The 72,089-nt window shown below is 45.4% G+C and overlaps 3 protein-coding genes and 1 pseudogene across 4 annotated transcripts; 2 read left to right on the plus strand and 2 right to left on the minus strand.

The window, feature by feature from the left end:
• The first annotated feature begins 6,192 nt into the window (after positions 1–6,192).
• On the plus strand, positions 6,193–28,369 carry GABRQ (gamma-aminobutyric acid type A receptor subunit theta). Its single transcript, XM_080653597.1, has 9 exons — positions 6,193–6,553; positions 8,579–8,667; positions 15,194–15,261; positions 16,631–16,851; positions 18,790–18,872; positions 19,405–19,542; positions 20,121–20,273; positions 21,574–21,827; positions 22,705–28,369. The coding sequence occupies exons 1-9, from the start codon at positions 6,405–6,407 to the stop codon at positions 23,629–23,631; spliced, it is 2,082 nt and encodes a 693-aa protein (XP_080509723.1). The 5' UTR covers positions 6,193–6,404; the 3' UTR covers positions 23,632–28,369.
• A 9,285-nt stretch (positions 28,370–37,654) lies between these two features.
• On the minus strand, positions 37,655–38,395 carry LOC308240285 (melanoma-associated antigen 10-like; the record flags this gene model as incomplete). Its single annotated transcript, XM_080653177.1, has 1 exon — positions 37,655–38,395. The coding sequence occupies one exon, from the start codon at positions 38,393–38,395 to the stop codon at positions 37,655–37,657; it is 741 nt and encodes a 246-aa protein (XP_080509303.1).
• Positions 38,396–59,561: 21,166 nt separating this feature from the next.
• LOC308240286 (melanoma-associated antigen 10-like) lies at positions 59,562–60,176 on the plus strand (the record flags this gene model as incomplete). Its single annotated transcript, XM_080653178.1, has 1 exon — positions 59,562–60,176. One exon carries the CDS (start codon positions 59,562–59,564, stop codon positions 60,174–60,176), a length of 615 nt encoding a protein of 204 aa, XP_080509304.1.
• Positions 60,177–69,316: 9,140 nt separating this feature from the next.
• On the minus strand, positions 69,317–71,883 carry LOC308240287 (protein EOLA1-like; annotated as a pseudogene). Its single transcript has 3 exons — positions 71,878–71,883; positions 70,593–70,804; positions 69,317–69,526 (listed from the first exon to the last, which is right to left on the minus strand). The product of its transcript is annotated as a protein EOLA1-like (transcript).
• Positions 71,884–72,089: the final 206 nt, after the last annotated feature.

The raw sequence follows: 72,089 nt of genomic DNA on the forward strand, positions 1-72,089 counted from the left end.
TATTCTGCTTACTTTAAGAAAGCCTTAAATAACTAAACATGCAAGAAAAATATATTGCACATTTCTCTTAGAACTCAACTGCAACTAGTATTTCAGACCATGAAGAAGACTTACCTCTTTCATGGATCATAGATAAGGGAAATATACTTACAGGAAGATGGCCTTCCAAGCATGACAACTGAGAAAGGCTCCTACATGTCAGATTGCTTTAAATAATTCAATTTTTAACCAATATATTTTATTCTATTAATTGGGAATGAAACAGATGACATCTTTATTAAATTGTATTTGATGGGGAAATTGAATAAAATGCATTCTAAAGACCAAGGTCTAACTCCTACCCCCTTGTCTCAATTTCCTGCTGTGCTCTCAACTGGGACCCCATTAATTCTAACCTGGACCGTTATCAAAGTTTTCTTTGTCTGGTTTTTCACACTTTCACTATGATGTCTCTAGGAGTGTAATTACTGTTATTTGTCTTGTGTAAAATTCATTAGGCTTCTGAAAGTTGCATATTCAAATTTTGAGCCAGCATCTTCTTTCCATTTTCTCTCACCTCTCCTTCTGGAACTTCAATTAAATGTGTGTTAGATCTTCTCATTCTATTCCTTGTGTCTCTTTTCTCATTTTTGGTTTTTCCATATAATTTGCTTCTCCAGATGTGAACAATATCTTGTCCTCAGTTGTGCTTTGCCTTTTGTAAAACCCATCCATTTATTAAATTCTCAATTTTCATTGTTATATTTTTAGTTTTAGGTCTCTATTTGATTCCTTTTCAAATTGGCTATATCACATCTCTGTTCCCTGAATATGTTTTCAAGCTTTTTTATTTTCTGAAATATGGTAATTCATAGTTATTATAGTCTATGTCTCATAATTGTGATATCTGAAATCTTCGTGAATTTGTTTCTATCGTCTTTTGTCTGCTGGCTGCAACTTACAATATATTTTTCTTGTATGTTTAGTTATTTTTTACTATATGCTGATATATTGTTGAAAATTTATTTGTAAAAATTATTTCAGGCCTAAGATGACAGTACTTTCTTGTAGAGAGTACATTCATTTGTTTCTGATAAATGCCTGGTGACACTTTCCAAGGCCACTTTAATGCAAGTTCAGGGCTTCCGGTTCCTGGAACCACCCAGATGATGGGTATCTAGGCTGAAGTCCGTTGCAAGGGCTGGTTACTTCTGATTCACTATTATCCTAAAGGGGTAACTACTCAGGGTCTCAGCTTAAAGCACAGGAAAACTTATCAAATCTCCCACTTATTTGGGACTTAGGTTTCAACTTTTGTCCCTTTTGTTCATGAGGCCACCGAAAACAGAGTTCAGTTTCACAACTCTCTTTTGATTTATCAGGTGCCCTCAGGGCAAAAGTGGCTTCAAGTCCTGGACTTCTGTTTCTTAAGTTCTAGATTTTAGCCCCTGATTTTGGTGTGTTTTCTTTTTAGCTTTATTGAGATATTCTTTACTTATAAGATATGTAGGTTTAAGGTGTACAACATGATTATTTCATGCATATATATTTTGTGAGATGATTATTACAGTAAGTCTAGTTAACATTTCCAACCCCTCACATAATTACCGTGTGTGTGTGTGTGTGTGTGTGTGTGTAGATAACTTTTAAGAATATCTCTTAACAACTTCCAACTATATAATACATTATTTATTATAGTTATCATGCTGTACATTAGATACCCAGAACTTATTCATCTTATAAGTTGAAAGTTTGTACCCTTTGACTAACATCTCTCCATTTCCTCTATGCACCCCCCAGCCCCTGGCAACCATCATTCTATTCTCTATTTCTTTGAGTTCAGCTTTTTTAGATTCCACATGTAAGAACATGCAATATGTCTTTCTCTGTCTGACCTATTGCACTTAGCAGAATGCCCTCAAGATCCATAAGTATTGTTGCAAATAGCAGGGTTTTCTTCTTTTTTATAGCCAAATAATATTCATATATATATATATATATATATATATATATATATATATGTATATTCATATATATATATATATGCACAAAATATACAGGGTGGAGCATAATTAAGTTTAGAGTTGTTTATATGGAAAATAATACAATAATTAATAAATAGTAATACAAGAATAAATTTTGTTTTGCATACTCACAAACTGTAAACCTACTTTTGCCCCACCTTGTATATAATGTTATCTTTATGCATTCATCCATTAATGAAAATACTCAGGTTGTTTCTATGTCTTGACTTTGTAAATTATGCTGCTATTAACATGGAAGTACAGATATCTCTTTCAGGTCCTGATTTTATTTCCTTCACATATATACCCAAAAGTGGGATTTCTGGATCAGTAGTTCTATTTTTAACATTTTGAGGAACCTACATACTGTTCTCAATTGTGGCTGTACCAATGTACACTACCCTTTTCTCCACAGCCTCATCAGCATTTGTTGTCTCTTGTATTTTTTATCATAGCCGTTCTAACAGGTATGAGGTGATATCTCATGGTTCTAATTAGCATTTTCCTAATGATTAGTGATGTGGACTACCTTTTCATGTACCTGTTGTCCATTTGTATGTCTTCTTTGGTAAAATATCTATTCAGTGCCTCTGCCCATTTTAAAAATCAGATTGTTGGTATTTTCACTATTGAATTGTACGGGTTCCTTATGTATTTTAGATCTTAACCCCTTATGAGATGTGTGGTTTGCAAATATTTTCTCCCATTCTGTGGTTGCCTTTTCATTTTTCTGATTGTTTCTTTTGCTGTGCAGAAGCTTTTTAGTTTGATATAGTCCCATTTTTATTTTGTTGCTTATAATTTTGGTGTCATATAAAAAAAATAGTTGCCAAGACCAATGTCAAGAAGCTTTTTCCCTATGTATTCTATGATGGGGTCCAATTTCATTTTCTGCATGTGGTTATCCTGTTTTCCCAACACCATTTACTGTATTTTTGTTTTTAAATTTTCTTTCTTTCCCTTCCTTCCTTCCTTCCTTCCTTCCTTCCTTCCTTCCTTCCTTCCTTCCTTCCTTATTGACCTTGAGAGAGAGGAAGGGAGAAAGGGAGAGAGAGAGAGAGAGAGAGAGAGAGAGAGAGAGAGAGAGAGAGAGAGAGAGAGAGATGTGAGAGTGTAACATCAGTTTGGCTGCCTCCCGCATGTGACCCTATCAGGGATTGAACTTGCCACCTCTTGGTGTATGGGGCGATGTTCCAACCAACCAAGCCACACTGGCCAAGGTCCCAACACCATTTATTGAAGAAATGATCCTTTCCCCACTGAGTCTTCTTGGCTCCCTTCTCAAATACTAGTTGACTGTATATGCTTGGCCTTTATCCTAAGCTCTCAATTCTCTTTCATGTGCCTATGTGTCTCTTTTTATGTCAGTACCATACTATTTTGATTATTATAACTTTATTAAAAAGTTTAAAATCCGGAATTGTGATGCCTCCAGCTTTGTCCTTCCTTATCAGGATTGCTTTGGCTATTTGGGGGAACTTTTGTGGTTCTATATGAATTTTAGGATTATTTGTTCTAGTTTTTTATAAAAAAAAAAACGCCTTTGGAATTTTTATAGGGATTTCGTTGAATCTATAGATTAGACTCATTAGTTTTAGCTTTTTATGAAGGTAACTTCTTCCTATATTTCATCCAGTTTACTTACCTGAACTCACTGGGACAGTTAGTCCAAATCACCTAGGCTGCCATTACCAGAAGCAGAGGTATAAAATACCCTCCTAACTGCTCTCATTGTCCTCAATCTCACTTCCAGTTCCTCCTTTCCAAAGTAACCAGGGATTAAGTCATTCCCCTGCGCAAACACTTCAAAGCTTATGGTGACTCTAAAATAAGGATCAAATTCCTTAGTTTGGACAATTAACTACAAAACTATCTTTCTTGCTTTATTTATTTATTGAGCATTTTGTGTGTGGTGCTCACTAGGCCAGGTTCTACCTAATATCTTGCCTCTTGCCTCTTGTCTAACTCTAAATTTACCCTACACTCCAGTCAAACTGGAACATTCACTGTCATGTGGTAGACCTTGGTTCAGAACACAAATAGACTAACTTCAGGTCAATGTTCTTTCTCCTATAACATGATCCCATATTCAGGCTTGAGTCCATTCAATTTGTATATTTATGGATCTTCTAATAGATTAACCAGACAAAAGTTCAACAAGTACATTTTGGTAATTTTTTATTGCTTTTCAGACTCTTTTTCATGTGAGGGCCCTCTGGGTTGTAAGGTCTGGAAGTGAATTCATCATCATCATCAACTTTTTGACATTCTCCATAGTCACAAGGTCACCCAAAAATTATAACTTAAAGCTTCAGGCTTGTTTACCCTGACAAATGAGGGACCCACTGCCTGTGGAATTTAATTCCAGGTTGCTGGGAATATCCTACATCTAAATAAATCTACTCCCACCTGCTGGCGGTTGCCTGAACTTCCAGTCAAAGCTCAATCACTGGAAACAACCTTCTGGAAATAGACAAACCTGCAAACAGGATTCTAGTTTGGGCCTCTATGGTTATGTGACCATTTTGTATGTGCTTAATCCCTTTTAATCCCTTTTTCTTATCTGGGCCTCAGTTTCCTCATATTACAATCCAGATATTTGGACAAAATGACCTGGAATGGTGTAGGATTCTCTCTACAACAATGCCTGTGTGACCAGGGATAATGGGGACAGAATAACAGTAGGAGTAGGTTCGATTGATCCATTCCTGTATATGACAGTAAGTGACAGATAGGTCCCACCATCCTTTTTTATTTCTGCACCCTTGGGAAGGAGAACATTTGCTGCAATAGCAGGGGAAAGTGAGCGAAAGGAAGATATAAGGATGGTCTGTTCTTGAAAAGAAGGCAGAGAACTGCAAGACTTTTAAAGTTTTATTCTAAAATGGTTAAGAAAGCAGAAATAGAGTTAAACCCTTATCTCGGGGAACCTCAGCCAACCAGGCAACTGAAGCTCTGCTGGGCACAAGCAATCCCAATTCACTTCTTCAAATGCTGACAGAAAGGGGAAGCGGGCTGTATTTCTGTGTGAATGTTCTAATTAACCAAGAGTGGACTTGAAATTTATTTTCATTGCTATCCTTCCCAATGGCATGCCTTAGGAGGTTCAACCCTGCTGAGCATGACTGAGGTCTATTTCTTGATTGTCCTTCTGGCCCATGGGCTGTGAGGAACCTCTTTTTGAACTTGCTTTGTCCTGGATTTGAGATGGTAAGGACAGAGGGGATTGGGTGGAGAATTTTCCTCATTTTTTTGAGATCCTTTTGTTTCATAGGACAATATTTGAAGTAGTGGAAAAAATAAGAGCCCTCTAGTCAAAGTTCCAGGCTTTTCCACATAATAGGGCCAGAATTTAGGAGCGTTGGCATGGCCTGCTCTCCAGGGGCTAATTCCCTTGAACATCTGAAACACTCCCCTTCAATGGCGTCAGCCTTAGACCCTCACTTCAACTCTGCATGCCCTGGCTAGGGGACAGAGTCACAACTCAGGATGATCCCAGTTGGTAAACCCTTCCAATTCCCTGAGTTTTGTCCCAGGAACCCAAACTTGGAGTCAATGATACTCTGGAAAACTAAAGCCTTCAAGAAACTCTCAGTCTCTTGGAGCCCAATTTCCATACTTATGAAGAGGCACTCCTGCTATGGCCACAGCCATAAAACCCATTCGTGATCACTGCCAACTCCACCCAGAGGCAAGGCATGTGGGGTTACTGGAGAGCCAGGGGTTTGGTAATGAGCAACAGTCAGATACCTCCTGATCACCACACGCACGCACACACACACACACACACACATACACACACACACACACACACAATCTCTTGAGCACACGCTTTTCCAAGAGAAACATACATTTTACATTTTGCAAAGAGGAAAAGCAGGACCAAGCCAATCTCCCTAGCAACAGATCAGCGCCTAGCCCTCTAGCAGGTGGCTCCCCTCCCCCTTCCCCGCCTGGCCCCGCCCCTGTCTGTCTCAGGCTAGCTTGGGAACCTCTGCAGAGGCCTGAAAAGGGAGGGGGGGACACCCAGTAAAGCGCAGATTCTGGGTGGAGACAAGAGCTCCCGCCTTTTTGTGCGGCAACTGGTACGTGCAGGATTGGTTCAGCGGGTGCTGCCGTGGTAAGAGTGGGTGGAGCCAGTCAAGCTTCCAGCTGGGTGCCCAGTCGCAGCCTGAAGCGGCTGCGGGAGCGCACCATCACAGCTGCCTGGAGCATCCAAGGGGTGATGCGTGCCGCAGAGCTGCGGGGGCTGCTCCTCCCGCCCTCTCTGCTTCCCATACATTAGCTACTGTCTCCTAGAGACCCCGAGCACCCTCCCACTCTGCACTGTCCCTACCCCGTCCCTGTCCCAGTGGCAGTGGGCTCTCTCAAGCACTCTCTGGCCCCCAGAGCGCTGCGGCCATGGGCATCAGAGGGATGCTGCGAGCCGCTGTGCTCCTGCTACTCATCAGGACCTGGCTCTCAGAGGGCAACAACACCACTTCCCTCCCGGAATTCTACTTCGAGCTCTCTTCGACCATGCCTGAAGTCGTCCAGAACGTCTTCAATTGGTAAGCCAGTTGCCACCAGGGCGGGCAGGGCAGCCACAGAGTAGGGCGGGGAACATCATGCCACTTGGACAGAGTGAGCTGGGGGAGGCTTAGACCCGGGGTCACGGAGCCCTGGCACTCAGGCCCTGCCTGCGGGTTCCCTGAGGGAAGTTGGGTGGGAGTGGAGGCGACCTGTTGAAAAAAAGTCCTGTGCTGGAACCCACCTGTTACTGTGGCGCCTGACAGAGCCCTGTATGCCCAAATTGCAGCCCCGGGGTTGCGGAGAGGATGCCCTCACCCCAGGGTATGCCAGCCATCCCCAGGGACTAAGACCATGGGCAGTTTTCCCCAGTCACATCTTTTCGCATCTATGGGATTGGTGTGGAGGTGGTGGTAGAGGGTGATGGGCAATTCTCAAAGCATACGCAGTAGAGACACCTGTTTGAGTGCGCATTTTAGTCTGTTCCCTGAGGCGCATGCGTGTGTGTTCTTGCGTGTGCATGGTGAACGGTGAGGACCTTTTCTGATGCCGCAGGTAGAAATTAATGACTCAACTTCACAGGAGCCCAGATAGTGTGATCAGTGACTATATAACCCTATAACCAGGTGGTCTAAGAGGGGTGCACTTTTGTACGTACTCCTAAGAAAACATTTGAAGATTCAGGTTTTTTTCTGTGTTTGATTTTAAGTTTGTTTGGGTCTGCAAATTTCTGAAGAGATGTCAAATAGTCAACCTTTATGTGTGGATCACATAGAAATCTGTATTTGTGTTGGCCAGGGAACCTGAGTGCTGGCATATGGGTAATGTGCAGTCCTAAACAGGTGGGAATGCATTTAATTCAGGAGTAATTTATGTGCACACTTTGGAATGATGTGTAATGAAATTTTGTCATTAAAGATGATTGGAAATAATTTTAATGGCAAACTAGAAATGAACATGTCATCAAAAAGGGGGGGGGTAGTTGAACAAGGTTCCAGCAGACAGCTCTGCAATGGTCTAAACCTCAACCCAACACACACACACACACACACACACACACACACACACACACACACATTGAAATGTACAGGGGCTGACATTCCCTGGTCATTGAGTCAAAGATTCTAAGAGTCATAGTGATAGCCAGAGCCTGTCCTAATTCACAAGCTCCTTTTGGGGGAAAGAGACCCACTGAAGATCTAGATGAACTGGGTGAGCACATCACAGATTTCTGGAAAGATAGGCTTTGCAGGGCTGAGCTGGGTCTACTTATATATACTCACCCAAAACACATCTAAGGTGGAAGCACATACTTAGCCAGAGATGCCTGCTCCCAGAATACAAGTTATTGCTTTTGTAGGACAGCCTTGAGCTTCAAGGATCGGAAATGTTTTGGTTGGGTGAGGGTCATAAATCTCTGCTACATGAGCCAGGCTCTCTCTGTGTCATATGCCATATGCCAAGTGTTAAAAACAGGTGTACAAAAAAGAAGGTTTACATAGACGTGACAACAAAATGCCCAGCCCTAGCCCAGGTAGGGGCAATGTGACTGGGCTGGAAAATGTAAACTGGTTGGATCAGCTCAGGAGGGCACTGAGGGTAGAAGATGACTTTCCTGGGGCAATTAGGTGTTCCTGTAAAGATTCCCACCAACACAGAAGGCTGTATTCAGGCTGATGGTAAGGTGAGGTTCCTTAGGGGATTGAAGCAATGCATTTATCTGAGGCTCCCACCTGTCCGCTCCATCCCCTCTCCACATCCCCTATAGCCTCCCCCTTCCCACACCTAAACCTGCCTAGTAACCAGGATCCAATCTGTGTGCCCCACCCTCTGGATAAACGCTTTGGAGGGGGAGGAGGAAAGAGGAGTCTGCGTCACTGCTGCACTTCTGGCTGACTCACCATAGGGAGGGAGGGGAGCAGGGAGAGACGCATACATGTATGACTGTACATGTCTGCGTGTGTGCAGGAGAAGGGAAGGCCCTGGCAAGCTGACACCTGGCTTGCTCTTTGGTGTTTGTTCTCTGAGAAGAAATGTATCATTTACTAATGACTTCTCTGTTTTAGCAAAAATTGTGCAAATGAAGCTGTGGTTCACAAGATTTTGGACAGGGTGCTGTCAGGATATGATGCCCGTCTGAGACCACATTTTGGAGGTAAGATACGTCCAGACACAAACGTATGTTAAGTGGAACAGAGCTGAGATACAACAAGTCACCCCTAGTCAATAAGCAGACCAGTGGCACTCCCCTGGCTCAATACTTCTGCCTCTCCCCTTCAGAGACCTGCAGTGAACACCACCAGGCCTCCAACCTCCAGGCCTTTTGGCTCTACCCCTGGAATCTCCCCCACTTCTCTGCAAGAAGCCTTCTGCCCTACCTCCATACTCCTTTACAATTACACAGAGAAAGCCTGAAGAGCACTTCCTGGTGTGGCTGGAAAAGTGCTAACCCCAGAAATGGGTATGCCAAACAACATGTGTCATTCAGCTAGTTCAAAATTAAGGGCATGGTCTCCTCTGTGTTGTCTACTTCACCTACCCACTGGGTCCTCTGTATACTCCCTAAACCTTTAGTTCCCACCAAGTTCATTTTATTCAACACACTGCAGGCAGCGTGGTCTTTATAAATCCAGCCTGATCACCTCAGGAACTTTTGATGGCGTTATTTAACTGACAAATAAAATCCAAACTCTGTACTTCAGCACTCAGACCTCAAGCACAGAGATGAGAAATGACAAATAAACTTATGCTTGAACCTCCAGGAAGCCAATACATCAGTTTAGCTTTATATCTCTACATAACCGCCTCCCCTCCCCGCTTGTAATAGGCAAATGGCCTGGGTCACAAAATTTATAAGGGACAGGCAACCCACAGAATAGGAGTAGCATCCTCTAGCCCAGTGGTCGGCAAACTCATTAGTCAACAGAGCCAAATATCAACAGTACAACAATTGAAATTTCTTTTGAGAGCCAGATTTTTTAAATTTAAACTTCTTCTAATGCCACTTCTTCAAAATAGACTCTCCCAGGCCGTGGTATTTTGTGGAAGAGCCACACTCAAGGGGCCAAAGAGCCGCATGTGGCTCGCGAGCCGCGGTTTGCCGACCACTGCCCTAGCCCAAGGAACACCCAGGAAACCTAGACCAAGGACAAACTAAAGGAACTGTGCATTAAATAGATTAGTCACATTTCTGCTCAAAGAAACAGAAAAGAAGCAAAAAAAAAAAAGTGAATGACTAAGTCAGAGAAAGCACTCCACTTCCTGCAGGTGGTAGACCCCCCATTCTAAAGGGTTAATGAGCGCTAATTGTTAACATTTGTACATATGAATAGAGAAAGGTCCTCTGAATACGCAATGCCTCCACCCTAAAGGGCTTACAACTGTGGGGAATTTCCTTTGTAGTAGACCTTTTGGGGGAGAGGGGTGGAAGGCTGTGATTTACCTGGGGAGACACATTGAAACCAAGGTGGTCTCCCTGGGCTAAGCTTGGAGGTGGGACACTTCACTCATGTCCCCTTTGCTGTGTGCTCCTTCCATAAAGGCAGAATGTGCAGCCCCAGGATCCAAGGTGAGTGTGCACTGGGATTGGGAAGAAGGAGTGAAGAGGGCAGAAGGCAAGCTCTTTTCCATATAGGAATTCAGGTGTTAGGGCACAGCCAGCATCCCATTTCATGACACAGGTTTTTGATCAGTTGCACCAAGCACCAGTGGGTGGGTGTCAAGGGAATAGCTATTACGTTTTCTCTTTTCCTCATTCTCTTGTTTCTCAGCAAAGGCTGACCAACATCCATTTCAGTATAAGGAAATGTTTCAAGATGCCATCTCTGTAGGCACCCAGGGCTAGGGGTAAGGAGCAGGGCAAGGACCAACCTCTGGGGATTGTCAGATGTGGCTAGTTCACAATATATCCATATTTTGAGCTAATTTGCATTTGTTTACACCTGATGCCTAGCATCTTGACAAACTCCTCATAAGCTTTATGAACATGCAGACTGGGGCATATGAGAAAAGACGGGTTCCTTATTTGGCCAAACAGTATATGAATGTAGGAGGGCTAGAACAACACTGGACCTTCTAACATTTAGACAGGAGACACTATAGGCTTTAAGTCTGGGGCTGTTGTGTTGTGAGGGGAAGCAATCAAATTAGCTCTAGGGGATTCAAGGTTGAGGGAACCAGGACTCTCTGTAAAGCCTCCTACTAGACAGAGTCAGATTCCCCTTTGTGTCTGAAGTGAAGTAGAATTTCAAGCCCCACCCACCCCCAGGCACACACATACATAACTCGAATGCAGAGGTCACACCTAACTGGGTCAGGTTCAGATGGGAGCCTTATTATATCTTTGAGAAGAAGAGGAAGAGGATGAAGAGAAGGAGGAGGAGCCAGGGAAAATTAACAAAGCTGCTTCCTTCTGGGTAAGAGAAGTGGACTCCACAGTGTTTCCAAAGGCAAGCCCCTGAGAACTTTGTCTACCCCAGCACCTGGCTAGAAATGAATGAATAGGTGTGGAGTGAAGAAATGAATGGGACATCGTCATCATTCCTTTATTTATTTGTCTTCCTCTGGTATTCTGATGGATTCTAGAGAGGAAGAAGAGGTGAGGCAACACAGTTTCCCAGAGGGAATGAAGTGGTTACCCCTCCCACTTTTCCTGCCTTCCTGAACCCATCAGGAGTGACAGCAATGGGATATGGGGCTGAGGCCATCACCCCAGAGAGAACACTTAGACACTTATCTGGAAGCTTCTTATTCCCATTTTCTTATGCTTTTAGGGATGTGGGATACCTTAGCTCTCATCTTGACCACTGCTAGCACATAAGGTGTCCCCTCTAGGTGGATAAAATATAAATACGTCTCAGGTCCCCTTCCTCCAAGCTATATCCCTGAGCCAGAACACATGACTTGGTGACTATATTTCAGCTCTCACTTGCCCCTTTAACTGGGAGCCCTTGAACATGGTTATGCTCTATAGGAGATAGAGTTGCCTGAGTGGCACTGACTGGTCTAGGATAAGAAGTCTGACAGTGTAGTAAGGTGGTGAGGGCATGACTGCCTGGCCTCTCTGGGGCTTGATACTTGCCTAACACAGCATCCATCCTGTGAAGGAATGTGGGGAACCTGAAAACCTGTAATAAAGAACTTCATTTCTAGAAACCCCTGTCACTACAGAGCACTTTGCTGGGGATTATTCACAATAAACCTGAATGCTAGAGTCTGGGCTATGACCTCACACAGAGGCCCATTTACTTCTCAGCTGACACTCATATGCTGATTCCCAGTAGCACTTTGCTTTTTGAAGAACTGGGATAGGAATAACACATTTCCCACTTAGCAGCTGAGCTTCTGGGTAGTCAGCCTGCAATGAAACCAACAGGCTGAATTGCAGGTGTCATACATGTTTCCATAGCAGCAGTGTGATGTAATACACATAGAATAATGACTTAGCTGTGGGGCTTGGTGAAGGCAGCTTTGAGCCAACAAGGAAACAATAAAAATGCATTTTTTCACAATACCTTATAATTTAGTATATATTTTCACATTCCTGATCACATTTGAGTGGGCAGCACTCAGACCTAGGTCTGAAAAAGAAAGCCAGGAGGCAGAAACACACTCACACATTCAATCACACACACGCACACACACACACATATTAACATACACAAACACTCTTCAATACACTGATGAATTTACTCACACGTATATACATACTGACATACACTCACATGCACATGCTCAGACATTAACCTATGCACATGAACACAGCTAAACATGCACACACAAACATGCTCACATCCACACTCACAAATTCACTCACATACATACTTAAACATTCACACACATGAAATGATGCATTCACTCACATACACATACTCCCACATTAACAGACATACAAACAGACTCATGTATTCACTCACACATGAGCACACTCATTCACACACACAAACATGTCCACATATTTACCAACTCACACAAACATCCTCACACATAAACATGCTCACTCATTAATACATATAGACATCAGCATGCACAAATGCACATATTAACATGCTCACAATTCACTGATACCTGCACAGTGATATACTAACATATATGAATTTGCTCATGAACTCACTTGCACATCAACATGACCACACGTTTACTCACACACAACCACACTCACGTAGACTCACACTTAATTACACTCACAGACATGCTCACACATTCACTCAAGTACATAAATATGCTTACATACACTCACACTTATATACTCACATATACACTAAGTGGCCAGATTATTATGATCTCTGAAAGCATAATAATCTGGCCACTCAGTGTATATCCTATATAATAAAAGGCTAATATGTAAATTGTCCCCTCGACCAGGAGTTCGACCAGCCAGGCAGGCTGGCCAACTGCCCATGTCCCCTCCCCCCAGCCAGGCTGGCCGGACCCCACCCATGCACGAATTCATGCACCGGGCCTCTGATATATATATACACTGAGTGGCCAGATTATTATGCGTTCAGAGGTCATAATAATCTGGCCACTCAGTGTGTATGGTGAATGTGAGTATATAAGTATGATAACTTATTACAGCTATTTCTTGCATCTGAACAAGGTCACACACACAAACATTCACATATTCACTCACACAGACACAATCACACACTCATAAGTTCACTTACATCCCCAAATATTCACTCACATACCTAGAGTCACTCATGCAAAAATGCTCATAAAAGCACACATTTGTACATTCCCTCCTATATGCACTTAACATACTAACACAGACTCACACATGAACATACTCATGCGTGTGAACAGACACATTGACTCAACACACAAACATACCCACATACACTCATGTAAATACAACTTTACACACATAAACATGACCATGTATTCACTCACACATGGACATGCTGACAAATATACTAATATGTGAACAGTCTCACACAGACAACCCCATATTCACTCCCACACAGTACACTCAATTAAATGCAAATGGCCACACATTCATTCACTCAGAAATGTGCTCTTACATTTATTGGCTTGCATAGCTTCACTTACACATCCACATTAATACACTCACATGAATACATTCATACTTATGGAAATGCTCACACATTCACTCCCTCAAAAACATTTAAATAATATTGAAATATTCATACATGTAAACATGTTCACATTTACTCACATATGCACATGGTCACACAGTCACTCACATACAAAGATGCTCACATACATGAAAATACAAATTCATTCATGTGCAGACAAACTCACAAATGCAAAGATGTTCATGTATTCACTTGCACATGAACACATTCACACATTCACTTCCACACATCAACATGCCTACATGATTGCATGTATGCACATATTTACTCACATACAATGCAAAACACATTGTATGTGAGTAAATATGTGTGTAAACACATTGTATGTGAGTAAATATGTGCATACATGCAATCATGTAGGCATGTTGATGTGTGGAAGTGAATGTGTGAATGTGTTCATGTGCAAGTGAATACATGAACATCTTTGCATTTGTGAGTTTGTCTGCACATGAATGAATTTGTATTTTCATGTATGTGAGCATCTTTGTATGTGAGTGACTGTGTGACCATGTGCATATGTGAGTAAATGTGAACATGTTTACATGTATGAATATTTCAATATTATTTAAATGTTTTTGAGGGAGTGAATGTGTGAGCATTTCCATAAGTATGAATGTATTCATGTGAGTGTATTAATGTGGATGTGTAAGTGAAGCTATGCAAGCCAATAAATGTAAGAGCACATTTCTGAGTGAATGAATGTGTGGCCATTTGCATTTAATTGTTCATGCTTTCACGCATATGAATACACACAGATTCACTCATATACATGGATATACTCACATACACACATTCACACACACACACAGATAAGTTCCCAAATACACCCATGCTCACACATTTCTTTACATGTTAACAAACTCACATAACCCTCACACATAGTCACACATTCACTCATTCACACACAAATATTCATTTGCACATGAACCCACTCATAGATTCACTCCTATGCAACATGCCTACATACATGTATATGTGTTCACACCACACACTGAAGCACACAATCATGCTCATGCATTCTCTCACACACAGACATGCTCACATACACTTATGTACACACTGACACATTCACCTGCACATGAACACACTCACATATTTACTCATCCCTGTGAGTATGCTCACATAAACTCATGTGCACAGCTCACATATTCATTCACACAAAGACACACATTCCCTTACACATGGACACACCCACATGCATTCATACAAATATCATACACACCAAAAATCTTAGCTCTTGGTTTTGGGCTTATTGTTCTTTAGTTTTTATCAGGAAAACATTAAAAGAAGAGTGCTTCACCAACTTATTTTCTCTTTATTTTGCCCTAATTTCTTCCTTTTTAGTGTAACAGGGGCCAGGCCCTGCTCTAAGTTCTTGGCCTGCATTAACTATGAGATCAGTGCTTAAATGATCTTCATTTTACCCATGAGGAAACTAAAGCTCAGAGAGGTTAGGTAACTTATTCAAGGTCTCACAGCTAGTAAGTGTCAAAATGGGGTTCAAAACCAGGCAGTCTGGCTCCTGAGTTCAGACTCTTACCCTTTATCTTACCCTACATGTAATATTGTCTTCCTATATTGCAGGTGACCCTGTGCCTGTGGGAATATCTATGTATGTCTCCAATATTGAACACATCTCAGAAATAACTATGGTAAGTATGTCAGCTCCAGCCATAAGACTGGGGACAAAGTACATGGAACAATGGGCAAGATCATAAGCCAACTCCAGTTGTTCTGACCCGCGATATAGCTTATATGGAGAAACAGTAGATTTTAGAAAGTACAACCACTTGGTATAAAAAAAAAATAAATCCAGATGGATTCTAGACCTAAAAGGCTTATGAAGTTTCTAAAAGATAATATAGGATACTGTGTTTACACGTTTATGGTAGATAAGGACTTAAAAAAAACAACACATGAAACACAAACCATAAAAATACTGTTAACTTCAATTATATAAAAATTATGTTTAGCCAAAACTTTTGGAATTTCTGTTTTGCAAAAACAAACAAAAACAAAAAAACACAAACAAAACAAAACAAAACAAAACCCCAAAAAACACAAAACCACTTTAAAAAGTGTGAAATGATAAATTAGAGTGGACTAAGATATTTGCAACACAAAGGACTGATACAAAAATATACATAATTCCTGTGGACTAATAAAAAGAATACTAAGAACAAAAAAAAGATCAGAAAATTAGAACAGGAACTTCACTTTTGTGAAGAAAACTAAATAGCAAATAAACACATGAAAAGATGCTTAAATTTATTATTAATCAATGAAATGCAAAATAAGACCATAATGAGACCCTATTACATATCTACCAGATTTACAAAAATCAAAAGTCAGACAATACCAATGTTGGCAAGGCAGGAACATTAGAAACTCCCATCTGTTCTTAGAGGGGGTGTGACATAGAACTTTCACTTTATAATTCTTATTTCATTGTGATTTTGGCATGAATGGTGTGTTCACACAATAATATACATAGTATATTCATATAAAGAAATATCTAATATGTAAGCAATGCAAGTGAGCAAATTTTAATTACACACAGCAACCTGAATAAATATCACAAATATAATGTTGAGTGAAAGAAGAATATTATGAATTCATACAGTTTGATTCCATTTGGGAAAAAAATCTTCAAATAGGCCCAGCTAAGCAATATGTTTCCTAGAAATACATACATAGATAATAAAACTTTAACATAAAACAAGGGAATTCTTGTCATTTAAATCTAAGATTTAAATGGTTACTGCTGAGAGGTGTAGGAAATATGTTCTGGAAGGGATACATTGAAACTTGAAAGTTATTGATAATGTTCTATTTCTTAACCTGGATTTTAATTCCCCAGGGTTCATTTTATTATTCTTAACATTTAACATTCTTACATATGTTTCATTACTCATCAATAGTTATAATGTATTTCTTACACCTGCATACGTACACACACTCTCTGAGAATGAAAAGTTGGACACCCTCTCTCACAATTGAGATTTACCTTTCTTTCCCCAGGACTCTAAAGTCACGATGTTTTTTCATCAAACCTGGAAAGATCCACGTCTAGCATACTGTGAGACCAACTTAAACCTGACTCTGGACTATCGGATGGCTGACAAGTTGTGGGTTCCCGACTGCTACTTTCTAAATAGCAAGGATACCTTCGTCCATGACATGAGTGTGGAAAATCGTATGTTTCAGCTTCACCCAGATGGAACGGTGCATTATGGCATCCGGTGAGTTCCCCAGGGGTCAGGGGAGCCTCCTGGCAGGCTTCATAATTCCCACTGAGTATCCCATGAATGCACTCTAAGGGACACACAGAGGATCCCGTTGCTCTTCAAATCTGTCTTGCACTGCCCCCTCATTCATCCTATCCAATTTTCCACAGACATCCTTGGCTGTCCTGTCTCCACACCTTGGCTTCTGCTGTTGCTTCTGTCTGGAGTGGCCCTTTCCATGAATCCAAATCTTGGCCATCATTCAGTTGCTAACTCAAATGCCTTCTTTGTCAATAAATCCTCCTTGATTCTCACTGGAAGATCTATCCCTCTGCCTTAGCATTGTAGACATTCTGTTATTTATCTTTGTGTATTTTCTCTCCCATGCAGTGAGGGAGGGAGATCATATAAATTCTGAAGTCCATGCAGTAAGAGAGGGGCCTAAGCTGTGCCATTGGTCATATTTGTATCATATAGAGACCCAGAGGTATGCAGTATGGCTTTGTTGTCTGTGTCTTTGCATGTACAGAATATGTGCATGCTAGAACTCCTCACTGGTCCATATATAGCATTGCAGACAGCCACCAAGGCTCTCCTCACAGTGTCATCTCTTACAAACCATCACTTAAGCATAAGAGAGAAATTTAGCTCAGAAAATTTCCCCAAAAGGTAGCTGCCAGGGTTCAGCTCTATCTCTGGCTCTCTCTTTCTCTAGGGTACTCCTGCTCTGTCTCTTCTTTTTCTCTTATTTGCCCATCCACTGTCCCATAGAACAAGATGCTGGAGTCAGAGAATAACAAAGCTTGCATGGAACAAGACACTGATCACACTTGTTTCATTTAAATGGGACTTCAGCTGATTAGTACTGCATGGAAGATTCATAGAAGGGACACACACACACACACATACACACACACACACACACACACACACACACACACACAAAACCTACCCACTGTGCAAAATAGAAATCACTTCAAAAGTTGAAAGGAACTAGGCTGGGGTTAACAGCTGGGAATGGTAGGATAAGGGCTGGAGCAGAGCCCCCCAACTGAGATAGCACAGAGCTTTTAAAACTATCCTGTTCTCACTGGTCGCTTCTCTCATTTCCCCAGCTTCTCCAAGATTCCTCCTCAGATTCCTCTCACGGACCCAACACAGGGCTACTTGAAGCTTCTGCCCAATATTTCATGGCCCACCTCAGATATGTTAATCCCTCCTACCCATTTATATCCACTGACATGTTGCTAGTTTACAGTACCCTCAAAGTCACATACACAAAGATGAGAGCACTGTGGGGTGGGAACAGCTTCCATGGCCAAAGATGAGTCTGGGCCACTGTTCACATCTATACCTGAGGACTTCATGTGAGCACTGCACAGCAGATGTGGAGCTTTAGCTGCTTCAGTGCAGCAGTTTCCTCTTGGGAGTCTTGCTGTTTCTTCAGCAAGAAAGTCCTTTTTCTGTCTCTGCATTCAGTTTCCTCAAGGGCCCTTCTTCTTCTGACACTCTGAGGTGTCCTGACATGCCACACATGTATTATTTGTTCAAGTCCTGCCAGATCTCTTGGTTTCTTTGTCACATACAATGTCTCTCTCTCTTCCTTACATAACTGTACCTCATCTTACCTGAAGGAAGGAAGGAAGGAAGGAAGGAAGGAAGGAAGGAAGGGAGGAAGGAAAGAAGGAAGGAAGGAAGGAAGGAAGGAAGGAAGGAAGGAAGGAAGGAAGGAAGGAAGGGAGGAAAGAAGGGAGGGAGGGAGGAAGGAAGGAAAAAAGTAGAGAGGGAGGGAAAAAAGTAGAGAGGGAGGGAGGGCTCAGCTCTAGTGTAGGAAGTACAGGAAGGTGTTGGACAGGTCAGTCCTTGGGATACCTCTCCTTCCCCACCCCTGCAATGTTCTCAGCTTGCCTGGGCTAGACTCACTTTTCCTTTCCTTTTGCTTTTCCTTTGCAGACTCACTACCACAGCAGCTTGTTCTATGAATCTTCAGCAATACCCTTTGGACAAGCAGATCTGCAAGCTGGAGGTGGAGAGCTGTACGTCTATCTCCCATGGCCCCTTCTTCCCTGCCTGTGGTTTTGGCCATCAGGAAACTAAAGACAGACTTGATAGTGAGAGGAATGGCATATCTCCCCTACTCCCTCCCTCCCTGTCTCTTTTCTCATAGATAGATAGATGATAGATGATAGATAGATAGATAGATAGATAGATAGATAGATAGATGATAGATAGGCATGGCATCTGGGAGAAGTTGTATGTTAGGGTGTAAATAGTTCCATGGGAAAATTGTACCGTGCTATTGGGAAATAATTCACCAGCTAGTGGGTAGGAACACATTGCTGTGCTTTCCTTCCTGGCAAAAAAAAAAAAAAAAAAACAACCTCTAAACTGAGAGTTCCCTTTCCAAGTGCCCCCTCCCCAATACTCAGACTCAGCAAAACACAAAGGAACCCCCAAAGTGCGGGTTTCAACCATCCTTTGATTCCACAGACTGTGCTGGTGTGAAATCTGCCTTTCCCTGCTTTCTGAGATTGAATAACTCTGTTACTGTTACTCTCTGTTTCCCAGATGGTTACACAGTTGAAGACATCATGTTATACTGGGAAGGTGATGAGAATGCCATCCAGGGGACTGAAAAGCTACAGATCCCTCAGTTCACCCTCCTGGGAAAGATAATAACTAGAAAAGAGGAGATTTTCTACACAGGTGGGTCTGACTGCTTCTTTGTCTCCTAACTCTTGTCTCTTTGGTACCCTGGTAAACTCCTGGGGACCTCTGCCTTGGACCTCTACACTCTGCACGGCCTCCTTTACTATTTTTTTTCTGATTCTGGAACCTTCCAAAAACACGCTTCATAAAGTCCCTGTGGCTTACTCTCTGCAAATAAGGAAATGGGTGTGGAAGCACTTGGTCAAGTTTAACACTCACTCCACAGATATAAATGATTCATGCTTAAAAGCAGGCCTCCTCTCAGGGCCAGCCCCTCACCCTCCATCTGTTTGCAGCTTTAAAACATGTCATGTCTCTCCAATTTTTAAACTTCAGTTGACATGGAGGAAGGGAGAAAGGAAGAAAGAGAAAGCAGATTTGCTATGCCATATGGGCCTACGGACACATGCCATTGTCACTGTCCTTAAGGCAGCAAATGTGGTCTGTTTGGCAGACAACCTAGGCTATAGTATTAGAAATTGAACTGCCGATTGATTTCCCTTCCTCCATCCTGTACTTCACCCTGAAAATCCCCTTAGCCCTGCCACCCTGATACCAGTATGTCTCCTTGACAGGTTCCTATGTGCGACTTATACTGAGATTCCTGATCCAGAGGAAAATTATCAACTACCTTGTGCAGGTCTATTGGCCTACTATCATCACCACTATTGCCTCTTGGGTGACATTTTGGATGAACTATGAATCTTCTGTAGCCAGGGTGACAATCGGTAGGTCCTGTCCTCCTTCTCCCCGCAATCCCAGAGAGGAAAAAAGCTGAGAGTAAGGGAAGAGTACTAGGAACAGTGTGTGACTGCACAGGCAAGGAAACAAGATAGGTCCTACCCAGCAAGCATTTGTACAGGTACTTAGCTAATCCCCAGCAGAGACACCAACTTGTGTGAAAAAAAATCAGGGCTGGGATCTTCATGTGTTGGGCCCAAAGTACCAGAATTCATTATTTTCTGGATATATAGTAGATGAATGGACAAGTCATAAATGTAGATCAGAAATGCAATACAACAAATATTGATTAAGCAACATATCAAAATGCCCTGCTAAGCAGCAGAGGACTATTAAATGAGCTGCCCTCAATGAGTATCTAGTGGAAGACCAAGACAGATGCCACTGGAATCCAGAGGAGAAAATGACCCAGTTTTGTTGTTGTTGTTTGTTTGCTTTCTTGTTTTGTTTTTAGCTAAAACTGCCCCAAGAAACTGTTGCATGAACTGGGTTTTCAAGACTTGTAGGAGACAGAGGCACAAGACTTGCCATTCCCTAAAAGAGGAAATAAATTGATTAAAGGCCCAAGGGCCCTAAAAGGGGGCCAAATCATAAAGTGCAGCAGCTGGGGCAGCAGCTGGGGAAGAGTAACAGAAAGAAAGCTTGGTTTGACTTGGAAAGACCTTAAAATGTAGTTTAAGCAGTTGGAATTTCATGGCTAAGCAATGGGGAGCATCAAAGGTTTTTTAGCAGTAACAAGGAGGAGCCTAAGAAATCAACTTCTAAGTATATCTGGCCTTACCTCAAAGAAAGCAGTGTGTCTCAGATCCAGGTCTGGTTTCTCCTTCACCATCTTTGAGGCAGACTCATTAGCCTTCTTCTTTAGGAACACATGCTACACTAAAACTTTATATTGCTGTAATATTTTAGGGCTCACAAAACCTTCTAGGTATGTGATATCATTTAGTATTGTTGAACTAAAGAAAAGCATATAGACTAGAAGCAAAGGATAAGGGCCACTCTATAGGGTAAAATGGGGCTGAAGATGTAAATCACTGTGAAATCATAGCTAGAGAATTTTTACTTGATCCTAAGAGCAATGGGAAGTCACTGAACCATTGAAGCACAGGCTCAGTATAAAGATGGGGAGGAGGAAAAAAAGAGCAAAGGCCCTAGGCTTAGAGAGCTGAAGGCCTTTTTTTGCTGACAACCCTCCCCACCCCAGAAATTGTCTTTGCTCTCTTCTTATACTATGTGAGTCCAATGGCTTGCCAAGAACTTCAGCCACCTATGCCATGTTGTTTATAGGTCTGACTTCAATGTTCATCCTGAACACCATCAATTCACACCTGCGGGAAAAACTCCCCGAATTTTCTTGTATCAAGGCTATTGATATCTATATGGTTGTCTGCTTCTTCTTCGTGTTCCTGTCCTTGCTGGAATATGTCTACATCAACTATCTTTTCTACAGCCGAGTAGGAACTCGGCGCCGTTATAGGCAACGCAGCAGAGCCCGAAAAATCATGGAGCACTATCGCTACCAGGAGGAATCAGAGCTGCAGGTTTGACATTTTGACTGATAATAAGCTTTTCCTGAGTACCTCTTTAGCCTAAGCTTAGCACTTGACACTTTCACATTTCTTAGTAATTCCTTTAACATACATACACACACACACACACACACACACACACACACACACACACACACACACCAGATAACAAAGAAGTAGAAAAATTTATTATCACTCCTCTATAGGTTAAGTCATTGTCCAAAGTCACAAGGCTTGTAAGTGGCAGAGCTAGATTTCCCCAGACCTTTGGTCTTCAAATCCAGTCCACTTAGCATGCTTCCAAGGGCAAGCGATGGAGCCAGAGCAAAAGGGAGCATAGGGAGGTCGAAAGGGAAACAAACAGAGAGACTGTTCTCCTTCCTTCCTTCCTTTGCTTTTCTGACTCTCAAAGCCTGTGGTCTGCAAACCGTGGCTCACAAGCCACATGCGGCTCTTTGGCCCCTCGAGTGCGGCTCTTCCACAAAATACCACGGCCTGGGCGAGTCTATTTTGAAGAAGTGGCGTTAGAAGAAGTTTAAGTTTAAAAAATGTGTACTACTATTTGTAATACTTTAAACAATAAAAATTTTAAAAAAATTGGCTCTCAAAAGAAATTTCAATCGTTGTACTGTTGATATTTGGCTCTGTTGACTAATGAGTTTGCCGACCACTGCCCAAAGCCATGCTGAGGCTTTTGCTGCTGGTGGTACATTAATGTCTAGCACCACCCCTTCCTTCACAGGGAGCCAAATCTTAACTGCCTGAGGAGGCCTTGCCTCTGTTCACCACACAGCACTCCAGAGGTAGCAGCTGCCTCAGAGTTACACAGATTTGGCAGCCACCAGGGACTTCCCTTACATGCTAACAGCCTCTTGGTCCTGTTCCTCAGCCCCGTGTGTGCCAGAGAAGCCAGGAAGAGGAGATTCTGTCAATCGAACAGATCACAAGTGCTCCTCCCTCCCCGAAAGTGGTTATTCATGTAGGATGTGAATCTGCTGACTTTATGAGTCTATCGACTGTTTCCTCAAAAGATGACCAGTCTGACATCAAAGACGAAAGTGGCTCTCCTCTCTCTAGACCAGTGCAGGCCCACTCAGCAAGCCCAGAAAGCCTTGACTCTTTGACCTTCATCTCAGAGCGGGTCCCACTGGCCACCTCAGAAAGCCTCAGCTCACTGTCTTCGCTCTCACTCCAGTCTTGGCTGGCCACTGAAGAAAGCCTGAATGATCTCTCCTCCACCTCAGAGCAGACACTGCACAGCTGTGACTCTCACTTTAATGGTTTTGAGACTGATGGCAGTGTCATTCCTACAAAAATCTACAGTCCTGGTGAGGCCCATTGCCATGCTGAGACCTTCTATGACCCAGAAGACCCTGAAGAGAGCTACAGCTTGGATGACAACCATGGCTATGGCCCCAATAGAAAGCATCTGCTTGTCCATGGCCAGAGGTGTGTGCAAGAAGCAAGCTGTGAGCCTGATAACATGCATAGATGCCGTGAGGAGTTCCTTCACTTGCCTGGTGACATCAACATTCAACAAGACTACCTTGACGTCGAGAACCAACTGCAGTGTGATGCTGACACTACCTGGAGCCATGATGATGACAATTTCATGGGTTTTGATGAAGATGAGGACAGTAGTTCAGAATCTGATGATAGTTGCCCCCCAAGCCCTGGGTACTCCTGCAGGGAAAGGTTTTGTTCTGAGATCTTTGACCCTGACTACATTCCTAAGATTGATAAGTGGTGCCGGATCCTCTTCCCTCTTGCCTTTGTGGTGTTCAACATTATTTACTGGCCATACCATGGCTTTTAGGCCCATAGTGCCTCAGAGTAGCAGGGACACTGAGTTGTGCTCCTTTCACAGTTTCTTTTGGTTCCATTTTGCCTTCTTTCCTTTGTTCATTTAATTTTGGTTATTTGGACAGTCAAATCAGTTCTACCTTTCTCTTTATAAACATGAGGTGGTGAGTAGTTGGTAATAACATGTTCTGGCTGGAAGGAAAGGGATTGAGAAAGAGAGGTCAATCCTAATTGATTTTCCTTTTCTACTGGAAGACTGCCACCTTTTTGAATATTTCTAATATCTAATAAGTACAGAAAAGCCCATGAAAATGTTTAGAGGACAGAGAAGAGCCAGCTTGAGGGACAGAGGAAGGAGCTGAGCCCTGTGCACAAACATTTCTGGGCACTTTTCTGTCCCCCTAAGGTGTTGAATTTTCTTTTTCATTACTTTTTTTCTTATGCTTTTTTTTTTCTCCTCGTGATTATAGTCCTTGCTCACCTGTTGCTTAGGGTTAAGTGCAGTAGACTGGCTCTAGGAAAACTGAAGACTTTTGAAAGTGCCTTTTTCGCACTATTTTTTCTGTTTTATTTTGAGTATGTTGTTGTAGCACAGGATTGGGAGTGGAATGTGGGTGGGTAGTTAGGGGTGCTGAGTGAGATGTCAGGGTGAGAGAGCATGTTTCCAGCAGGAGTTTGTAAGGTGCTGAGTAATGTCAAGTTGGAGATTACCCAAATTGAACTGGCATCTTTGGAGGGGTTGGAACTTCTCTTGTCTATATCTCTGCTCCAGAATGATTGACAATAGGGACTTACTACATGTGTCTAGGTCAGATGCTGATTTGAACACTAGTCATAGAACAAGTAATTGGTGAATGAAGATTAGGGTTAGAAAAGTTCTGACCTGCTACTTCACCATCTGATCTAGAATGGCAGATGAACAACTGTTGTGAATCTCTATACTAATCCTTTCTATTTGTCCAGTGTAGTGTCAATGAGCTCACTGAACCATCATATTGTCAGACCCTCATAGGAGCCCTGTGAGCCAGAGAAGGCAAAGCACATTGTCCCAGTGTTCCGAGGGGGGGGAAAATGGAGCTTGAGAACATGCAGTCAGTAAGTGGTAAAGCCACACCACTTGCTCTTCCTTCTTGTCCTCTTAACTCTTTCAACTGAGGCACTTCCTTTTTCTCCCCTCCACTTTACAAAAGGGGGTGCTCCATTAAGTTCTGCTAGGCACCAGACCTCATTCTATAGCACCTGGAGCATTTCTGCAGGAAGAGGCTGGTGACCAGTGTGAACACATGGAATATTCCCACTCACTGGGGCTTCTAAGGGAAGTAGAAATTAGTTTATGCTCTAATGTGCCAAACAACTCCAACTCATTGACTGAGGCAATGGAGGAACAAGATTTGCAAAGCACTCAGCATATGGTCCTCCTTCCTTCCTAGGCAGCCTCCCCTGCAATCCTTCAGCCACCTCCCCTTTTAACTGTGTTTCTGTGTTTGTTTCTGTGTATACCAGGGTGTGTGTGTGTGCATCAAGGTAGTTCTATGTGCACATACAACTATTTGAAAAGCTGTATAGCTATATGTATATCAGTGTAAATCTCTATTGGTGTGTATAAGAATATATATATAACAATGTGTGGATACATATGTGCGTGTGTGTACCCCTATGAAAGAGTGTGTAAATTTGTTACTTATGTATGTGTGTGCTTGTGTGTACACACATGGGTATATTTTGCGTGTAGGTCTAAGTGCATGTGTGCATACTTATGCTTATTTATCTGATTTGAATGGGTGTGAAAGGAAATACACCTGAAAGCATATGTATTTCTTGTTGGTGGCTCTTCTAGAATCAACAGAATTCCCTTGGCCTGTTCCCACATGAAGGGAGAGGTGTCTATTTGGCCAAGCTGATTAACTGCTTCTTTCCAATTCCTATTTTATGGAGTGGCTCCTCACCTTCTCCCTCCACCCATTTGTGCTATCTCCTGGATAGAAGACACAGAAGTGAATGTAGTCCTAGTCTTAGGAAGTGATAATTTAGTGCCTTGAGGTAGGAATTGCTCAATCATGGGAGAAGTTGGGAATGCAGAGCATTTTGTTTTGTCCTGGAAGGACATGTTTGGAATGCCTTGAAGATGCATTGAGAACAGAAATATGGTATAAAGAACTGAAGAACTGTAGAGATGGTTGTATATAGCCTTGATAACTCATCCCTTTATTTCAACCACCTTGTAAGCCTGACCTTGGAGTCAGCACCAAGCAGTTTGGTGATGTGAGGAAATGAACCAGGGAATTGGCTACTAACAGCTGGATGCAGACAACCAAAGGTACCTGGGAGATGGCTGCAGGCATGGACTGTGGTGGTGGGTCCATTCAGGGGCAGGAGTGCTTTAGTAGCCACCCTGGGATGGATGGTTGTTGTTGAACTTCAGCCTTGGATTTTGAACTTCCTCTTTCCACCCCCTCCAGGGAAAGAGATAGTTAGAGGGGTGAGAAGGCTGACCAAGAAGAGAAGTACGAAAGGTCTCAGGGACCGCCTGCCAGGATCAACCCGTTTTGTCACCTCCCCTCTTCTTTTCTATAGATACAGCATATAAATATAGCCTTGTACACATACACACCCACAGAGATCTACACAGTCACACACACATGATGCACATGTTGGGCACTCACCCTCAGCAGTATATACATATACTAGTACGCACAGAGACATACACAAACACACAGCCACAAACACACAGTCACAATCACGTGTTTACACTTGTATGCACACACACACACACACACACACAAACCTTGTAAGACATTAAAAACAAGAAAGTTGCCCCTGGAAAGTGTAAGATTTCTTCTTTATTTTTGGACACCCCTCACAGAGAGATCCAGGCTGGAGGGGGAGCAATGACCCCACATGTGAAGCTCCCACCATGGCTACAGAAAGACTTAAACATTGGTTGGTTGGTTTGGATTTGGGTTTCCTGGAGGGCCTTTGAGCCCTATGGGAGCCAAGCAGTTCATTTAGGGTGAGGTCATACTAGTGAAAGAGATTAGATCAGTGGGGACAAAAATGGGGTTTAAAGTGTATCTGGAAGCAATGCACAGGAAAACTTCAAAGCACAGAAGAAGAGTAGAGAGGCCAGTTGTAAATATCTATAGATCCACGTAGCTAGATATAATAGTATATCTTAAAAAAGAATATATTGCCCTAATGTGCTGCAATGTGTTGAACTGTACTGCAACTCACACTGTGTGAGGCTAAGTGTCAAGGTAAGGTGGAGGTCTGGCAATGACACCTTTTCAGAAACTTGAACCTTGTGAGTTTGCCATGGACTTGGTCATTTTAGGGAGAAAACTGCCAGATCTCCCCTTGTCATGTTCAATGTGTGTTCTGTCTTCAGCATCATTGTTGAGCCCCATCCTTAGCTGTCCCCAGTGGTACAGGCACACCTTCCTCCAACTGGCTGCCTATATCCCCTCCTACTCCACACCTCACACTAAGTAACTCTGGAAATGCAGAGCATCTAGTAGGACACTCCTGGGGTTTGGCACATGGAGCCTTTCTCAGCCCCAGCCAGAGAGTGCTTGTGGTGATAGATAATTTTGATCTTTGGCAGAGGGAAAGGTGTTGCTAAGTCTGGGATGGTTGCTAAGTGGGTAGTTAATCCTTTTCCCTTTCTTTTCCTCACATGGGCTATCATATTAACTTTCCCCCTCAAATACCCTCTCCATCACTACCGTGAGAAAAACACCCTCTGTCTCTTAAAAGTGTCATTTTATTATGTTTATGTGGGACATGTTTCCTACCAAATTCTCGCCTGTTCTATCTGCCACTGTGGGGTGCTTTTGCAGAACTAACAGAGGAGCTGTTGAGTCTTACTAGAGCTTGTCAAATGTATTCTTACAATCCATGTCATCTTGTTAATAGCAATGCTGAAAAGTCTTTGTATATTTAGAGCTGTGTTTTGCTGAGACTGTGGCCATTCCTTATTCTGTACATAAAAGTGCTAACTAACCCTCTGAGCTATTAACTAATGAATGCATTTGCTAAGTTATCCACCAATATGGTACCCTATTATGGTGCTGAGCATCAAAGGCAATTGTGACTTGTCCTACAAAGTGCATTGTGTTCATGCTTGTTGTATCTTGTCCTGTGATCAATATGAAATCTTTATTATCAGTGTTGGGTTTTCAGGGTAGGGAGGGGGAGGGTGTTACAGTGTCACCCCCAAATACTTCAATTATGAAAAAGACCCAGTTGGTCAGGGTCACCTTTGCTGACTCAACATGTGTAAGACTTTGCACCCACCATCTTGTCAGATTGTGTCCCTGGGGTCAGTAGTCATCAGCAGAACTGAAGGTGCCCAGGTGTAGTTCAACTGACCACAGTGCCAGGGAATTATTCAGAAGCCAGCCAATGCAATGTCATTCTGGAGGCAGATGAAATAAAGTAAAACTACACATATACACATGTACTTCTTCAGGAGAGGTGCTGGGTCCAGGCAATGAAAACCAAGAAAGGAGGAGGACTAAGATCCATGTGCCCTGGATGGCCTGACCCACAAAAGGACGCAGAGCAGCAGAGACCCCACAAGATGACCTGATGCCCTTTGTCCTTATTAAATGTAAATTCTTGCATGAAAAAGACTTGACCAGTTCTGAATTTAAAAAAAATGAAACCATGAAGAAACATAAAATTATGCTTCTGACAGTTATGATGAAATAAAAGTTTGTAAATAGCCAAAAGAAGAAAATAAATATATATATAATGGCAAATATGTTTATGGGTCATTGTGTTTCCTCTCTGTTGAGTTGGGATGGAGCTTTATTTGAGCCCTGGAAACTTCTCATTTCCATTGCTCACCTTCACCTTCCCCTGGCTTTGCGCATTGCACTCCTCATACCCTGGGACATTTGAATCCAGGGTTTTTGAGCAGAAGGGAAATGGTAATGTCACAGTTACTAGTAAAATTAGTTTATACTTTTGCACAAACTATTCTAATCATTTTAAACAAAAGTATTTTAAAACACAGCAAGCCATTGTGGTGCCAAAATACAATACGGACATTTATTTCCATTGGGGGGGGGTGTCTTTATAAAATTTTTTAAATATCCTTTGCTGATGTAGACGTGCAGAATAGAGAGCAAGAAAGCCCTGTGAAGGTGAAAAGAGAACATCATATTCAGGTTTTTGAAAGTTTGCAGAGTCTCATTAAAATGCGGTGCTGGCCTGGCTGATGTGGCTCAGCAGTTGAGTGTCATGGAAGTGTCTTACTGAAGTCCCTGTACCATCAAAATGGGATTTGAATCTCCTGATTAGAAAGGCATCAGGCTGGCAGTCTCAGTCTCTAAATGAGACTTGGGTCACACATAAATAGGGCCACAATTTGGTTGGCTGAGAGGCCCTACAAGAGGAAAGAGCCCATGTTGGTCATCTCATCCACCCATTGGGAATTGCTGTCTTAATACTGGGCCCATCCATATATCTCTTCCACACACTTCCTTTCATCTGTCCACACTATTGACAGGACTCTCAGAAGAATTCAGAAACTCTGAGATGTCAAAATAAGGTTACTTGTAGTTTTGTCAGAGATTTCACTGAAGACTCGAGAATCTCCAGGTCCAGTTTGTCCAGGACCAACTCAGCTATGGCAGGATTTGCATTCTTTCTGATGAGACTGGTGGTAGTTCATGTGCTAGAGGAAGAGTCCTTCCCATTGCCATCTTTGGAAGCTCCCTGACCACTGTGGAATCATTCTGTGATTCCTATCCTCTCACCATTTAAAGCACCCCTGACCTCAAGAAGTAAAGAGACCCCTCTGTTGTTTCATTAAGTAACCCAAGCCCCAGTAGTGGGGGTATACATAAAGGATTTTCTACAAGACAGCAGGATCTACAGGACACCTTCATCAGAGCAAAACATCCCCTTGTTATGAGTCTCTGAAATCATGCTGTCAAGTCATACATCTATGGGTATGTCAAAACATACTCTCAAGAGCTCCAGAGGTCAGCAGAAAGATGGGTGCAGTGAGAGACAAAATGAACAGATCCTTGGCCCAGGTATCTTTCTCCCAAGCCATGGCTAAGTACAATGTCCTGCTCTTTGAAAACAAAGGCCCATGAGGTAATAAGGACATCAATATTGGAGATAAGGGGGCAGAAGGAGCTACCATTTCCTATACTCCTCAATTCATATAATCTTCACCCTTTTTGTTACTAATCTGACCAATGTCCCAAGCCTCTTTTACCATAGTCCTTTCCTTTTCAGCATTATCCATGCTCTACTTGACCCAGGCTGCTAGCTCTCTAGATTGGTGATTTTCAACCACAGAATTTTAGTAGTTACTTTAGGTGTGCCATGAGATGAAAATAGTTGAAAATCGCTGCTCTAGATGATAGAATATATGAAGGTTCGTTTTACTATTCTGTATACTTATATGTATGGCTGAACATTTTTATAACAATTTAAAAAGTAAGTATTTAACTCCTCTGCAGTTGATATTTGTATAATAACAGGAGGGTTCCAGTTGCATTTTGTTTTCTATATAGACACCAATTATTTCACTGTCATTCCTAAAATACTGTCCTTTCCAAGGGTCCATATATAAGCATGTCTATTTCAGGGCTCTATGCAGTTCCATTGGTCTATTTGTTAACCCCTGAATTCACACCACAAATTTAAGTACTATAGTATTTTAACAGTTCTTATCTAGTAACATAACTTGTCTTATTTTCTAATATCTCAAGAGAGCCTTGGCCCAATTTATGTCCATTTAAATTTTAGAATCATTGTGTCATGTTTCATATACAAATGTACATAAATACACATATTTACCCACAAAGCCTTTTGAGGTTTTTATTGCTATTGCAATCAATCTATAGATTAATTTTAGAAAGAACTAACATGTTTACAATATTGAATCTTCACATTCATGATTATATTATATTTTATATTTATGTCAAACATTATTAATTTATCTAAGTAGCATTTATCCATTTTTCCACGAAGTTCTTAAATGTTATTTGGCCAGAATTAGTCTTACTTGATATTTTGGTATGATTAGTTACAGATTACATTTTGTTTACTTTTGTTTTCATACTATTTATTGCCGTTGAAACAAAGTTGTATATCGGTGTTAAAGTCAGCAATCTTTATATACACTTTCATTGAGTCAATAGTTTAACTTTAGCTCTTTTGAATTTTCTTCATACACAATCTAACCATCTATTGTGGCATCTCAGTTTCTTGTTTTCTGATCTCTATATATTTTATTTTTTCTGTTTCCATTACTGCACTGGCTAGTATTTTTATAAAAAATATTGAATAGAATTGGTGGAAGCAGTTATCCTTGTCTAGTTCCCAATTTAAAGTTAAAAGCTTTCAACTTTTCTTCATATAAGTTTGATGTTTTGCTATAGGTTTTTTCATACGTATCATTTATCTAATTGGCTAAATTTTCCCTTTTTAAATTTTCAAATAAACTTTTTATTTTAGAATAGTTTTTGACTTACACAAATTTTTGCAAAGATTGTACAGAGTTCCCATATGCTCCACATTCAGCTTCCTCTATTATTAACATGCTATATTATGGTACACTTGTCACAACTAATATTGTTACAGGGTTATTAACAAAAGTCCACACATGACTCAGATTTCTTTAGTTTTTATCTCATGTCCTTTTCTGATTCAGGATCCCATGTAGAATTCCACATTTCATTTAGTCATCAAGCCTTCTTAGGATACTATTGGCTGTGACAATTTCACAGACATTCCTTATTTTTTTATGATTTTGACAGTTTTTAAGAGTACTGGTCAGCTATATTGTAGGATGCCACTTGGAATTTTTCGGATGACTATTAGCATATTCAGTGGAGCAGAGAATTAAATGAACAGTCTGTGTCTGAGAAATAAAAATATGATTTAACATTGTAAACTACTTTCAATTGTAATTCCCTACATTAACAAATTAGAGGAAATAAAAATCATTTGATCAGGTCAATGAATAAAGAAAAAGTCTTTTAATGAAATCCAAAATGACTTGATAGTTCAAAGTTTTAGCAAACTAAGATTAGAGGAACTTTCATTTCCTAAAATAGACATTAAGCATACTTAAATGTAAAATGTTAGCAGCAACCCTATTAAAATCAGGAACTACACATAAATGTTTATTCTCACCTCTTCCATTCATAACTGTATTGGAAGACAAAGCCAGAGCTGTGGATGTCACATAAATAAGATGTATGAATATTGAAAATAAAGAGATAGTGTTTGATCACAATCTGATCATCTATTTTGAAAATTCAAAGGTATAGTCGGCACATGGGATAGTCAAGTGAATGAGACTTCAGATAGTATATGAAAGATTACTATAGCAAAATAAAAAGTTCTGCCACTAATTCAGTAACTAATGAGAACATGTAATATAAAATAACCCATTCACAACAGCAACAATATCTGAAAATTACTGATGAAGAAGTCTGTCAAAACTGTATAAGATCTATGTAACTATGTAAAACTATATAACTACTTTATAGATAATAATGTACACTGAGTGGCCAGATTATTATGATCTCTGAATGCAGAGGGAAACCTCTAATAATATATATTAGAGGCCTGGTGTATGAATTTGTGCATGGGTGGGGGGTCCGGCCAGCGTGGCCAGGGGGAGGGGACATGGGCAGTTGGCCGGCCTGCCTGCTGGTTGAATTCCTGGTAGAGGGGACAATTTGCATATTAGCCTTTTATTATATAGGATATACACTGAGTGGCCAGATTATTATGCGTTCAGAGATCATAATAATCTGGCCACTCAGTGTATATTATACATATGTGACACACATAAGATATATTATTTTGGATATATCTTTAATATTGTATATATGTATACCATATTGCATGTATGGGTATATACCTTTATATATCTGTATAAATATATCTAAATATGCAAGCTTACTGATAGATTTAGGTAAAAGAAGACCTAAATAAATAGAACAGTATATCATATTCATTGATGGGGACCAGAGTATTGTAAACATGTTGATTCTGCTTAAATGATTTACAGATTTAGTGCCTTACCTGTAACTGTCAAGATCACAACCATGCTCAGACTGATGGCTTCTGCTCCCCAAATCAAACCTGGAAAACTATAGAAGGAAGCAGGTGGGGAAATCAACAACATAATCTAAATAATGAACCATGAGAAAGCCTGGGAGAGACTGAAGACTGGTGAGCTGTCTTGTGGAGACTGAAGACTTGTGTTTGGGATAGAAACATGGGGAGTAAGGGCATAGGGAGGGGCTGTAGTTTGCATAGATGCAGACAACAGGGTGGGTAGGGGGACATGTTTAAACTTCTTTCCTGCTTCATTGCACAAATCTGATTAATAGCTCCAAGGGGTCTCTCAGGGCTGAGCTATACCAGACTACATATGCTAGTATCCCTGGGATAATACCAGATTAGCAGAAAAGTACCATTGATTGAGATACCCTGGAGTCTATAAATAGCCATCTGAAACCACCTCAGTGGGTGAGGATGAGTCTGTCAAAAAATTATGATTTTAATCTAATGTAAAGAATGGAATAGAAATAGAATAACTAGTGAACCACAGATAGTAAAGGTAGGTAGTATTTCATGAAATTATATATACACAAATATATTCTAAAATACACTAGGTAGAGATGTAAAATGTATTACTTACTATGAATAAAGATCAAAAAGTGATCAAAAACTCCTTCAATGACAAGCAAAGACAGACAACCACAAACCCACAGGACCTCCTCAAATTCCTTCTGTTCTTCAGCATCTTCAGTACAAAAATGAAACCTTTAGCCCTATCTGGTTTGGCTTAGTGGATAAAACACCAGCCTGAGGACCGAAGGGTCCTGGGTTCGATTCTGATCAAGGGCACATGCCTGGGTTGCAACCGTGGTCCCCAGTGTGGGGCGTGCAGGAGGCAGCCAATCCGTGATTCCCTCTCATCATTGATGTTTCTATCTCTCTTTTCCTCTCTTAAATCAATAAAAACAAACAAACAAAAAATGAAACCTTAAAAACAGATGTTTTCCAAAGTCTCAGCCAGGCTGGTGAAGGGAGGCTATGGAAAGTGGGGGAGGACTTCTGTGACCCTCCCCCACACCCTGGGCGCATCAGTGCCCCCTGCAGCATCTGTCCTGGTACTTGCAGCAATCTCTGCAAGGATTTTGAGGCCCTCTCTTGAGTGAGGACTGAAGGATCTACTCACTCTAGAACAGAAGGCACTACAGAATCCAACTCTGGGTACTACTGTCAGTTCTGGGGAATCCCAGGAGGACTCTCAGACTGAACACCCAAGTCCCCTCCACTTTTTCAGGGAAATGGTGGAGCCACAGCCTTGGTCACAGACTCAGGTTAACAGAAGGCAGGGACTTAGGTCTTACAAGATAAAGATGAGTACCAGAGTGGGGACTATTTCAGCACCCATGAAACCTATCTCCATCCTTACTGTCAGCCCTGGGGTGGGGGCAGAAATGCTGTCCAGATATGACCTTCACTGACTTCCACCTCAAAAGTCTGAGAGAGGTTAGGCCGCGTCTGGGAGGCCAGCTTCATGTCCATGGAGGTAAGGAGCCCAGTGCTGCAGAGAGTGCAGGTATGACCCTGAGGGAGGACTGAGGACCCAGGACCCAGGGTGGCCCTGCTGTCAGCACTGAGAGTCCGCAGTGGGGTGTCTTACTGAGAGCTATTTACTGCACCCTTCACCCACCTCCTTAGAGAATGGGGAGTCGAGGACAAGTTGTGAGGGAAGCAATTTCAGGTCAGCACTGGTGGGGCCCAGACTCTGCCTGGAATCAGGGTGAGGAACAGAGGGAGGTCCCCTTGGAATCTATTTCAGGCCCTAGTGGGAGCCCTGGGAATCCCCAGGCTTAGTGGCCTGATGCGATGTTCTCAGACTTAACAATGAGGGCCTTGGTCTGAGTGCCTTGGATCAACAGGAAGAGGTTCTAAAACCTACTAGGGTTCAATGTAAAGACCATGAGGGACAACAAAGGGACAGTTATGTCTAGGAGGCCAAGAAGGCAGGATGGCCACACATGGTGTTTCCTGACTTCTGCATCTGGTGATTTGGTATAAGGAGCAGGGCTTCAGGCAGCAGAGGGAAGGCCCATGAACTGCCAGAGTTAACGTGAGGATCCTAAGGAAAGGTAAGGGAACCCAGGGCTCGCAACAAAGGGGACCCCACCAAAGTGTGCCCCTGCCATCAGCCACGGGAGGCCCCATGATCAATGACCAGGTGCAGCATCTCTTGGCTTCCGCATCTGGGTCTGAGAGAGACTGGGTACTTGGTGAAAAGAATAAGGTCTCAAGTAAGGGCAGAGGCGTGGTGTGGAATCAAGTTTATGATCTTGAGGAAGAATGAGAATCTTGCACCCCCAAACAGAGCCAATTCTGGCAGGCCTTAAGGGAGAATGAATACATATGACATTTCCTGACTTCTGCATCCAGGTCTGGGAGACTCTGTGAGTTTGGTATAAGGAGTAGGACCTCAGGCAGCAGAAGAGAATCTCAGGTCATGCTAGGATCAAGGATAGGACCCTGAGGAAGGCCAAAAGGATGCTGGACCCCAGAACAGTCAGTTTTGGGAAGTTCCACAGGCAGTGTGTCCTGACTTTCACATCTGGGTCTGAAAGAGTCTGGGAGTTTGGTATAAGGAGCAGGACCTCAGGCAGCAGAGGGGAGGATCCCAACTTCTGAGTCAAGAGGAGGATGCTGAGGCAAGACTGAGGGTACCCTGAACCCCATAATGTAAGTGACCCAACAGAAGCCCACCCCTACTGTCAGCCCTGAGAGACCCCTTGGAGCTATTAATCACATGTGGTCTTTCCTGACTTTTGCATCCAGGTCTAAGAGAGACTGGGAACTTCATGTAAGGATCAGGGCTTCAAATCACCACATGGGGGGCAGGCCCAGGTCCTGCAGAAAGTCTAGATGAGGACCCTGAGGGAGGACTGAGGACCTAAGATACCAAATCAGAGATGGATTCTATGACCCTGCTTTCAGTCTCTGAAGGCCCAAGAACAGGATAACTAGATGAGATGATTCCTGACTTCTGCTTTGGGGGCCTTCAGGATGTAAAGGCCTTAGGATGAGGAGTGTGACAGCAAATCAGCAGTTGGTAGGGTCCCAGTACCCTGATGGAGAACTTAGCATAGCCCCACCCCAGACATAGGGAGCCCACTCAAATTGGCCTGCTCTTGTCATCCTTGAAGTCTCCAGGTATGGGTGGTTGCAGGTGATGCACCCTCAACTCTGCCTTGGTCTCTCAGGGAGGTAAGGCCTTGTTCTGAGGGGCAATTTCAGGTCAGCAGAAGCAGCCACATCTGGTAAGCAGAGAAAGGAGTCCCAGGATTTGCTAGGTCTCAAGGTCTCAAGAAAGGGAGGGTGGAGAGTATGAAGGTTCCACCAGCCAAAAAGATAAGGGACCTTGCAGAGTCCAGCTTGCCTTGTTCTCAGGCCTGGGAGGATCCAGGCAGGGATGAATGGGTGTGGCATGCTCCCATGACTGCCATGTGGCTGGGGATGGGGGATCTTAGGGATCTGAGGACCTTGGTCTGAGGGGAAAGGTGAGGTCAGCAGAAGGAGGTGTCCCAGGATCAGCCAGATGTCAAGATGCAGGCCCTTCATGAAACCTTAATGTTCTTCTCACCTCTTATCTGAAACGAAAGGACGACCCAGAGTCCAGTTGTCATCTGTCCTCAGCCCTGAAAGGAATAGTTACTAGTGACCCTAAGTGGCACGACCTTTTCTGTCATGGGTGGGAAGGTAGGGAGTCCTCAGGGAGGTGAGGTCTTGGTCTAAGGGGGAGAAGTCAACTATCCTATGTTGGGTGCTAGGAGGAAGGGCAGGCCTTGGCAGGAGTAAAGATGAGTAACTTACAGGAAGAATTAGAACCCCACCCTAGGATAGAGGGCCCAGTCCCTGCTGCCAGCCTTTTTTGACCTTGGAGCTCTTCTCTCGGGGCTCTCAGGGAGGGTGGACCTTGGTCTGAGATGGCAATTCAAGTCAACTGAGTAAGCATATCTGCTAACAGCAGAGTCCCAGGTCCTGCTAAGAGTCAAAGTGAGTGCCCCCAAAGGAAGAGTGAGTGTAGTCCAACCCTGAGAACAAAGGGGATTCCAAGGAAGTCTGGCCAGTCCCTATTGTCAGTCCTGAAAACCCCAGGCAGGGCTGTCAGGCTGAGGCCCTCCTCCTTTCCAGATTGGTAGTCTCAGGGACCAGAGGGTCTTGGTCTGAGGGTCTGAAGTCAGGTCAGCTGAAGCAAGAACTGCAGCCCTGGTAGGGGTCCTGGTGAAGACCCAGATGTCATCCCATCCCAGAACCACTGGGAGTATAAGGGCCAGATGTAGGCCCCCTCGCTTTCTTCTATTCAGTCTCAGGAATGTGTGGTCTTATTCTGAGAGTTTTGCCTCAGGCCAACAGAAGGGTGGGGCCCAAGTCCAGCCAAAGAAAAGGTGAGGGCTCTGAGTGACCAGAAAGGGGACCATCCACCCCAGAACATAGTAAACCCAACAGTCCCTGACCCCACACCACACCACTGTCAAACTCAGTACCTTGGGTTGTGCCAGCTTCACCCTGAGAGCTGTCTCACTTTCTCCTTCAAGTTCTTTCACATTTCCAAGAAAATGTCATTCTAATGCCATGTTATCTAGTTCAGAATCACAAAGTACGCTGAAAGGTGTCCCATTTTGTATTACACAATAGCAAAACTTTTACTTTTGAACTGGATAGTACAAATACATGTATGGTAAATGTCATTCACAAACTGAAGTATATAAAACCTTCTATGAAAAGGAACAACATTTGAAAAATTCTACAGAAAACAAGGAAAATTTTCTAAATCATCACAGGAACCCAAAGATGCTACAGCGCTTATTCCCCCAAATAGCCCTGGGCCTTACTACCTAGAATGTTGACTATCCTCTTCTCAAATACAGAGTAAAGAATTGGCCTCACATCATGTCTAGCATGAGAAGCTGCCAGACAGGGGCCTGAAAGATTCCTGGGTGTAACTTGGCTCAAGCCCCCTCTTCCTCATCACTCATAGCCTCTTCAGACAGGTATGAGACAAAATTGGGATCCCTTCTATAATCCCTGAGAAAAGTCTCGAGGACTTTCGACTTGGTGGTCTCAGCATGGGCCCTGGAGCCCCAGAGGAACTGGTACCGTGCAGGATCACTGTTGGGCACCTGCTGGTACTCAAGGTACTCTTCCTGAACCCAAACTTTGGTGAGGAGCTCCCTGGGCTCCCCATAGATCCAATGCTCCTTCCCATCATGCACACCCATAACATTCAGTGCTTCCCAGACATTCTCCTCAGGGGCACAGTCGCCCTCTGCAAGGATCAATCTCAGGAGCATGACCAGGAGGCCAGTGTTGGGCATGGACTGCCCATTTGACACCATCCCATCATATGTGAGCCCCAGAGTGGTGACCAGGACATAGGTAAGGTTGCTGGGGTCTACTTCCTTCACATCAATACCAAAGATGAGCTGCATGAACTCAGAGGCTAGGCTGAAGATCTCAGGGAAGTGATCCTGGTGCTCTTTGATGACCCTACTCAGCATTTCTGCCTTAGTAGTTGGCTGCTTTGCATGATACTTCAGGAGTAGAAACTCCACCAGTTCAGTCATCTTCAAATATAGGGCATCGTGGAGTGATGACTCAGAATCTTCAGAGTCCTCTCTGCTGCTTGTCTCCTGTTCATTTTGGCTGCTGAAGCCCTCATCTTCAGATTGGCTCCATGCAGGGGCTGCCATGGCAGGAGCACAGAGTCAGAAACTGGAGGGCTCTGGAAAGACTTGGTGTCTCAGCAGCACACACCTGCTCTAGGCTGTGTGGGAACAAGGCAGAGAGGGACAAAGATAAGGAGGCAGACACAATCAAGTCCTCCTCATCCCCGAATAACTGCACCTGCGACAGGTTTTGGATACATGAGTATCCTCAGCTGAGAAACATACCCTTGGCAGCTCTGAGAATGAAGAATTTTAGGGCTACTCTATAAGAATGCTCTTAGGTCTCAGGGGTCTCTCCTGCTGGCCAGCCTGTCCCCTAATTTCCTGAAGGTGGAAATAAAAAACTGGCACAGTTTAATTCTGGGTCTGATAGTAGGGTAGTGTGGGGTGGGGTGCTATGAAATATCTTCCTTTTTTGGGGGGGAGGATCCTTCTGTGCCCACTCAGGGTCTGCTTCCTCCACCCCCATGCCCCACTGGCCTGAGACCAAACTCTTGCAACAAGAACATGCATCCTTAAAACTTAACAGAAGTATGTGAGTGGTTCCCATATTTTGTAGCACCTGTCCAGGGCTTATAGTAGTCATCAAAGGACAACAATGTGTGGCCATAATCCATGGGTTCCAGGTGTCTTAGTGTGAAGGGCCCCCTCATTCCTCACCATGACCCATGCCAAGGCCTGGGTTCCTGCCTCAGCTAGCCTGAGTCCAGACCATTAGAGCAAGGATGTGTCCTCCATGGGTCCTTGGATCTGAAAATGGGGAGGGGCTTAACCTGACAGCCCTGCCCAGGGTTTTCAGAGCTGACAATAGGGACAAGCCAGATTTTTGGGGGGCCCCCACTTCGTTCTGAAGATTGGGCTACACTCCCTCCACCTTTAGGGACCTCACCTTGACTCTTGGCAGGACGTAGGACTCTGCTCTCAGTTGAACATGAGTACTTCCTCAAATGACCTGATGTCCTCTCAGACCAAGATCCTCACCTCCCTAAGAGACTGCAGGACAAAGTGAGGCAGCTTCATATCTGTGCCCCAAATCACCCATACCCCTGCCAACATCACAAAAGGCTAGTAGCAGAGACAGGGCTCTCCTGGTTGAGTTCCCCAGTCCCCCGTAGGTGATTCATTTTTACTCCTGCCAGGACCTGCCCTTCTCCCAGGCCTCCCACCTGGAACACTTGGTCTCTCCCATCAAGACCTCACCTCCTTGATGATTCCCCACTTTTCTGCCCATGATAGAAAGAAGCATGTCAATTTAGGGACAATGTGCTTCTTTCAGGTCTGAGAACAGGGGCCACCTGGACTTTGTGTCATCCTTCCCTTTCTATGAAGAGAGTGCACATCCAGGTTTCACAAAGGGTCAGCACATTGTCACCTGGGAGATCGTGAGACACTTCCCTCCCTTGACCTCACATTTCTCTCAGACCCAGGTCCTCACATACCCCAAATCCCCCATCCCAAACACTGTGACAATAGTGGGAGGTTGCCACATCCAGGCATCCCTGACAGGGTCCTCCTGGATATGAGAACATAGCAAGCTGGACACTTTGTGGTACCTTCTCTTTTAAGGTCAGTGAACCTTCATACCTTCCACCCTCCCAGATGGTCTTTTTCTAGAGATATGGCAGATACTGGGACTCCTTTCTCTACTGACCAGATGTGGCCACCTCTACTTATCTGAAGTTGATGCTCACAAAAAGGACTCATCTCCCTCAATACTGAGGGTACATCACCTGTGGGATTTCAGGGATGAAAAGGATGACAGGGGCAGACTTTATTGAGCCCCCTCTGTCTGTGGTAGGAATTCCCTCAATGAACTTAGGTATACAATATTACCCCTGGCAGGGCCTAGATCTATCCCTTTTCTTAACCAGAGAATGCATCCTGCAGGCCAAGGCTACCATCTGCTGACCTGAAGCCACACTCCTTAGTCCAAGGCTTATACCTCCAGAGGACACCCACTCTGCCCAGGCAGAGGACAGGAAATATCCAAGTTCAGGCACTGGATCCATCTCTGCTTTGGGGTCCTGGGTTGTCAGTCCTTCCTCAGGGTCTTCACCTTGACACCCTGCAGAACCTGGCATACTCTAGCCCACTGAACAGCTGCTCCTTATATTCAATTCTCAGTCTCTCCCAGACCAGAAAGTGGAAGTCAGCAGATAACCCTTGTGATTAATACCTCCAAAGGTCTTACAGGGATCAGAGAAGAGGCAGTTTACATCAGGCCACCAAACCATGGGATTCTCAGGGCTCCTGGCAGGGGGCTGAAATGATTCCATGGGGTGTTTAGCCCTCCCTCTCCTCCTTACCTTGCTTCCAGGAAAAGTCTGGGCCCTGCCCCCTGAAAACCTCCAGTTACTCCTTTCTGACCTTATCCTTGACTCCCAAGTTCTATAAGAAGGTGGAGGCTGGTGGTTTCCAGGAAATATTACTCAGCCAGACAACCTGGCCTCCTGGACTCATGTTGTGGACAGCAGAGGCAAAGCTGGATTCTGTGGGGGGCCCCCAATACTCCCTCAGGGTCTTCAGGACTAGACTCCTTCCCTCTATGGACCCGTAGCCAGCCTCCAGACTTGATCCTCACCTCTCTCAGACTTCCTGGGCATAAGTCACTGAACATTATACCTGAAAAGCATTCGTAGCACCTACCATGGCTAAGAGCAAGAGTGAGCTTTTGGGGAGCTCTATGTTGGGAGTTCCTGGGTCCCCTCAGTCCTCTCTCCTGGTCCTCATCTTGACTCTGGCAGGCACTGGGTCCTCCCTCTGCCTACCTGAGGCCCTGTTCCTTACACTGAAACCCACAGTCTCACTGACCCAGATGTGAAGCCATTAAATGCCACTTGGCTCTGGGGAGCAACTCTGCCCTCCCCTCTGTGGACCTGAGGCCCTGCACTTTTATCAAGTTCCAAGCCTAGCTCAGACCTGCTGCAGAAGTCAGGGGACACCGCACATGGTCATTCTCCCTGGAGCATCCCATGGCTTGTAGAAGGGGACGACTTTTATGGGGTCCTCTACATTGTGGGGACCAGGGTCACCTCAGTGCTCCCTCAGCTCACCTGTGGCTCTGCTTTTTACAGCGAACCCCAGAGTCTCTCAGACCTGGATGAAGAAGTTACCCTGCCCTGTAGTCACTCCACCCTCTCATCCTCCCAGAACTGAGTATTCTGGGGTACAGGGTCGCCTACTTCTCCCTCAGGGTCCTCAACTTGACAGCACCAGGACCTGGGGTCCGCCCCCTGCTGCCTAAAGCCATACTCCTCCTACCAAACCCCCAGTGTCTCAGACCCAGATGCAGAACTCACAAAGCAAAATGTGTGATGACCTTCCCCTCCCCCACACCCAGGAGGCCTGCCAGATAGACACTATTCTGGGATCCAGGGCCCCCAATCTCCCTCAGGGTCCTCAACCGACTCCGGGCAGGTCACGGACCCCCTCTGCAGACCTGAGACTCTGCCATGACACGGAGCCCCCTGAGTGTCTCAACCTGGAAGATGCAGAGTCAGTCCTCGCCGCTGGTGGTCACCCCGCACCTTGGGGCTTCCAGGACTGACTGCTCTGGGGACCGAAGTCAACTTGTCTTCCCCCACGGCCCTCACCATGCGGCCTGCAGGTCCTGGGACCCTCCCTCTGTGAACAGGGAGGCCGGACCCTCACACCGAGGCCCTCAACCCCGAGACCCCAGGGGAGGTCTGTGGGCCTCACACCTCAGGGCTCCCGGCAGGGGCTGAACTAGATCCCAGGGAACCTCCGTCTGGTCCTCGCCCTGATTCCAGGCAGAGTCTGGGCCCCGCCCGAGCCGACCTGAGATTGCTCCCTCAGCGCTTGTCCTTGACCGCCTCCTCCCCACGCCCCGCCCCCCATTCTCTGAGGAGGTGGGCGAGGGGTGCAGGAAATACTTCTCAAACACCCCACCGCGGACTGTCAGTGCTGACGGCAGGGTCAACCTGGGTCCCGGGGCCTCAGTCGTCCCTCAGGGTCTTACCTGGGCTCCTTCCCTCTACCGACCCAAAGCCCGACTCCCAGACATGGCGCTCTCCTCTCTCAGACTTCCCCGGGGGAAGTCAGTGGGCGGAACTTCCGGACGGGCTTTCTGGGGTCCCCGGGGCCTGAGAGCAGGGGCAGAGATCGGATCTAGAGGCCCGGGAGTGGTGACTCTGTTCCCCTCCCGCACCTGACAACACCAGGGCCCCTGCCCTCTGCGGACCCAAGTCTGTGTCCTCAGACCTCTGCTCTAACTCCCCCCGATTCCCCAGGCCTGTGCAGGCATATGCTCAGCCTGAGAGCCCCACCCAGGGTCCCGTAGAGCTGACAGGAACACCAGGAGATGGATTCTCTAGTGCCCTCTGTTCTGAAGCCAGTGGACCCCAAAGTCCTCACTCAGGAGCGCCTCACAACCCTTGCAGAGACGCTGCAATACCAGGACCGATGCTAGAGGGGGCGCTGTTGCACAGAGGGCAAGGGGAGGGGTAGAGAAGCCCCCCTTCTCATGGGGTTTTTCACCATCTCAGACGGCCCTGTGGAAACTGAGGGTTCTAAAACTGCTACTAAAGATGCTGAGCAGCAGCAGGGATTTGGGGGGGTGTGACATTGTGGTTGTCTGTCTACATGTCCCTTGTGCAATGCAGGTGTTTTCACTTTTAATCCTCATTCTTAGTAATACATTCTACATCTCTACCTAGTTTGTGTACAGTCCTTAAATACATATAACATAAATACAGGTTACATGTGCTTATATACCCACATATATATATGTCCTGTACCTAAATGTGTGTGTGTGTGTATATATATATATGCTTAGAACATATGCATTTATGTGCATATTTCTATATAATACTAGTAGCCCATTGAGTGATATTGTGCACAGTAGGCTGCCCACCGCTTCCATGGAAGCCTCTGGAACAGCAGCACACCACTGGGAGCTGAACTGCTTCCATGGAAGCTGTGTGACTTCTGTGGTAGCTGGGAGGGATCTGCGCTGATTCTGCGGGAGGCAGGAGGGAGGCGTGCTGCTTCCATGGGAGGTGGGCCTGCAGGCTCCTCTCCCAGCCTGTGTTTGGCCAAGGAGGCTATGGGCGGGCCCTTTTGTCTCCTAGAGGCCCTGGCTGCTCCAGACCCACTGCACAGAGGCACAAGGAGGGGCCGAGGCAGAACAATTTCTTCTTCTCCAAGGTGAGGAAGCAAGCATTCTGCTAGGCTGCTCAAGCTGCCTGCTGTCAACAGCCGCCCCCATAGGACTAGGGGACTCCAGCGGGGCTGACGGGACTGGGCACTGCCATCTGTGGCTATGTGCACTGCCATCTTTGTGACGCAATGATGGTTAATTTGCATATTACCCTTTTATTAGATAGGATACTATCCAAGGTATTTTATGAGAGAACACCTACACTTAACATACATGATTTATTCTGGTACTCACTATTCTAATTTTGTCTGTTCTTTATATACTATTAAGATAATTTTGAAAAGCCAGCACTAACCCACCAAGATGGATGTCAGGTGATTATTAGCATGGAATCTGAATAACATGCCTCAAATGTCCCAGCTTTTCCAAGGCAGTGGTATTCCCCCAAGGTTACTGGCACTTGTGGTCTGAATGCCCCAGATTTGAGCCAAGCTATAGAGCATACATTTAAAATCTTTCTTCCGACCTTCTTTGTCATCTGTGTCATACAGCCTATGGCCCTCCCAACTTCCCTACTCCCCCATACTCCCACCCCAGACACAAGTACTAGCTCGTCACAATTTTCAGTTTCCCTTAGGGTCTGCTCAAATTTTATTGCTCAGATACTGTGGTTCATATTGTGTTTCTTTTAAGACTTAATTTTTTACAACGCTTTTAGATGGCAGAGAAAAATAGAGCTGATGGTACAGAGATATCCTAGTAAGCCACTGCTCCCTCCCATGTATAACGCCAACCCATTATCAATGTCCCAAACCAGAGTGGTCAGGTTTTAACAACAGATGTGCCTACACAGATACAGCACCATTAACGTGGGATAACTACTTATGGAGTTGCTACATCATATGTTACAATTATGTTTACTATTATAAGAAACTGCCTGACCATACATACAGCTTCTAATGTGGCTGTACTATTTCACTTTCCCACAGGTAATGAATGCAAGTTCCTGCTATTTCACATCCTTGACAGCATTTGGTGTTGTCACTGTACCAGATTTTGGCCATTGTCATAGGTGTTTATTTATTGGGGGGGGGGGGTCTGATCAAACCTTAAGACGGCTATTGTCAAGTGCAGAAAAGGCACAAGCAGACCTTTTAAGAGTTTCACTCAAAGCATCTTGAGCCTCCATAACCACATGAGACAATTCCTTATTAGAACTCTATGTTTACATGGTTGGGTTCAGTTTCTCAAACAAGTGAGACTCGTCCCCCCTCCCTGACACTCTTGTCCTCCTGATAAGGATGTGCCTTATGTGTAAGGGAAGGGAAAGCATTGCTGGATTCTGGGAGGCCCAGACAGGTAGAGAAAAGAGGGGAAAGATCTCCCTCTGAGGGAGTCTTTCAAGCAAAGTCGGGCACTCCCATCTTCACTCTATTACTCTGCTCACAGGGGCCTTAATCACTTGACTGCTCCACATGAATTGCTCCCAAGTCCTAGTTGCTTTCCCTCACCCAACCCCACAACAGTATACTCACTGCAGGTGCCCAGGATCCAAACAAGCTCCCTACTTCCCCTTTCTGCATCAAAAATATGCCCTGGAGGACTCTAGGAGAAAAGCAGCCAGGGGAACACATTCATCTTGCATGTTTAAAACACTTATTTGACTAGTGGGTGCGGAAGTGGTGGGAAGCCCATAGGAGGGACCAAGAGACCCACAGGAAATCTGCTGTCATCATCCAGAGGGATGGGAATTTTATAGGGGCTAGTGGGAAAACTCTGGACACGGACTGGAAATGGAGGTAGCCTGGAAGAACTGGATCCTGTGGAAGGAAAGAGAACAGGAAAAGAGGTCCCACCACCAGGTTTCTGACTTGACTTTTTGGGATTGGGCCGGAATGCAGGTGCAGAAGTCCAGTGACCCTTACCTGGGATAAAGGGAAGGCAAGACAGGGTTGTCCTGGAATGGGCAAGGTGCTTGGTCTACAGTATAGCACCACTGCAGAGGACAGGAGGAAGGTGCCCACTTCACTGACTGTATCCAGAACACAACAGAGGCCTGTCTGATGACATCTGGTGGTTCTGTGACAGGGATGACCCCATGTCTTCGCTGAGCAGCAAGGTCATTTCAAACAAGGGCTCCCTCATGCATTCTAGGCTGTGCGTGCAGGATACCACAGCCTCATCCTGAGTGGAAGAGAGGGATAGCAGAGCATGGACAAGGCAGTGTCTACTCCAAAGGGGTTTGTGTCCTGGATGTCAATGGGAAAACATTCCAGAAATCTGATATCTAGTTGTGATGACTCTCTGGTTCCTGAATCAGTGTCCTGGGACCCCAAACACCTGCAGATCATGACTCTGGAGCTAGAAATTAATGGTTTATGGAAGGAGTTAAAGACATTCCCAAAGAAGCTGGGGAGAGGTCAGTGGGGGGCGGGATGGAGAGACATATGTACTACTATTTGTAATACCTTAAACAATAAAATTTAAAAAAAGACATTCCCCTAAGGTGGCCAAGATGCTTCCAAAGTTGAGATATTCTCTGGAGAAAACAATTGCCACACAAAGTCTTTGAAATCCAAATTAATGTCAGTTGACAGCTCACCATGGACCATGTGCTAAGCCCAGCAGGACACAGGGATCATCTCCTCAAAGCCTCCCTGTGACCTCTTGAGCTTCCATGTGTCACTACCCCTTAATCAACGTCCAGTGTGTTCATTGGGTGGTTCAGATATTAGAGTCAGCATACGAAAGATGTGAGTTATTCATGGAAGCTCAGAGTTCATTCTCACCTGCTTTGCCTTTGGCTGTGGCCCACACTGTGTTTCTCACCCAGGCTTCCCCTTTCGATATGGACACGATTTTCTGGGCAGCTTTTGAACCTGTGCCTCTGAACAGCACTGTCCGTGTCCTAGACGCAGAGCCTTTCTGTGTCCATCAATGGCTCAAGGCCATTGTGAGGTCCCTGGAGGCCTTGCTCACCACCAAACCCTCAACTCCTACAGGCTTATTTGCACTTCTACCTTAGGTAGTCTGCACATCATATATGCTTGTCCACCAGACACCCCCTGATGTTTTCCCTTGTGCTCTCACAATGAAAGTTGGTTCCTTTTTGGTGCAAATATAATTCAGCCTGCATGCATTTAATGCCATATAGATGAAAAGAATTCCATTTCTTTCTCTGATAAGATTTTTTAAAAGGGTTTTTTATTAAAAAGAAGCCAGGCCACAGGGCCAAACCATATTGAAACAGGGAGAAGGAGCCACCAGAATGTCCCTAAACTCTGATGATTGCCTCCATCTTAGGACCTAGATAACCTCCTTATCATTTCTCATTTACATGTGTAATTAACTACTCTATTTCATGATATGGTGCTAAATCTCCACGTTTAACTTTTACCATAAATCATCAAACATGCTCAACATTAGAGAAAACTATAAAAACCCCACTTTTCCTATCACCCAGGAGCAGTGATATGGTGCCTTATGTGCTCCATTCATTCTTTTCTTCTTTCGCTTCCTCCTTTTCTTTTCCCCCGCCTTCCTTACCTACTCCATTCCTTCCTTTATCCCTTTGTCCCTTCCCCCTTTACTTCCTTCCTTCCTTCATTTTTAAATTTTCTTGCTGAAGCTCTTTGAACCAAATCTCAGATACCAAGTCATCTCACTCCTACATACCCAAGGGTGAAAACTCTGAAAAATAAAGACTTTAACACTTAATTTTTATCATCCAGACAAACCACCAATCCAGTGTATTTTCTAATATTCCTTTCACAGTCAGATTGCTGCAATTCTCCCAAATATTTCTTTGCTTATTATGGAACAAAATTAGGTTATACATTGCATTTTTCATATCCCTTAATTCTCTCTGTCACTCCTTAATGTGTAGAAGCATATATGAATCATAAATGTAGACGTACTTCCCACAGGGGTGCTAGTTTTCAATCTGAAACCACTATACATATATACCCGAGGGGGACCAAGGATTTATAAGGATTGTGGATGCTGGGAGCCAGAATTCTCACTGATAGAGTAAATGGTTACAGATAGGCCAAGGGAGAAGACCAGAGGTCCCTTGTGTGGTAATAATGGGTTAGAGCTGGAGACATCAGTATGAATTTATGTTCAGGTTAATACAGATACCTGTGGTGACATACATATTTATAGATATATGTGTATACATAGGTTAATATACATACTTAGGTTTACTTTCACTCTCAACAGAGACAGCTAGAAGCAAAAACTCTCCAGGAGTCATGAGCCCACCAAGTGCCCACATCTAGCTTTCTAATACCATTCTGCAATAGAAGGAAGCAGAAATCCATTGGGAGATGGCTTATGCTAACTCTAGAGCAGAGAATAGACAATACAGTCTACAACATCTTGTAGTGGCAGAAAGTAAGGAGGTGCTAAAACAATACAATGCTGAAAGTACGTCAAGGGGCCATAAGAACCAATGAAAAGAACTTCAAATGGCCAAAAACTGAAAAATTTGAACACAAAAATAAAGTAGTATTGATTGTCATACAAATCAAAAAGAAAATCTCCTACTGAGATAAATCAGGGGTTTGAATAAATCCATAAATGCGTAAGAGTAGACAAATCTCCTATGGAGCAGCTGCAATCTAAATAAATCATGTAGATGCCCACTCTCCAATAAGGTAGACCATAACCCCACTCTTTAAGTGTCTCTTGTATCTAGGGACTTTCTTCTAAAGGGGAGGAACAGGATATCAAAGATAGCTGCAGATGGGTTGGCAGGCTGCAAGACAGTTTTTTAGGATGAGAAAAAAGGAGAATGTGTGGACGTATGGGGAGTGTCTATTTGTGAGTGAGGGACAGCTTTATTCATAGGGACTGCTGGAGACTTCCGGACTGGGCTCCCCTGACTGGGTAGCCTCCACTGCTGTTGACCTCTCCCAGATTGACCAGCTCTGCTGCAGAGACCATGCCATCTTGAAGGGGAGAGTGGCTGTTACCAGAAGCCTAGCTTTACCTTCAATCAGGAAGAATCAGATACTTCCTGGGATCCTACAACCACATCACCCAGGGACCAGCTGCAAACCCACAAACACCGGGTCTCAAGCAGCACGAATACGAGGACTTGGACGAGCTCTGCACCTTCTCACAGAAAGATCAGATTTTGCCCAGGGAAAGGAGAAGTCTGCGATCCAGGCTGAAGATAGAAAGGCGCACAGCAGAATCTAGAGGTTCAGAGGAAATCTGCACCCCACAAAATACGTGGATGTTGGGGCCAGCATAGCCCGCAAATGTGGAAGGGGATTTACAGGGCTGCTGACAGAAGGGAACTCTAGAAATCAACCCATGGCTGGGCTGGGCACAAAAAGGCAACCTGAAGCTTTATCAGTAAACTGGCTGCACTGGGTCAGCAGAAAAAGATTTGCACGGAGACGTGAGCAGAGTCACGTGCAGTGCCGCGTCAAAAAAGTCATGAGTTCACGCACTTACTCTGGCTTTTTTTTTCCCTCTTTAAATTCTTGCTTTTGATTACTAAGCCCAGTACATAGGATCATCCAATGAAAAACACTCTCAGAGACTGCAGGGGAAAGTTGTTTTTGTGGAACCTGGGTATCAGAGTGGGGAGACATCATCAGAAAACCAGCTCTGGGGCAGTCCATACCCCCAAACCAGTATTAAGTGCAGCAGGAAAAACAAATTCTAAATGCTGAGAAGATAGGAATTATACCCACAGATGTCAATACAGACACACTGCCTGCCAGCAAAAGAAACCATCAACAAAACAACAAGAAAGCTCATGGCATGGGAGAACATATTTGCTAATGTTATCTCCGATAAGGGTTTAATCTCCAACATTTATAGGGAACTCATTCAATGTAACAAAAGGAAGATAAACAATCCAATCAAAAAATGGGCTGGGCAAAGGACCTAAATAGACACTTTTCGAAGAGGACGTTCAGAAAGCCAAGAGACATATGAAAACATGCTCAAAGTCACTAATCATCCTAGAGATGCAAATCAAAACAACAATGAGGTACCATCTCACACCTGTCAGAATGGCTATCATCAACAAATCAACAAATGACAAGTGCTGTCAAGGATGCAGAGAAAAAAGAACCCTAGTACACTGCTGGTGGGAATACAGACTGGTGCAGCCACTGTGGAGAACAGTAAGGAGTTTCCTCAGAAAACTAAAAATGGAACTTCCATTTGACCCTGTGATCCCACTTCTAGGAATATATCCCAAGAAAACAGAAACACCTATCAGAAAGGATATATGCACCCTTATGTTCATAGCAGCACAATTTACAATAACTAAGATTTGGAAACAGCCTCTATGCCCATCAGCAGATGAGGGGATTAGAAAACTGTGGTACATCTACACAACGGAATACTATGCTGCTACAAAAAAGAAGGAATTATTGCCATTTGCAGCAACATGGATGGAACTGGAGAGCATTATGATAAGTGAAATAAGCCAGTCAGTGAAAGAAAAATACCACAAAATCTCACTTATTTATGGTTAATAAAAAACATTATAACCTGATGAAGAAAAAGATTCAGAAGCAGAGAAGCATCAAACTGACTGTTAAATTACAGTGGGAAGGCTGGGGTGGGGGAGGAGATAAGAGATCAACCGAAGGACTTGTATGCATGCATATAAGCATAACCAATAGACAGAAGACACTGGAGGGTGGAACTGAGGGCATGTGCTAGGGGGTAAGGGAGGCCAGGGGGGAAGGACAAAGGGGAAAAAAAGGGGGACATATGTACTACTATTTGTAATACTTTAAACAATAAAAAAGAAGTAATGGAAAAAAATAAATAAAAATAAAAGGGAGGAACAACAGTAACTTTATAGAGGAGAAACCAAATGAAAACTACCTCAAATTGTGAAAACCACAGGCAGGGAGAAAATATTTTAAGTCCCATATATCATGAGGGACTTGTGTCCAAATAAATAAAAATATTTACTACGTGATGGAAATTAACAAGCCCATACAAATATATAACTGATTTAAGGACACTTCACCAAACAGGATATATAGATCACACACTAAAGAAAATAAAAAGCACCCATAAACATGCTCAGCATCATTTTTCATTATGAAAATGAAAATGTAAACTACAAAAAATAATCAACTGCAAACCTATCACAATGGCCAGAGTCCTCAAACCTGAAAGTGCCAAATTTGGGAGAGGATGAGGAACTCTCCTTCGCTGTTAATAGGGAAGAAAATGTTACAGCCACTTTAGAAGACAGTTTGGCAGATTCTTATAAAGTCAAACATGGACTTGCCATTAGATTCAGAATCCGTAGTTGTCAGTTTTATCAAGTGAATTTGGGGTCCATAAGAAAACACCAAAACGATGCATGATTAGAGCAGTTTGATCCATAATGGCCAACCAAGTCTTCCTTCAACAGGCGAATTCATTAATAAACTTGGATACAGCCACACACTGAAACTTGGATTCAAAGCTGAAGCCACCCTCAGATGTTCCAGAAAAAAGAAAGGTTCAAAGGGCAGTCCTATCAAATGGTCAGGGAGAACTCATCAGAATCTTATGCTGACTGTTCCAAAGCATACAAAAAGATGGGCAATTGTACAACTCATCCTCCCAGGCTACCTTTCTTTTATTCAAAATCTTGAGGAATTCTCACAAACAGAACTTTTGGAACAAGTTCATTCACATAGCATAAAATAGCCTCTATATATTAATGGCATATTCAAATCAATAGTGCATTAAATGACCACATAGACTATCAGCCTATATCCAAAGAATAAAAATTGGATTTAATGTTATAAAATTTCTATTGGAACTCCATGCATATGAAATATAATAGAAAATTTTTTGTCAATCACTACAGAGAGAGAGCCTTGAAAAAAAACACAACACTTTAATATGAGTTCAGGGGAAAAACTTTGAACAAACTCAGCCAAAAGGAAATTTCCATTTCCTAAAATTTAGAACAACCTACTTAAGTGTGAAACATTAAAAGTATTTCCATTAATGGTAGGGACAAGTCAGAGTTGCGGGCTGTGGGTATAAAAGTAAATACGAGGTATGAATATGGAAAATAAACAAATAGTATCTGTTGATAATATGATCATCTATCTAGAAAATTCAGAAATGGAGATCTGGATTATCAAATGCATAATAAACTGTATGGAAGATGACCGTAGCCATAACAATACCTTTCCACACAAAGCAATAACTAATTAGAACATACAATACAAAAATTTCATTGACCACAGCTATAAAAGCCTAAACTTAACCAAGAAGTATCCTAATTGAAAAAGAGTCAACTAAAAATTATACTGAGAGATTCAGGTTAAAGAAAAAGAAGCGCCAAACAAATGGAGCAGTTTCCATATTCACTCATGGGAAACACAATATTGCAAATATGTCGATTCTGCTTAAAATTTTTACAGACTTAGTGCTATACAGGTTGTTGCCCAAATAACAATTAGGCTTGGACTGCTGACTTCTGCTCCCTAAATAAAAGGAGGGGAATTATCAAAGGAAGAGGTTGCAGGGCATGGGCTGGGCAGGATTCAACAATAAAATCTAAACAACAAAATATGAGCAAGCCCCTCGGGGAGACAAGACTGCTGAGCTGGCACTTGTGGTTGAGGTGGTTGTGTGGGGGAGCTGGGAAGTGGTTGAGGACTGGCCTTTCAAAAATTATGGTTTCAATAGAATATAAAGAATAGACTAGCTGAAACCAGTTTGGCTCAGTGGATAGAGCGTCGGCCTGCGGACTGAAGGGTCCTGGGTTCGATTCCGGTCAAGGGCATGTACCTTGGTTGCAGGCACATCCCCAGTGGGAGGTGTGCAGGAGGCAGCTGATCGATGTCTCTCTCTCATCCATGTTTCTGACTCTCTATCCCTCTCCCTTCCTCTCTGTAAAAAATAAATAAAATATATTTAAAAAAAAAAAAAAGAATAGACTAGGAGTAGAAAAGCAAGTGTCAGAGTAAATCATGCATAGTAAGATTAGGTAAGATTTCATAAAATAACTTGTCTAGTACATGTAAATACATAGGACATAGACATGCATATGTGTGTGTGTGTGTGTGTGTGTGTATTTATGTATATGATATGGGCATGTATGGATATGTAAACAAACTTGATCAACATTTAGGCTATATGTGTACACATACACAATATATGCAGATTTATACTTATATATATACATATATAAACATGTATGTATAAATAAAATGTATACAAACTAGGTAGAGTTGCAAAATGCAATAATTACTATGAATGAGGATCAAAAGGGAAAAAGCCTGCAACGACAAGCAAAGGTAGACAGATAACCCCAAACCGCAGGCCCTCTCCAAATCCCTACTACAGATCAGCGACTTTAATGAAAATGAAACATTTAGAACACAAGGTTTCCAACGTGTCAGCCTGTCTGGTGAAGAGACACCATGGGAAGTGGGGGAGGGGAGGCAGTCAGGGTCTGCTGCTCCCCAGGGACCTTGGCTGTGCAGCGCCCCCTCTAGGAACTGCGATGTGACCACAGTGGTCTACGCCAGGGTTGTGAGGACCCTCCAAGTAAGCACTGAGGGCTCTACCCGCCCCACAACAGAGGGACCACCCCGGAACCCAGCTCTGGTGCTCCTGTCAGATCGGGGTACCTCAGGCAGAGTTGTCAGGCTGTGCACTCCCGCCCCACCTCCTAGAGGGACCTGGGGGAGGCGACACATGGCCTGAGGGGCACAGACCCAGGTCAGCACAGGGTGGGGTCCCAGGCCATCCAGCCCAGGTGGGGACCAGACGGTGCTGCTGGGCACACTGGGAGCGGAACCCCGGCCCTGTTAGAAGTCCTCCACTACCCCAGAATTGTTTTCCGGAAGTGATGTCATTGACTTCCGCCTGAGAAGCCTGAGGGAGCTGAGCGCCATCTTTAGAAGGCCGGCTTCGGGCCGGTAGAGGGGACAACCGCTGAGGGGGGCAATCTCAGGTCGGCGGAGCCCAGACTCTGCCTGGAATCAGGGTGAGGACCAGACGGAGGTCCCCTGGGATCTAGTTCAGCCCCTGCCGGGAGCCCTGGGGAGTGAGGCCCACAGACCTCCGTTCGGGTCTCGGGGTTGAGGGCCGCCGTGTGGTGGTCCGGCCACCCGGTTCACAGAGGGAGGGTCCCAGGACCTGCAGGCCTCATAGTGAGGGCCGTGGGGGAAGACAAGGTGACTCTGGACCCCAGAGCAGTCAGTCCTGGGAGCCCTAAGGTGTGGGGTGACCACCAGAGGCGAGGACTGACTTCCCATCTTCCTGGTTGAGACACTCTGGGGGCTTCGTGTCATGGCCGAGTCTCAGGTCCGCAGAGGGTGTCCAGGACGTGGCCAGAGTCAGTGTGGGGACCCTGAGGGAGATTGGGAGCCTTGGACCCCAGAACAGTGTCCGTCCTGCAGGCCTCCTGGGGGTGGGGGAGGGGTGATCTCGCATATTGTGCTTTGTGATTTCTGCATTCAGTCTGAGATACACTGGGGGTTTGGTAGGAGGAGCGGGGCTTCAGGCAACAGAGGGGAGACCCCAGGTCCTGTTGCTGTCAAGTTGAGGACCCTGAGGGAGATTGGGGAGGCCTGCACCCCAGAACAGGGTCCATGTGGCAGGCCTCCTGAGGGTGGGGGAGGGGTGATCTCGCACATTGTGCTTTGTGATTTCTGCATCTGGGTCTGAGAGACACTGGTGTTTGGTAGGAGGAGCAGGGCTACAGGCAGCAGAGGGGGGACCCCAGGTCCTGTTGCTGTCAAGTTGAGGACACTGAGGGAGATTGGGGAGCCTTGGACCCCAGGACAGGGTCCATGTGGCAGGCCTCCTGAGGGAGGGGGAGGGGTGATCTTGCACATTGTGCTTTGTTAGTTCTGCATCTGGGTCTGAGATACACTGGGGGTGAGGTAGGAGGAACAGGGCTTCAGGCAGCAGAGGGGGTCCCCAGGTGCTGGTGCTGTCAAGTTGAGGACACTGAGAGAGATTGGGGAGCCCTGGACCCCAGAACAGTGTCCGTCCAGCAGGCCTCCTGGGGGTGGGGGAGGGGTGATCTTGCACATTGTGCTTTGTTAGTTCTGCATCTGGGTCTGAGATACACTGGGGGTTTGGTAGAAGGAACAGGGATACAGGCAGCAGAGGGGGACCCCAGGTGCTGGTGCTGTCACGTTGAGGACACTGAGAGAGATTGGGGAGCCCTGGACCCCAGAACAGTGTCCACGTGGCAGGCCTCCTGGGGGTGGGGGAGGGGTGATCTCACACATTGTGCTTTGTGAGTTCTGCATTCAGTCTGAGATACACTGGGGGTTTCATAGAAGGAGCAGGGCTTCAGACAGCAGAGGGGGGACCCAGATCCTGCTGCTGTCAAGTTGAGAACCCTGAAGAAGATTGGGGGACCCTGGACACCAGAATCATCAATCCAGGGAGGACCAGTGGGTGGGGTGACTACAGGGTGGGGTGACCTCTGCATCAGGTCTGAGAGACTCTGAGGTTCGGTGTAAGGAGCAGAGCCACAGGTCCGCTGAAGGAGAATAGACAGGACCCTGGACCCCACAATGTAGGGGACCCCATAAAAGCTCTCCCCTGCTACAAGCCATGGGAGCTCCCATAGCAGATGACTCCTTCATTTGTTTCCTGACTTCGGCATGCAGGTCTGAGATACGCTGGGGTTCACTGTAAGGAGCACAGCCACAGGACGACTGAGGGCACCCTGGACCCCACAACTAGGGGACCCCATAAAACCCTACCTTGCTATCAGCCTTAGGATGTTCCCTGGTAAAAGACCAAGTGCAGAGTGTCCTGACTTCTGTATCCAGGACTGAGTGAGACTCAGGACTTGGTATAAGGTGTAGGGAATCACACTTCTAGGAATATATCCAAAAAAACCGGAAAGAATGTATGCACCCCTATGTTCATAGAGGCACAATTTACAATAGCTAAGATCTGGAAACAGCCCAAGTGCCCATCAGTAAATGATTTGATGAAAAAGCTGTGGTACATTTATACCATGGAATACTATGCAGCAGTATAAAAGGAAGGCTGTCTTACCCTTTGAGACAGCATGGAGGGACCTGGAGGGTATCATGCTAAGTATAATAAGCCAGTCAGAGGAAGATAAATATCACATTATTGCACTCATATGTGGAATCTAAGTTACAAAGTAAACTGATGAACAAATAGATACCCACAGATGCAAGCATAGAACAGATTGGGAAAACTCAGAGAGAAGTTGGAGATGGTGGGAAGTAATCAACCAAGGACCTTGTATGCATATATGCGGGGCCCATGGATACAGACAATTGGGTGGTGAGGTTGGGGGTCAGAGGACAGGGTAGGCTGAAGGGGGTCATGTGTAATCTATAAAAATAAAAGCAAAATATGCTAATTAGACCAGACATCCTTGTGGACGACCTTCCGGTGGAAGCCAGGGCTGGCAGGGAAGACAGGTCCCGGGTGACAGAGGGAAGCTGGTGCCGGCAGCCAGGGGTAGGAAAGCCTACTCTTGCACAAATTTCATGCATCAGGCCTCTAGTATTTTCAATAATAAAGAATTATTAAAACATTAAAAAAACAGTGTAGGGAATCAGGTCCACAGAGGGGAGGGCAGAAGTACTGCCAGGACTCAAGTGGCATTTGATGCCTTCAAATCAGGGTCCAGGAGCCTGTGGGATTTCATATAACAAACAAGCCCCAGGTCCGCAGAGGAAGGAACCAAGACCTGCCAGGGTCAAGGTGAGGACCCTGTGTCAGGACTGTGGGGACCCAGACTTCCAATGTAGGGGCCGCACAGAACCCCACCTTGCTCTCAGGCTTGGAAGGCCCCAGGGAGGGTGACCGCATGTGGTGTCTCCTGACTTTAGCATTCAGGTCTGAGTGAGAGTGGAAACTTGATAAAAAGTGTAGGGCCTCAGGTCCACAGATGGGATGCAGAGGCAGTGCCCAGAGTCAAGGTGCTTTTCCTGGCTTCTGCATCCAGGTCTGACAGGCTCTGGGGTTTGGTGTAAGGAGCAGGGTCTCAGATGGGCAGAGGGAAGGGTCAAGGAGTACCCCAAAGGAGGACTGAGGAATCCAGGAACCCTAAGCAGAGGAGAGTCCACAGAAGTCTGCCCTGCTGAAACTCTTGGGAGGCCCTGTGGTGGATGACCGTGCAGAGAGGAACCACAGAAGCCCAGACCTGATGTCCGCCCTGGGAATTCAGGGGGAACAATATATGCAGCAGAGGGGAGGACCCGGGTCTTGCTCAGAGTCAAGGTGAACATGCAAAGGAAGACTGAGGGACCCGGGACCCCACAACAGAGATGCCCCATGTTACCCCTACTGTGAACCCTGGGGGGCCGCCGGTCGATGACCACATGCTTTCTTCCTGACTTGGGCATCTTAGGTTGACAGGAGGTTCCAGCTCCAGCCAAGAGACACGGTGAGGATCCTGCGGGAAGAAGAGGGGACTCCACCCCCTGAGGGCTGAGAAGTCAGGCTCCAGGAGGCAAAAGGAGGGCTGCAGGGATCTCCCAGGATACGAGGTAAGGACCTGAGTTAGGGCTCAGGAAGCTCCCTAGCACACCTTGAAGCATGCCTGAGGTTTGGCCAGTGCCATAAGTGTCCCCATTGTGCCTGTTCCTGCCAGCAGCACCTGGAAGCCTCATGTTGGGCCTGTGGATTTGGGTTGTTTCTAGACCTCTACCTTAGGAGTGGCAAACGGAGGTGAGGACATTGTCCTGAAGGTGCTGGATTCAGAACAACAATGGGAGGTGTCCCAGGCAATGCTGGTAATCAAAGTGTGGGTCTTGAGGCAGGATGATAGTACCTCACAACCAGTAAAAAATAGGGACCAGCTGGCATAAGTTCTGCTGGCACAACTGGGTCACTCGGGTATGATAGTCAATGTGGTGTGTCCTCAAGTCCACCTTGGAGGTCTCAGAGAGATGGTGGACATGGCCTGCAGTATTCATTCTCCGTTCAGCAGAAGGGAAAGGTCCCAGGCACTCCACGAGTGAACATGAGTAGCTTGGGCAGGAAGGAGGATACCACACTCCAGATAATGGGTGCCCTGAACGCAATCTGTGCTGCTGTCATCCCTGGGAAAAGGCCTGGCATGGGTCTGCAGAGGTGGTTCCTCCTCACGTTTGTCTCAGAGCACTCAGGAAGGACAGGGCCTTGGACAGAGGGGATGGCTTCTGTTCATGAAAAGAGGAGCTGAGGTTGTGGAAGGGTCCTAATGATCTGAGTGCTTTCTATGGAAAACTGCAGCTATGTGCTCCCAGAGAAAACAAGAGAGCCCTCAGCATCAGGGAGTGTCCTGTCCTCAGCATCCAGATTCCCCAGGCAGTGTACCTGGGTGTGACATGCTCTCGCTTTCCACATGCCTGCTCCTCGTGAGCATGCTCATTGAGGACAGTTATTCAGGGTGAAATCGGGTCAGCTGGATTCAGATCCAGGCCTAGCCAGGAAGAAAGGCAAGTACCTTGAGGCCAGACTAAGGGAACTCTGTACCTGGAACAGACAGGCCCAGGCCCTGGTGTCAGTTGTGTGGGAACTGGGCAGGGGTAGGGGCAGATGGAGCACCTGTTCACTTTTGTCTCAGATCTCTCGGGAAGGTGAGGACTCTGCTGTGAGACCACACGTCGGGTCATCCCCTTGGTCCACATTTTGTCAACAGAGAGGAGTCCCAGATCCTGCCAGGAATCAAGGTGAGCACTGAGGGGAACCAGAGCACATGGGAACCCAGACCTACCCTGCCTCTTCTGTCAGCAGTGAGAAAACTCAGAATAGTGCTTGGGTTAGTTCGGCTTACTTCCTACTCCTGTATCTAAGGGAGGTGAAGCCTAAGTCTGAGCAGATTAGGCTCAGTCAGCAGAGAGGGTTGTCTGAAACCCTGCAGTGTGCTATGGTGAGAAATGATCAGAGGCTTATCCCAGGATAGATGGACCCAAATCTTCAGTCACCCCTTCTTGATCCTCTGGGAGAGGGACCACATATGGGGACCCCTCAGTTTCTTCACTGAAGTGTCAGGTGTGTGTGGTCTTGTTCTGGGTTAGCCTCTGGCCAGCAGAAGGCAGTGAGGGGCCAGACCCTGACAGGAGAAAGGTGAAGATCCTACTTGTGCAATGAGGAAACTTCCATCCACAACAGAGGGGACCCCACAGAGTTCTGCTAACACTCCTGTCAGCACTGGGGTCCCATTGCAGTCCTTGCCATGTACATGCTGAGGTGGCCCTTTGTTCCCTCTAGCAGAACCCGCGGATTGGAAGAGGTGAAGGCCTTGGTCTATGCTACATATTCTCAGGTCACAGAGCAGCAGAAGGCCAGGAAGTGCTAGGAATTAAGGTGAGGTTCCAACAATGAATATGTCGCCACGGGCTCCCCCACCCATGTCAGAGGGGACCCCACATTGCCTGACACGTCCACACCCCACCGTCAGTTACAGAACCCTGTGCTGTGCCTCCAGTCATGTCACTTCCAACTTCAGGTTCTTAGTGGGCAGGCTGGTCAGGAGTGAACCCCGTGAGGCCCATGTACACCCCTAAAGGAGAGACCTATAAGTCACCTTTGTCAGAGCCGCCTAGGATGTGTTTCTCAGCTCATGCCTCTTACACTCCCCCTCTCCCCCAGGCCCGTGGGTATAAATCGCCCATCTTCTGCCCACACTCGGTCACTGTCTCAGCACGAGTCATCATGCCTGGCCATCATGTGAGTGAACTCGGCAAGCTTGAGGAAGACCATCAGGACCCAAGGGAGATGCCCGACCTTGTGGCAGAGGAGCTGTTCTGGGCTATGCAGGAGGAGGAGGAGGAGGAGGAGGAGGAGGAGGAGGAGGAGGAGGAGGAGGAGGAGGAGGCCGTGTCTCTCCTCTCCTCTCTGTCTTCCTCCCCCTCAGTCCTGTTTATAGACTGCCTAGAGGAGGTGTCTGCTGCTGAGACACCAAGTTTACCCCAGTGTGCTCAAGGTGCCTGCTCCTTCCCCCATGCATTGGTAGCCTTTCCATGGAGCCAATCGGAAGATGAGAGCTCCAACAGCCACGAGGAGGAGGATCCAAACACTGAGGGAGGCCCTGAAGATGATGCCGATTCATTGCTCCAAAAAGCACTGCATTCAAAGATGTCGCAAATGGTGGAGTTCCTGCTCCTGAAGTATCGTGCAAAGGAGCCAACCACAAAGGCAGAAATGCTGAGTAGTGTCATCAAAGAGCACCATGTCCACTTCCCTGAGATCTTCAGTGCAGCCACTGAGGTCATGAAGCTGGTCTTTGGTATTGATGTGAAGCAAGTGGGCCCCAGTGCACACACCTATGTCCTGGCCACCTCCTTGGGGCTCACCTATCATGGGATAATGAGCGATGGGCATAGATTTCCTAACACTGGCCTCCTGGTCACACTTCTGTGGGTGATTGCTGCGGAGGGTGATTGTGCCCCTGAGGAGAAAGTCTGGGAAGCACTGAATGTTATAGGGGTGCAAGATGGGAAGGAGCATTGGATCTATGGGGAGCCCAGGGAGCTCATCACTAAAATTTGGGTGCAGGAACAATACGTGGTGTACCGCCAGGTCCCCAATAGCGATCCTGCACGCTATGAGTTCCTGTGGGGTCCCAGGGCTCACGCTGAGACCACCACATCGAAAGCCCTCGAGTTTGTGCTCAGGATTAATGACGGGGATCCCTGTTCCCTCCCTTCCCTGCCTGAAGGACCTGAGTGTAATGAGAACCACTATGCCTGAGTCAGAGTTGCACCCAGGCACTTTTCAGGCCCATGTGTATTAACTTCATTTGCTGGGCATAAAGTGCGTTCCATTTTCAACTCTGTGTTTGAGGAGAAAGCATTAGTGAGGCCCAGGGAATGGTTTGGGCTCCTATGATGATGGAGAAATTTTTGCTTTATTACTTTGTGAATTTTTAAGGAAATTTTCTAATGTTCCTTTTCATAGAAGTTTTCATATGCTTTTAGCATGTAAGTTTGTAAATGACATTGGTCACATGTATATTTGTACATGTCCAGCTTAAGAGTAAGAGATTTGCTACTGTGTAACGCAAATTGGGACACTTCCCATCCTCCTTTGTTATCCCAAACTAGATAATATGGCATGATAAGAGTATTTCCTTGGAAATGTGAAAGACTTCAGCAGTACAATCAATGGAGTTAAGAAGTAGAAAAATAAAAGCAAAAGGTTATTCATTTTTGCTTCTTATCTCTTCTCGTCTATCTTTCCATGAAACAACTTATCTAAGGATCCTTGGTACTGGCAAGAACGTGGAGGGATTTCATCTGAATAAAGATGACCCCTGCTCAGTGGTTCATTTAATCCCCAGATATTCACTGAGCCTATGTCCTCTGGAAGGCCCTGTGTTAGTAGTGGGGACACCAACATAAGCAGGGCACACCCACCCACAGGATGATAGTGTAGGAGCTGAAGTCATATAAGGAATGGGTTAGGTGTCCCCTAAATCCTACAGAACAAGTAACAGAACAGATGAGATGGTGGGCCTCCAGGGAACAGCACTCAACTGTGCATGGCCTGAGCCAGGGTATTTGGGAAACTGTGATTCTCTCTGTGGGGGTTGATTGTAAGGCAGCTGGGGGTGGCAGCGGCACATTGTGTGTCTTGGGTGTGAGAAGGAAGTGTGAAATGGAGAATTGTCCTGACAAGTTCCTTTGGGATCATGGATAAACCAGAGGGAAATCTCCACCTGGTTAGGAAGGGTGGTTTCCTGCACGCAGTCTCAGTGCCATTGGATAGTATGATCACTAGGCATATTATACCCATCATCTGCACAGATTTCTACAGATTTACAGTTAATGGGCCATGAGTAACGATGGCCTGGGAGAGCCACAGCCCACAGCCTAATTGGGATTGAATGTCAATGATCTTGAGTGTGATCTGGCCAATCATTATCAAGGTGTTGATTTTGGGTGGGGGTGAAATGAATGAAAGCATTTGTTTGGATGAAAGAGCAGCTTGGACTGAGGGTAAGAGTTATTCCTAGATTCTCTTTCTAGCATATTTGTGTTGTGTCCAGCTGTGAAGGCTCCCCACACCTGAATTTCAGCATACATCCATGAAGTGGGTACATCCTTTTTGGACAATTGGGTGTTGTATTCCTTACTGAACTGCACATCCTCTAATATGACCTTCATAACAAACAAGTAATCACAGTGCCAGAGGCCAGAGTGCAAGTATCTGGGATAAAAATGATATTAGAAATAGGTGCCATTCTTCACAGTTCTAATCTCCACCAGTCACTGTGTGTGGTACTTTACAAACACTCCACACTGTCCTGCATTCCCACAAGACAGGGTTTATCAGACCCACTTCCTTCACAGAGGAACAACCTGATACCCCTTGGGCAAGCTACTTTTCCCAGGATTACATGGCTAGTAAGTGGCATCGTGGAGTCTTGACCCCTTGCCCGAATTCATCAGGAGTCCATGATATTTCCTGCCTTCCTAGCCTGTGGCCCACCTTCTACCTCACAATTAATTTCTCCTCTCAGTATGAATGAACTCTTTCAGATGACAATTAGTAGAACCCTGGAGCCCAGGCAAGAGCAGGCCTAAGGAAGGAAGGTGACACTGAGAATCAAGCATAATTTGGGGATTGTCTGAGGTTTATTGATATCTGAGTCTTCCCGGTGCCAGGATTTCTGCCTCGTCCCAGCATTTTCCCTCATCCCAGCATTTTCCCTCATGACAACAACCTTCCCCTGGTCTTCCCTTGGGTGCCCTCCTGTCCATCCCTGGATCATGGTCTGCTGAATTGGTCATGACTGCTGCCTCCTTTTAAGGCTGCACAGAATCTCCTGCCCTAAACCTGACACACAGGCTCCCTACTCCCTTCAGAATTACTCTGCAATCCCTTACTCACCCTCCATCCCATCTAAGAGCAATAGCCCTTTATTTATGTCCTATGAGGAGATAACTGTAAATACCAATATAGCTTATTAATTTTTATTTTATTGTTGACACTCTTACAAATATCTCCATTTTCCCTTCCTTAGGCCCTGTTCACACAGCACCTGACCTCCCCGCACCCTCTGGCCTCACCACATTGTCATCCGTGTCCATGATGTTCTTTGGCTAATCCCTTCAGTTAGTTTCATCCAGTCCCCCTCTCCCTCAGCCCCTCTGACAACTGTCAGTCTGTTCCATGTCTTCATGCCTGTATTTCTATTTTGTTTGTCAGATGATATTGTTCATTGTATTCCACATATAAGTGAGATCATATAGTTTTTCTCTTTCTCTGATTGGCTTATTTCACTGAGTATAATAATCTCCAGGTCCATACATGCAGTCTCAAAAGGTAAGAATGCCTTCTCTTTTCCTGCCAGGTAGTATTCCATTATGTAAATACTAGAGGCCTGGTGCACAAAATTCGTGCACTCGCTCCCCATGGAGAGAAGGCCTAAGATGGCAGTCAGACATCCTAAGTGCTGCTGCAGAGGAGGGAGAGGCTCCCACCACCACTGCTATGCTCCCTTGGTGGGAGCGCACTGACCACCAGGGAGCAGCTCCTGCATTGAGCGTTTGCCCCTTGGTGGTCAGCGTGCATTATAGTGACTGGTTGTTTTACTTTTGGTCGATTTCCATATTAGCCTTTTATTATATAGGATACCACTGTTTATTTTATCCACTCTTCTACTGATGGGCATTTGCACTGTTTCCAGCTCTTGGCTATCCTATATAATAAAAGCCTAATGTGAAAATCCACTGAACTGCAGTACAACCAGTCGCTATGATGTGCACTGACCACCAGGGGGCAGACCCTCTACACAGGAGCTGCTACCCCCTGCCCACTCCCGCGTGGTCAGTGGACTCCCACAGGGGAGGACTGCTCAACCAGAAGCCAGACTCACAGCTGGAGTGACATATCGGCAAAAATATTGCTACATGTGATGTCTGAGATTTTATGGCCTATGTTTTCTTCCAGGATTTTTATGGTTTCATGACTTACATTTAAGTCTTTTATTCATTTTGAATGAATTCTTATGAATAGTATAAGTTGGTGGTTTTGATTCTTTTTTTCACATCCAAGTTTTCCAACACCATTTACTATTGAAGAGACTGTCTTTACCCTATCTTATGCTGTTGCCTCTTTTGTCAAATATCAGTTCCCAATATAGGTGTGGGTTGATTCTTGGGCTCTCTGCTCTGTTCCATTGATCCATATACTTGCTCTTTTATCAATACCAACTGTTTAGATTACAATGGCCTTGTAGCATAGCTTGATAACAGGTATTGTGATTCCTATAGCTTTGTTCTTCTTTCTCAAAAGGTCCTGAACATGGTGCCTAATAAAGACTGTCTGACTGGTGGCCACGGTACTGACAGTTGAATTTCTGGGACCCAGCAGGCTTAGTTGAGGAAGGCCAGTTTCCTAATGGCTTTCTTCAACTCCACTGAAGTCAGCAGTAGGAATATTTCATCTTCAAAGGAAAAGATGAGCCTGATGTTCTAGATTCTTCACCACAGTGGAAATTCGGTTGCTCTTGCTTCACAGAACATTAGCTAATGGTCCTACAGAAACCTTGGGATGCAAAGGTGCCTAGATCATAACAAATAAACACCCTCTCTCCACCAAATGCCAGACTGTGGTTTCCAAAGTCCTCTCTCCAATTTCCCTCCCATAAAATGGACAAGTCCCTTCAAATAACTAATCGGCAAAGGCATGAGCTAGCAAAGTGCACAAGGAAATCTTTTCAGCCTTTAAATAACTCCTTTAAGAAACAATTGTTTGGTAGGCAACCGAAGGGAGCTGGCTGTTTATCCAGAGACACTAAGAGCCCCCACTCCCACCCCAAAACCACCAGCAGCTATCCTCTAGGGCATGTCCTCCAAGAATAAACTGACTTCATGAATGAATGCTTTGTAATCCTGTTTAGAGGCACAAAGACCATGGACTGAGCCTGAATCAAGACCAGCCGTGGGCAAACTACAGCCCGCGGGGCGGATCCGGCCCATTTGGCTGTTCTATCCGTCCCGTGGAGCCGAAAGTGCAGAGGGTTCTCTTGCTCTGCCCTCAGCTCCTTCACCAGCAGCAGTGTTAACATGGCAACTTCGGGAAACGTGGCCGCAGCTCCTTCTTCTGAGTGGGCGGATTTATATCCACCCATTCAGTAGAAAGAACAACCTCTCAATCTTCCAGAGGCTCTTTGTAATGCCTGCGGACGTGCCCCCTGACATCACCCTGAGAATGCGTAGACATGTTATCCTGGTGATGTAGGGAGACACGCCCCCGGAGAGCACAGTATCAGAGCATTAGCTAAAAAGGAGACCAACAACACTGTTCCCACTGAAGCTGATGTTTTAAAGACCAAAAACCTTTCAACCCAGTCTACATTGCCATCTACATCTACATCCCAGGCATAATTTGGAAGTTGCACTAAATAAAATGTTTAATTTACTGTGTACACATTTTGTTCTTTTCTATTTGTTTTAGTTTTAAATTATTTTATTATATTTAAGTTTAAATTTACAGGCTTTTGTACCTTTCCTTTGTTAGGCAATTTTATTTTGCCTTTGCCATCTTCAATATAAGGTATGTTATTGTGCTATGATTCCTCCATTTATTGAAGTTTCAAATTATAATAATTAGTGTTTACATTCTTCTTGTTAAAATGTTTGAAATGAAGAAAACTATTAAACTAAAATAAAAAGACCGTACCCTTTTATGTAATGATGTTTACTTTGAATTTATATTAGTTCACACAAACACTCCATCCATTCTTTTGTTCCGGCCCTCTGGTCCAGTTTAAGAACCCATTGTGGCCCTCGAGTAAAAAGTTTGCCCACCCCTGATCTAGACCTAGGTGGTCCATTAAAGATACAGTCCTTAGGCTTGGGGGGATTATGTTCCTAAATGTCTTTGCACTCCACTTTTAGAGACAAAGGATCAACTCCCAGAGAGCACAAATTATACCACTTAGTGCAAGAAATGGGACCATGGACTCATAGGACAAGGACACAGACTCACTACCAAGGAAAATTACAACTTGTTTAGGTAACCCTGACTGAAGGAAGCAGATATGAAAATAATCATAACTATGTACTTGAACATAGATGAGAGTCTGGGTGTGGGATGGGACAAAAGTCAAATTCAAGTCATCTTCACCATAGAGGAGAGGATACTACAGTGGTTTTTGTGATCCATGTCCTCTAGCGGTTTTGGGTAACTTTGATCTTAATACTCTGAAGAGCGAGATAGAAGAGTACCATGGGAAGGTACCACTGTTTGTGCTCCCACATGTACAAGAGTGTGGAGAGCGGCTACAGCGTTTGGACAGGTTCAAGCCTCGGACTAATGAGAGGATATGATCCTCTCATGGCAAACCCACGTGCAAGTCCCAGCACAATTATAGCCAAAGGCTATAGTTGTAAGCTTGACCTTATGGTCTGAACCTGTGGTCCCATGTGGCTTAATAGAGTTCAGGTGCATATACTTGAATAGATTTGAAACCAAGGACAGCATTGCGAACATCTTGACCAAACCCTTACTTTGCCTAGTGGAAACTGGCTATTAAATAAAGACTCGGCTTGCAGGCCGTGACACTGACTCTCTAATCATAGGGCAGCATCCCACCTAGCCCTGGCATTATTTTCCTGTGTGTCTTTTCTAATCCTTCACCACCATCCCTCAGGTTCACCCATGGCTATGCTGGTGCAGCACACAGGAGCACAACCCTACTCTAGGGACAACTTGACCCGGGGTAATAAAGCAGGACTCTTAGTTTGAGCTCATCTGAGCAGAATCCACCAGCCAGCAAGAGCGGCTGGAAGAGATCAAAGCAGCATCCCTGTGGAGGGTGCATTGGACAGGGGGGGTACCTACTGAGATGGGGCCAACCACCATTTTCTTGGAGGTACAGTCCCCCAGGGGACCATCTGTCCCAGGCAGTGTTAGTGGTGGCCAAGCTAGGATTAACTAAGGCCTTGCCCTTGAGCAATCAAAGAGGCCATCAACAGGCCTGACCCCACTATAGGGATGAAAGCAGGGATAGGATCATGTCCTTTCAACACATCCAGTGAACTAGCAACAAGAAACAATCTCCCTGGCAGCAGATGAGAGTTCTTTCTGGGAACCTGAACCTGGTTTTTTTGTACTGTTTGGAATGAGAGAACCTGGGGCCCCTAGCACATCCACTCCCCCACACTTGGCAAGGGCCCACACTCCAGAGCAGCTGTGAACTACCTTTGTGTAATCACATGACTTAAGCAGCTGGTTGCCCCAAGGCTGAGACCCTAGAATGTTGAGGGTAGTATATAATGGGCATCCCTGCTGTGACCCCACTGTTCAGTGATAGGATTAGAGTTAATGTAGAGCATCTCCATGCCGAGTCTGTGTACCCAGGAGATGCACGGAGCCAAGCTGGTCCTATCACAGGTGTTGGAGAGACATGGGTACCAAGCTTGGAGCCGAGACAACACACAATCAGAGGACTCAAGCGAAGGTGCTGCCAAAGTGGAAGGAAACAATAATCTTCTGGGACTGTCCTTCCCAAGAAAGCTTTGGGGGATAATGGAGGATGACACCTTCACGTCTGTGCACTGGAATGATGCCAGAGACACCGGGATCATTGAGAAAGATCTTTTCCAATGTGAGGTTCTTTAACAAAGGGGCAAGGAGCAAATATTTGAATCTGACAGCATGAAGACTTTTATCCATCTGCTTGCTGAATCTGATTCAGCAAAATACGCCCAGGTGATTCTCCAGTTTCCTCTTCAGCAAACAGGATGATGGTAAAGTAGAAAGTCCTCCCATGTCCCACATTCTCTGTTACTCAAACACCTTCCTAGTAGACCCAGAAGAATGATATACTGGAAGGGTTTCATTTCAGGGGATAACTCTTTTTCACATGAGACAGTATTTTTCCAAAGATGGGAAAGTATAGATTTCTATATAAAATTATAGTCCCCTTAGAGATAACCTGCAGGGATGACTAAAGATTCTGAGAGGCCACTTAAGGTCAAATAGACATATTTTCTCCCAGAATGACTGAATTAATTTTGCTTCAGGTGTACAGAAACAGCAATTTCCAAAAAGACAAGACTTGGCTCATTGAGAACATCAAGACAAAAGGAAACCAGATGAATCATACTTGGCCAGATACCACCTCAACCTCTTCCCAGAGAAACAAGAGGCTACCCCCTACCAGACACTTGGCAAGAATTCAGCATTAAAAAGGCACTGAAGAAGTCGAGTAAAAGGCCCAGAGGAAATCACGCAATTCTTGGGGACCCAGTGCCACCCGCATATTCAAGTTCTCGGTTCTGTGACCCAAGAGCAGTGCCATTAAGGTCCGGTGTGCAAATGAGGCTGGTGGCCCAAGTGGGGAGGGCGTATCTGGGAATGGCATGCTTGTTCCCCCGGCTACTGCCTGAACCAATGGCATAGGGGCTCTGGCCCCTAGCCCCCTAAATCACACATTATATGATTTGATGATGTATTTGTACAACACCTGTTATTCATAAGATAATGGCTGTCCTTTCAGTCATGACCCAACCCAAGGAACCTGAAGGACTAGGAGGAGAGGGAGGACTCCTTATATGGCAATTGTTCACTCTGTGACCAGTTCAAGGGCAACGCAGACCCATAATATTACAGGCTTTGTAACCACAAATCCATTTCTGCTTTAATAAACAAAGGCAAAACTACATGGTACAAAATAAACAATCCAATGAGAATTGTGAGTCCATGTTCTTCTGTTTCCATGCCACACACCTCATCAGATGATCCTCAGGAGGCTGGAAATCCTGCCCCAGAAAGTTGTTCATCACTGTTGTCCTCATTTATTTTCACCCACTCAGCCAAGGATCTGGCTAGGGGGTCCTGAGGTAAGCCCAGGAAGACCTGGTCCCCTGAGCCTTTCCTACTGGACAGGAGACAGAACTTCCTGGCTCCTGACCTTGGGGGAATCACCTTACATTAGTCATGCATCCTGAAACAGGAGGCTCTTTACTCATGGGTCCCCCTATGATGCCAGAAAGTTTCTGATCAGCATCTGAGTGTCTCTAGCCCAAGTTCCAGGGGCCTTCCTGGGAGGACCACCTAGAACCCAGGCAACCCCATCTGCTAAGTGGTGTACGTGAGAGCCAGTCTGGATCAGAAGATGGGCCATTCCAGGCGACACCTGGGAGAAAGCCCATCATCCTCACAGCTAACAACCATTAGCAACCCTGCTAGAAGGGACCCAAATAAATTAAAGATTGCCCACACAGGAAGACAAAAACTCTACCCATCACTTTTCCATCAGAGCTGTATTTCAGATCCGTCCTTGGGTCACGAGGTAGCTATGTGGCAAGTGTAACACAAGCCCTCATATGCCAAGGGACACTTTTACAGCAGACCAGTCACTTGCCAGGGGAGACAGGTGCTTTCTTTCAAAGTCTGATGTCCCTTTCACCATGAATGAGGCCATGCCTGGCTGGTCACCCTCCAGCAATCATTCAGTGCCAGCTCCCAGACCTCCCACAAGGATCCCTGGGTGCTGCTGAAGTGTTCTGTTAGTTGGACCAGAACAAAGAGACGGGAGACCCAAACAATAACCAGTTATCCTAACACATTTTTCTCTGTAAAACCTAGGAATGAGCAGGACCAAAAAGAGTGATAGCACCAAGATATTTCCTGGCAGCTTTCCCTTTTCCCTAAAGTCAGACAGAGTCCTTGAGACAGGCAATGTGCCCAGAGAGGCATCTCTCGAGGACAGTCGCCTACATCTGGGCACAGAAATCTGTTTACGTGAACAGCAGATGGTGGGTAGTGCTCTCCACGGCGGCGCCAATTCAGTTCTACATCCGAGGCATGATGGCCCCTTGATGGTCATGATTCAGCTGGATTCTCGGTAACCTTCCTGTGGAATTCTCCTGCCCCTAGGGGATCAGGTGCTGTGGGATGCCACCTGGAAGACAGCCTTTCCCCCTTTCCTGGGTATGCGCTCCAGTAACCACCTGGGGTTTGAAAGTGCAGTCAGGTATGTCTGCTTCAGGTTGGTCAGTACAGCCTGCTTTTCCAGTTCCACAACCTCCTCAGGAGCCATGTTTTCTGGGCACTGCAGAGTTGCCCCAATGTCAGGGAGCCCCCTGCACCATGAGAGAAGCACTGAGATGTTTTCCCTCCCATAAACTAAAGTCTTCCTGTGAGAGGAAACGGTTCTTCAAAGTTAAGCCCACAAGATGCTAAGCTGATTTCACCAAAGGGATATGGAGTGAGCTGGGTCCCTCTGATTGAGCACTTCCGATATGACAAACTCTGTTCAGGGAATTCTGGGTGAGGCCAGGAGAGAGAAGGAAAAGAAGAGGACAGAGCCTGGTACAATAACGGGCAGGTCCCAGCCTGACTGCTGTGGGCAGCTCGCACAGGGGAACCCACAGGCAATCAGGTCCCAAGCTCTTCACCAGGAGAAAGGAGCTGGTGTGGGACCTCAACCACTGAGGGGTGAGCGAACGGGCCCCGGATGCCATAGGCAGTGGGGGTGGGGCAGGTGTGTGAAATCAGGCAGACAGCCTGAGTCTGGAGGCCACCTGACATTCTCTGTGTGCTGTGCAGCTTCCCCTGGTCTGTCACGTGCACACACACATGTGTGCACACACATAAACACACATGCGTGCACACAGGCAACACCACATGCAGACTTGGACCTGTCCCCTGCGTCTCAGGTCACCAATAGGAACTGAGGCCCAGTGTGGACAGAAGGGTTCTCCCAGGTCGTAGGATCTTGGCCCATGGAACCCCAGCCTGGGCCCCTTGCTGCCCCTTTGAAGGTGTGCTGCTTACAGAAACCACAGCCCCACCACCACAGGTTTAAAAGAAAACAAGCCCTGCCAAAACCGGTTTGGCTCAATGGATAGATCGTCAGCCTGTGGACTGAAAGGTCCCAGGTTCGATTCCGGTCAAGGGCACGTAACTTGGTTGCGGGCACATCCCCAGTAGGGGGTGTGCAAGAGGCAGCTGATCGATGTTTCTCTCTCATCGATGTTTCTAACTCTCTATCCCTCTTCCTTCCTCTCTGTAAAAAAATCAATAAAATATATTTAAAAAAAATAAAAAAGAAAAGAAAACAAGCCCCAAACTCCTGAGCAAGTTCCTGGGGGTACTCTTGGAGGGGTGTGAGCTGTGCTCAGGGGGTCACGCCTTGCCAGCGATCACTTCTCACCCATACTTCTTCCTTCCAGCAGCAGGGCCTGAATCTGCCTGGGGTTTCACCCCAGCCTCTCCAGCAGCAGCTCCCGCCAGAGGGCATCTTCCCAGTCCCTGTGAGCAATGTGGGTAGTGATGGTAGATTTCCCCTGGCTGCTCACTAGGGTTGCCAATGAGTCTCGAGTCTTGACCGCATTTAAGACAAAGCCTGCATAAGGCTGCTAGAAGGAGAGGCAGTAGAATCCCATCTCCCCAGAGATCCGTGGGCCTCATGTGGCCTGGGGACACCCACAAGTGTGAATGTCAATAAGCATCATGCATCAGCCCTCCGTGTTCATGGTCTGTGGGCTGACCTCTCCCCAATGTCCCCTGGGGCCCTGGAACCCCACTGACAGGGAAGGTGGGAGAGCAGAGAGTGTTGGCTCCTTCTTCCTATCCCCAAGCAGTCAGCGGCCAGGCCCTATGGAAAGGGCTGGTGATGCAGATGCCTCGTCCATCAGATGGAGTCTTTGGGGGGCTCAAGGAAGAAGGTGGAGACAGGAAAGGAGAGTCACTCAGCACAGGATGTGGTCAGTTCCACAAAGGAGGTCACTGAGGCCAGGGGAGCACAGAGGAGGGAGAAAGGGCATGTAGGCTTCACACTGGGTGAGTGGGTTCTAGTCCTCTCCCAGCGCAGACCCTCCTGGGCTTTGCTTCTTCTCCCCACCCCCACCCACCCCAGCACAGTCAGCTCCCTCCTCTTTTCTCCCCAAGGCACTGCAGGCCCCCAAGCACCCCGGTTCCTCTTCCAGGGCTGCACATCCTTGGAATGCAACCTCAGCTGGGAGCTGGGACACCACCGTGTGAGCTCAGATCATCCTGCCAGGGGTCTCCCTTGGGCCCCTTTGGGAGCCACCCTCCTCCATCCCCTGGCTGCACCACTGCTATCTGCCGTCAGCAGGCACTCCTGGCCCCCACTGCAGCCTAGAGAAAGGAATAACAGGAGCAGGAAGAATTGGCACCAGTACCCACACACCAACCCCATGCCATGGGCATGACCCACAAATCCTAGAATTCAATCCTCAAATAACAGTGGTAGGGGCAGTGCCACTGTCACCCCAGTCTACAGTTGAGAAGGTGGCACAGAGGAATGAATAGACAGCCCACGATCATGGGGGACCTGACTACATCACCCACTGTCCTTGCCTTTTACCTGGGGAAGGGGTTCTAGTACCTGGCGGAGCTTGGATTCCACGGGGCTGAGTACCTGGCCCGTACTGTAATAGGACAGTCACAACCAGTGGCTACACATCACCATCATCGGGCCTGAGCCTCAGTACTGCACTCCACATGAGCAACCCCCCACTCTGGCTGACTCTCCCCTCCTGTCTTAAAGCACATAAACCTCACTTCAGCTTTTATGTCCTCGTGTGTATGGAAACATACCCACTCTCAAAGACAAGGCCCAGGGGACCAAAGCTGCCTGTGTTCACTCCCTTCCCAAGCCAGCGTCCTTCCAGTCCCGGT

The sequence above is a fragment of the Plecotus auritus genome (assembly GCF_963455305.1).
Source record: "Plecotus auritus genome assembly, chromosome: X".
Lineage (NCBI taxonomy): Eukaryota > Metazoa > Chordata > Mammalia > Chiroptera > Vespertilionidae > Plecotus > Plecotus auritus.

Coding starts and splice junctions, on each gene's coding strand:
- GABRQ (XM_080653597.1), top strand. CDS start 6,405: ATGGGCATCAGAGGGATGCTGCGAGCCGCTGTGCTCCTGCTACTCATC. Junction 6,554..8,578: donor GTCCAGAACGTCTTCAATTG/GTAAGCCAGTTG, acceptor TCTCTGTTTTAG/CAAAAATTGTGCAAATGAAG. Junction 18,873..19,404: donor CAAGCTGGAGGTGGAGAGCT/GTACGTCTATCT, acceptor TCTGTTTCCCAG/ATGGTTACACAGTTGAAGAC.